The 72,089-nt window shown below is 44.4% G+C and overlaps 1 protein-coding gene across 3 annotated transcripts; it reads right to left on the reverse strand.

The window, feature by feature from the left end:
* Positions 1–5,874: 5,874 nt before the first annotated feature.
* Positions 5,875–58,439, reverse strand: ST3GAL5 (ST3 beta-galactoside alpha-2,3-sialyltransferase 5). Of its 3 annotated transcripts, XM_030827441.1 has the most exons (8): positions 58,217–58,439; positions 29,476–29,599; positions 27,290–27,401; positions 18,651–18,695; positions 14,226–14,569; positions 12,745–12,931; positions 11,089–11,247; positions 5,875–7,116 (listed from the first exon to the last, which is right to left on the reverse strand). In XM_030827441.1, the coding sequence occupies exons 1-8, from the start codon at positions 58,296–58,298 to the stop codon at positions 6,868–6,870; spliced, it is 1,302 nt and encodes a 433-aa protein (XP_030683301.1). In that variant the 5' UTR covers positions 58,299–58,439; the 3' UTR covers positions 5,875–6,867. The 3 variants fall into 3 exon arrangements, with proteins under 3 accessions (XP_030683301.1, XP_030683302.1, XP_030683303.1); XM_030827442.1 differs by lacking the exon at positions 18,651–18,695; XM_030827443.1 differs by lacking the exon at positions 18,651–18,695 and having other exon boundaries at positions 14,226–14,745; positions 58,217–58,383.
* Between the last annotated feature and the right edge of the window lie 13,650 nt (positions 58,440–72,089).

Below are 72,089 nucleotides of genomic sequence, written 5' to 3' on the forward strand. Positions count from 1 at the left end.
ATAAAAAGCAATGCGTTAAAACATACTGTCAGAGAAAATCACTTACCACAAAGGAAGACAGTAAGAAAGGAAGAGAGGAGTTACAAAACAACCAGAAAACAAGCAACAAAATGGCAGTAGTAAGTCCTTACCTATCAACAAAAACTCTGAATGTAAATGGACTCAGTTCTCCAATTAAAAGACATAGAATGGCTAAATGGATAAAGAAATAAGACCTGACTATATGCTGCCTACAAGATCATTTCACTTCTAATGTGAAGGGATGGAAAAAGATATTCTATATAATTGGAAACCAAAAAAGAGCAGGAGTAAGTAGCTGATATAAGTAAGTACTTACATCAGATAAAACAGACTACAGATCAAAGACTGTAAAAAGAGACAAGATCACTAATGATAAAGGGAACAATTCAGCAAGAGGAAATAAGTATAAATATCTATGTACGGAACAACAGAGCTCTCAAGTATGTAACGCAAACATTAACAGATCTAAAAGGAGAGATAGACTGCAATACAATAATAGTAGGGGACTTCAACATGCTACTATAGGTAATGGACAGGTCATCCAGACAGAAAATCAAGAAACATTGGAGTTAAACTACACACTAGACCAAATTGGGCCTGACACTTACAGAACATTTCACCCAACTGCTGCAGAATACACATTTTCTTCACCAGCACATGGAACATTCTCCAAAACAGACTGTATATTAGGCCACAAAACAAGTCTCAACAAATGCAAAAAAGTAGAAATCATATCAAGTGTATTTTCTGACCACAATGGAATAAAACTAGAAATAACAAGGGGGGTCTTGGGAAATACACAAACACATGGAAATTAACACACTCCTGAATGACCTAGGGCCAATAAGGAAATTAAGAAAATTTTAAAAATTTCTGGAAACAAATGAAAATGGAAAATGACATACCAAAATGTGTAGAATACAACAAAAATAGTACTGAGGGAATTTTATAGCAATAAATGCCTGTACCAAAAAAGTAGAAAGACTTCAAATAACCTAATGATGTACCTCAAAAAACTAGAAGAGAACAAACTAAACTCAAAATTAGAAGAAAAGATATAAAATTCAGAGCAGAAATAAATGGAGACTAAAATATAAAAAAAATCAATGAAATGAAAAGAGTTTTTTTGGCAAAAACAAAATTGACAAACCTTTAGCTAGATTAACTAAGAGAGAAGACTCAAATAAATAAAATTGTAAATGAAACAGGAGATGTAACAACTGATGCCACAGATATACAAAGAATCATTAGAGGCTATTATGAACAACTACATGCCAACAAGTTGGAAAACCTAGAACAAATGGGCAAATTCCTGGACACATACAACCTACAAAGATTGAAACCATGAAGAAGTAGAAAATTTCAACAAACCACTAATGAGTAATGAGATTGAAGCCTTAATAAAATGTCTCCCATCAAAGAAAAGTCTAGGACCTGACTCCATTATTGCTGAATTCTACCAAACATTTAAAGAAGAATGATGACCAATTCCATTCAAATGCTTCATAAAAACTGAAGAGAAGGGAATATTTCCAAACTCATTCTATGAGGCTTGCATTACCCTGATACCAAACCAGACAAAGACATAACCAAAAAAGAAAACTATAGGCCAATATCACTGATGAACATAGATGCAAAAATCCTCAAAAGAATACTAGCAAATGGAATTCAACAACACATTAAAAAGATAATTCATCATGATCAAATAGGATTCATCCTAGGGATGCAAGGATAAGGATGGTTCAACATACAAATCAATAAACACAATATATCACATTAAGAGAACCAAGAACAAGAATGATATGATTATTTCAATAGATGCTGAAAAAGCATTCAATAAAATTAAACATGCCTTTATAAGAAAAAAACCTTCAACAAACTAGGTACAGAAGAAACGTACTTCAAAATAATAAAGGTCATTAGCTAAGAAAAACTCCTAGCTAATATAACACTGATAGGGAAAAACTGAAACCCTTTTCTTTAAAATCCAGAACCAGACAAAGATGCCCACTTTCACCACTTTTATTCAACATACTACTGGAAGTTTCAGGGCAATAAGGCAAAAGAAAGAAATAAAGGGCATCAAAGAAAGAAGTTTAAATAGTCTTGTTTGCAGATGACGTGATATTATACTTAGAAAAACCTAAAGCCTCCACCAAACAACTGTTGGAACTGATATGTGAATTCAGTAAAGTTGCAGCATTCAAAATCAACATAGAAAAATCAATAGCATTTACATATGCCAAGAACAACAATCTGAAAAAGAAATCAAAAAATCAATTCCATTTACAGTAGCTACAAAGAATACAAAATACCTAGGAATCAATTTAACCAAAGATGTGAAAGATCTATCCAAAGACAACTATAAAACACTAATGAAAGAAACTGAAGAGGGCACCCCAAAATGGAAAGATATTTCATGCTCATGGACCAAATGACATTCTTCACAGAACTAGAAAAAATAACTCCAAAATTTACATGGAACTACAAAAGACCCCAAAATACCCAAAGCAATCCTGAGCAAAAAGAACAAAGCTATAGGCATCACACTACCTGACTTCAAAATATACTACGAAGCTATAGTAACCAAAACATCATGGTACTGGCATAAAAAGACATCAGACCAATGGAACAGAATAGAGAATCCAGACCCAGATATAAATCCATGCATTTATAGCCAACTCATTTTTGACAAAGGCACCAAGAACATACAATGGAGAAAGGAGAGAGTCTCTTCAATAAATGATGCTGGGAAAGCTAGATAGTTATATGCAAAAGAATAAAACTGAACCTCTATCTCTCACCATATACAAAAACCAAAGAAAATGGATTAAAGATTTAAATCTAAGACCTAAAACTATGAAACTACATGAAAGCATTAGGGAAACACTCCAGGACATTGGTCTGGGCAAAAATATTTTGTGTAAGAGCTCAAAAGCACAGGCAACCAAAGCAAAAACAGACAAATAGAATTACATCAAGCTAAAAAGATTCTGTGCAGCAAAGGAAACAATCAACAAGTCAAGAGACAATCCATGGAATGGGAGAAGATATTTGTGAACTATCCATCTGACAAGGGGTTAATAACCAAAATATGTAAGGAGTTCAAACAACTCAAAAGTAAAAAACAAACTGATTTTAAAATGGGCAAAAGATCTGAAGAGACATTTCTCAAAAAAAGACAGAGGGCCAAGAGGTATATGAAAAAAATGCTTAATATTACTAATCATCAAGAAATACAAATCAAAACCACAATATAATCTCACCCCAGTTAAAATGGATCTTATTAAAAAGACAAGGAATATAAATGCTGGCAAGGATGTAGAGAAAGGAAACCCTTGTGCATTGTTGGTGGGAATATAAATTAGTACAGCCACTATGGAGTATTGTATGGAGGTTCCTCAAAAAACTAAAAATAGAATTACCATCTGATCCAGCCATTCCACTACTGATTATATATCCATATTAGTCTGTTTTCACGCTGCTGATAAAGACATACCCATGACTGTGAACAAAAAGATTTAATTGGACTTACATTTCCACATGGCTGGGGAGGCCTCAGAATCAAGGTGGGAGGCAAAAGGCACTTCTTACATGGCAGTGGCAAGAGAGGAGGATGCAAAAGCGGAAATCCCTGATAAAACCATCAGATCTTGTGAGATTTATGCACTACATGGGAACAGTATGAGGGAAACCACCCCCACGATTCAAATGATCTCCCACAGGGTCCCTCCCACAATACATGGGAATTATGGGAGTAAAATTCAAGATGAAATTTGGGTGGGGACACAGAGCCAAACCATATCAATATCCAAAACAAAAGACATATTGAAGATATACCTATACTCCCATATTTATTGCAGCGCTATTCACATAGCCAAAACATGAAATCAACCTAAGTGTCCATCAATGGGTGAATGAATAAAGAAAATGTGGTATATATACATAATGGAATATTATTCTGCCATAAAAAGGTTGAAATCTTGTTATTTGCAGCAAGATGGATGGAACTGGAGGTGATGTTAAGTGAAATAAGCCAAACACAGAAAGACAAATATCACATGTTCTCATTCCTATGTAGGAGCTAAAAAAGTGGATCTCATGAAGATACAGAGTAGACTGGTAGTCATCAGAGGCCAAGAAGGGCAGGGGGAAATGAAGAGAGGTTGATTAATGGGTACAAATATACAGTCTGATAAAAGAAACAAGACCCAGTGTTTGATAGGTCAGTAGAATGCCTATAGTTTACAATAATTTACTGTGTATTTCAAAAACACTAGAATAATTCAAATGTTTCTACCATAAAGACAAATATTTAATGTGACCGATATCCCAGTTACACAGATTTGCTCCTTATAATGACATGAATGTATTAAATCACATGGACCCTCAAAATATGTACATCACTATGTATCAATCAAAAATTAAAATAAAAAACCCTAAAACTGAAATTTTCTGCAGCTCAAAGTTCTAGAAGTATGTTAAAATACAGAACATGTGTAAGTCTTCCTAAGTTGCCTCAGAATCAGTGATTTCATTTATGTCGGAGGGTGTGTGTGCAGGTCTAGAATGCAATACAAAGCTGTTAGAGTGGCAGTGAATTCTCAGTTACTGGAGATCAACTTTAGAACACCCGAAGGCACCTAGCAAAGGTCTGTTTTCAGAAGAGTGTGCGTGGGGTGGGGGAGTAATGGGGGCGCAGCTCTGAAGTGAAGACGGAACTTCCATCAAATGAATGCCAAAGTGTGAAAAGTCCTTGAGAATGATCTCCAGCCAACTCCTATTGGCTGGTGGACTCTATAAAAGGTCTACAGAAACATGCCTTTTTATGGTATCTACTTACCACCTGAGTGAGTAAAAGTTGAGAGACATGAGCAAAGCAACCTAAGGATACAAGAAGGGCCTTACAGGGAGGAGGGATGTGGATGGGAGCCGGCCTGAGAGTTGTTGCAAGCTGACTAAGTGGAAGCTTTGAGCACCACACATCCCAGCAGCCTTGAGAAGCAGGTGGGCAAGTCTCCTCACACCAGCAAGGAGGTGCTCGTAGCATTAAGAACATTGTCTGAGGAAGTTCCGGCTTCTCCAATAACCCCCTGAGGGATGTAGGGGTGGAGCTGTGTGGTGTAAGCCCAGCCCCACCTAAGCCACAAGGGAGCTGTGGACCATCTTCCAGAGTCTCAATTTTCTAAACTCATTTGATGGGTGATAATCTTAAAACATTTTCTCTTAAACAAGCAGTAGCTTATAGAGTAGGAAATAAAATTCATACAAAATTATTTGTAAAGACACAAAACCAGAGAAATATGACTTTTGCTCTCCTGGCCACTCTGAGCTGGATCCCAGACCCCTGGAGACTGAAGGGACTCTGCTTTGAATGCTGTGACCTGACTCCTGGCCCTGCATATGCCGAGGAGGAGGGAGATGGGAAGACGTTGGAATGGGCTGGGGGCCAAGGCTGCACTGGGGCTGCACAAGCAGTTGCAGGAAGGGAAAGTGGTGGGAGGTAGCATTAGTGACAAGAGCAGCCACAGAGTGGAGAACAGCGATGGCGGCAGCTGAGTCTGGGGCAGGCTGGGAACAGAGTAGCAGATCTTCTGATATCAGAGGCTAGAGCCATTAAGAGACAGAAGCTAGGGGCAGCCTGTCCTTGGGGAGGAAGCCACTGACACCCAGCATCTCTCCAGAAGGGTTCACAGTTGTCTGGACTCAAGCAGCTTGCAGGACCAGGCGCCTTAATTCTCTGTCCCTCACTACTGGCATCCACAGGGAGGTCTCCATCTAGCAGCGGCATCCAAGAAGGTGGTTTTGGGTAGCTTCATAGACATAAGCACCCAAATTAACCAGACTACGAGAGCTCCTCAAAAGTTTTTATTCTTTTTCATCTTTTTGAACTGGCACACTGCCTGGTATACACCGCCAGGTAGGCATTCAGAAAAGCTTCTTTTTTTTTAAATACACAACTTACAATACTGGGAAGATTTCATTTCAGTGTTTCCCAAAACATTATTCCTGGAAAGGGTGTACTCTCCCATGACTCTGGATAATAGAAGTTTTGTTCTTATTTTTTTAAGTCACCTCAGACACTGGAACACATTAGATCTAACACTTAAGTGCTTTGAAAGGGCAGTAAAAAATCCCCAAGGAATTCAATAATTGTTGTAATTGCTGGGAAGACTGTGGTTTCTGCAGCCCAGGGTGGCTTCACAGTTGTCAGAGGACACAGATTCTATGTCCCTCCCCGACCAGGGACCTCCAGGACAGCTTCCCTGGTTGGTTCTCGAGTCTTTCGGCAGAAGGCAGACCAACAGAGAAGGGCTGTGACCTTCTCCGACCAGTCCAGGCCTCACGCCGCTGCGTCACAGACCCTGTAGCAGCAGCATAGCTACGGAGCACGTCATCCTGGAAGTGGATCCTCCGTGGGTCACACCAAGCAGCGCAGCAGGGAACCAGAATGAGGCTCAGGGCCACCATCAAAAGAGTGACCTCCCCTCTCCTTCCAATTAGTTACCTGTATTCAATGTGCAGTGTAAACGAACAGAAGTTTTACAAACTAAATTACTTTCTTAAAAATCAATACAACATCATTACATACAATTCTCTTTGAGAAGTCTTTCCAATTCAATTCTTAAGTTGCATTTATAAAATGGTGTGCAAAAACAAACACTGACCTCAAATAAATAGGAAAAAAAAGTGGGAAGAGCTAAAATTTTTTGTGTGTTTTTAAATTAAAAGTTAAAAACACCAGCTGCACTTCAAAGTATTTGCAGGATGGAGAAATACATCAAGAAGGCTGTCAAAAACAGCCCTCAGAGTTAGAGTTGCATTTTCAACTGAGGTTTTCTGTGTTCAAAATTCACAATGAATGCCTCCGCTGAGATCTTTCACCACTCCCTCTTTGACCAGCTTTAAGAGGAACTTGGTTTCCGTTGTCACATTATGCATGGTCTGAAAGTTCATAGCAGCCATGCACTGATTGTCGAAGTAGTGCAAAGGTGTTCTGGGTTGATTGAGGTCATATCCAAAACCCGCCAAACTGACTTCATCGCACAGATGTGTGGCTAAGACAACGGCAATGACACCGATTGTGGGGACGTTCTGAGAAAGGGAAAAGAAGACCAAAAAGTAAAAAAAAATTTTAGCGCAAGTCACCATTTTGCTGGTATTATACATGCTATGCAGGGTCATGAAAGCTACATTGGGGGCTGCAATTTCATACATCACATAATTTTATACATCATGAACTTTAGAGTCCAACTCTCCATTTAAGTCAGGAATCTAGGCTCTAAAACATGGTCTGTGATGTTCACACACTTTCAGGGGGCAGCCTGACAATTCTTACACCAAGTTAAAAGGTATTCCTTCTAGGCTGGTCGCGGTGGCTCACGCCTATAATCTCAGCACTTTGGGAGGCTGAGGTGGGTGGATCACGAAGTCAGGAGTTCGAGACCAGCCTGGCCAATATGGTGAAACCCTGTCTCTACTAAAAATACAAAATTTAGCCAGGCGTGGTGGTGCGCGCCTGTAGTCCCAGCTACTCAGGAGGCTGAGGCAGGAGAATCGCTTGAACGCGGGAGGCGGAGGTTGCAGTGAGCCGAGATCGAGCCATTGCCCTCCAGCCTGGCGACAGAGCAAGACTCTGTCTCAAAAAAAAAAAAAAAAAGGTATTCCTTCTAAAATGTCTACCCCACTGGTCCTTCCTATATGTGATGTCCAGAATCATTAAAAAAAAAAAAAGCCTACTTCCTCTCTCAATGACAAATGTCTATGAGGTCTGCTCTGGGATAGGTGGCCACAGGACCTTCCACGGTCCTTCCCAGGGCACAGTTTCTGGAGCCCATCCCTTCCTGAGAACAGAGGATTCTCAGTTCTCACTGCAGAAGACTGTGTTCCCACACCAGCAGCTACATCCCACTTAAGGGCCCCATTGGCTTTGCTGGCAAATAGCACTTCCAGGCCATTTCCCTATGTAGAGCTGCTAAGCCAGTTTCTTCCCACCCTCTGTTTGGGCAAGTAAATTTTTTTTTTTTTTTTTGAGACAGGGTCGGTCTCACTCTGTTGCCCAGGTTGGGGTGCAGTGGTGCGATCACGGCTCACTGCAGCCTCGACCTTCCCAGGCTCAAGTGATCCTCCCACCTCAGCTTCCTGAGTAGCTGGGACTACAGGCATGTGCCACCATGCCCAGCTACTTTTTGTATTTTTTGTAGAAACAGGGTTTCACCATGTTGCCCAGGCTGGTCTCGAACTCCTGGGCTCAAGATCCTCCTGTCTTGGCCTCCCAAAGTGTTGGGATTACAGCCATGGGTCACCATGCCCAGCCGCAAGTACATTTTTAGTCCTGAATTAAATATTTTCACATTTGCTCCTTTAAAAATGTATCCTACTGACCTTGGCCTAGAATCTCCATTGTCTAAACCTTTCTAGATTCTGATGGTGTCCCCACTCCCTCCTCATGTCTAGCATCTTGTCATGCCTCCTGTAATGTGCAAATCTGGCATTGTGCTTTCTGGATCTCCATGCCAGTCTTGGGTAAAAACCGTACACAGGACAGGGAGGAATACAGAAGGCCCTGCAGCTCGCTAGGCCTCCTCGAAGGCTGCCATCAATCTACTAATACTCTTACTATTAGCATCCTTTTGTATAGTTTTTCCTGTGAAAATGTGCCTCCATTTTCATTCATCTTAGTTGAGCCTGTGGCTGCCATAAATATAACTCTCCTTTTTTGTAAAGTGGAACAACAGTGGACCCTCCAGAGTTCACAGATTCAGGTGGGATTAGGGAACATCTACTGAAGCCATCATTTATTAAAATCTGCTTCCTGCTCCTTGATGCATCTACCTCTCAAAGCCAACCTCACCTGTTAAAAAGGAACTCAACAGCCATTCTGCAGGCTTGGAAATAGAAACCAAGAGAAATTAACACAAAGGACACTTTCCTCCTGTTTAGCCAGGGCTCTAGGCATTGTTCTGTCTTCTCCAACCATGTACCGCCAGTGACCATCTTGGCACACAGGGAACATTCAATGTTTGTGGAAGGAGTGTGTGAAATCAACTGTCCATTCGGGTGATACATGGAGAGAACTAAAAAACCGATGAAAAACTCCCCAAAGCACGTTATCTCTATAGCACGCCCTTTGAGATCACATCTGTTGCTCAACAGGCTTCTTCATCTGCTGGAAGAACATATACATGAGGAAGTTTCTGATACTGCAATTTTAGATCAGAAGTCCTCTTTTAAGTTACTGTTTTTATCCAAAAGAAAAATGCCATTTTATCAATTATAAAAATAGGCAAATATTCAGTTCAACTAATAGATTATAAAGCAGAAAGTAGAAGTCTTCTACAGACTTCCCCTCCGAAGAAGGGCATTCTTCACTGGTTGGTGTCTATTTCCAAGCTTTTACACTAAACACATACTTTTATTGTTAAAGTGTTCTGTATCTTTTTTTTTTTCTTAGATGGAGTTTCACTCTTGTTGCCCAGGCTGGAGTGCAATGAGGCGATCTCGGCTCATTGCAACCTCCGTCTGCTGGGTTCAAGCGATTCTCCTGCCTCAGCCTCCCAAGTAGCTGAGATTACAGGCATGCGCCACCATGCCTGGCTAATTTTATTTTTAGTAGAGACGGGGTTTCTCCACGTTGGTCAGGCTGGTCTCGAACTCCCGACCTCAGGTGATCTGCCCGCCTCAGTCTCCCAAAGTGCTGGGATTACAGGTGTCTGCAACCACGCCCAGCCTAGTGTTTTGTATCTTTATTTTCTCACTTAATATACTATGGAGGTGTTTTCCTATCTTCTTCATCCTTAACAGACAATACTGCATTGACTTTATCATAATTTGTTTAAGCAATCCCATAATGATGAACATTTAGGCTGTTTTTAGTCCTCTGCTGTTAATGCTATAGTGTACATCCTAGAATATCCATTTTTGCAAATTTCTCTAATTTCCTTGTAATAATGTTTTTAGTGTAAAATTAGTGGGTCAGAGATGATTCATATTTAAAATGGTTTAATATTGCCAAAATATCCTCCAGAAAAAGTGCCAGCTGATCATTCTACCTACATTCCTGCCAAACAAGGACATTATCAAACTTTTAAGTCTTTCCCAAGAAAGTGGGCAAAAATATTATTGTGGCTCTAATTTGCTTTTATTTGATTATTGGTAAAGTTGAACATTTTTACATGTATTCTTTGGCTATTTTAATTCTTCTTTTGTGAAATGTCTATTCCTATTCTTTGCCCATTTTCTATTGGTTCATCTTTTTCTTTTTGATTTAGTAAGAGCTCTTTGTATTCTGAGAGTGTTTACTCTCGTTGTACATGTGATAATTTCCACACAGGTCTTAAGTTTTAAAGACACAAGTCAAGTTATTCAGATCAAGAAGCCGCAAGTAATAAAGGCATGCACACCCCCACGCCCCTGGTGGCAGCACTTGCTAATTGCAGGTAAAGAATCTCTGCTGCAATAAACAGCCTAGAGCACAAAGTTCCCAAATTAGGCTGCAAAATAAAAATTGTCCAGAGAATTTAGAAAATCTTAAAACACAGAACAATTAGAATGTCTGAGATGAGACCCAGGCATTAACTGAAAAACACTGTTCTTGAGGATTAACTTTTATAACTGTCACCTACAAAGTGATGATAAAAATCAGTTCTCACCTGAGTGGCCCACAGAGTGAAAATGTAAATATGACTTTTCTCTGGGGTACAAAATTTTTTAATTTTTAAAAAATTAAAAAATAAAATCTAAATAACTTTTCAGATCACGAAAGTGCCTTTCAGTGTCCTGCAGTTATATGGAGTCCTGGAGTAAGAATACCTTAAACAGTATCTCAGTGATTCAAGTGTTAATGTGCTGCCTACACTAAAGAGAAGAGTCACTGGAGAGAAGGCCAATTAAACAATGAGGAGCCCTGCAGCCAAGTGCAGAGTGGTAAACACACATGAAGCATCTAATCACAGGCTGGGTTTCTCCACTAGAGATGCTTCCGGGTATACAGTTGAGCCAAAGTGAAATTTGTACACATCTCCCCTCAAACAGGGAACAGTTAACTTTGAGTAGCAACAAAAATACCTTATCTCGGCCCCAGAACCTTGACTGAGGCTCTGAGTACTGAAGGATGTCAAAGGCAGTCTCTTTGATGATAACTGGATTCAAAATCCTGAAATGTTTTGGCTGCAGTGGGATTTTTTCTGCCACCTGCTTCCAAAAGAAGAGTCGTACCCAGAACGGCTAAGGAAAGCAAGCAAGCAGTTGTTAGTCATCCTTCTAGGGGAGGGGAGAAAGCATTCCCATTCATCAGACCAAGGCTGTGGGTGTGACCCCATGTGGCCCTGTGCACTGCCTTCTGAAGCAATCTACTCCTGTAGATTGCAAAAGCTATGCAAATCCAGCACTTCAACTCAAAAAAGTAACTCTAAAATAGCCACTTCACACAGGCGACACTGGACAAAGAGAGGAATTGCAGAACCAGCTTGTATTTGTTTGAGGTAGACATTCCTCAATGGCACTAAAGCTATCATTTTGTCCAGGGAAGCCCCAGCAAATAGGTCCAATTTAAGGCTATTAAGTGCTGTAACTGCCCTCACTTGCATCCTCTCCCACTTACTCTATTTCCTAGTCCCATGAAGTCGTTTCATACATGCTTCATCTTCCAACTAGAACTTCTGCCCAATAGAAAATCCACAAGACCATGATGACTGGTATAGAATCAGCTTTGGAAATACAAATTCATCATCACATGGAGTTTACGTGAAAAGTCGAATGTGTCCCATTAGTTTCACAGACAGCTAGTTTGTGCATATGTCTATACGTGTGCACATACTCCTCGATAGTTGACCTCTGAAATGTATTTGAATATAATGGGTGAGACTATAATGTGACCAATAAAGACAAAAGGAATATGACCAAGTGAGGGCCATCTCTTCCATAGCTGCCCTTCTGGAATGCCATGAATTTATTCCAACAAGGGAACCACTGACCAAAGCATTTTTGGAGAAGCTCTTTAGAGTATGCCTTGATTTTTATATTCTTTTGAATATCCTCAAAAAGGCTTATATCCATCTAAGTAAATCTAATTTCTGGAACTAGCCAAAAGCTATGCAAGTTCATGTCTGGAGAACAAGGTGGGTGAACAACCTCAGTAACAGCAATTCTGGTCACAATCTGGATATTCCCATTAAGCAATGATCACCATTTTCATGTGACTCTTAATTAGCTTCTAAAAGCAATTTGCAGCAAATTTGCTGAGGGGTGGCTGGGCACAGTGGCTCACGCCTGTAATTCCAGCACTTTCGGAGGCCGAGGCGGGTGGATCTCCTGGGGTCAGGAGTTCGAGACCAGCCTGGCCAACATGGTGAAACCCCATCTCTATTAAAAATACAAAAATTAACTGGGCATGGTGGCAGGCGCCTGTAATCCCAGCTACTCAGGAGGCTGAGGCAGAAGAATCACTTGAACCTGGGATGTGGAGGCTGCAGTGAGCTGAGACTGCACCACTGCACTCCAGCCCTCCAGCCTGGGCAACAGAATGAGACTCCATCCCCTACGCCCTCCAAAAAGGAAAGAATTGCTGAGGGGTTTCTACAAAGAGAGTGATCATCATTTGAAAGACAACACAAAAGTGTGCATTCCGCTCCGCGTGTTTAAAAATAAAAGGCTATAATTACAACTAAGTCAGACTCCTTCACTTTTTACTAAGGCAGATTTAATAGAAGTATTAGTGCTTACCAGGGTTTCATTTTTTACCATAGCTTGAAGCCAGTTGAAATCAACACTCTTAAATAAAACAGCAACAAACAAGTCATTGGAATAATATTCAAGGTCAGACAGTGGTGCACCCTCTGGATAAGTCATCCTTATAGTAGTTTTATTTCCAACATGTTCTGAATATCCCTCAACTGGTGCACTGTTTAACCTATTTAAATAAAAAGAACAAAGACACACTGACAAAGCAGGCCATCAACCATCTCTGTACACCAGGCAGTATCCATGTCATATCCTCCACATCTTCTTATGACTAAGAATGAGTACATGGTTTGCAGCCTCATCTCCCCTCCCAGCTCTGTCTTTCTAGGATTTCGACGAATGCAGCCTTTAGTCCTTGAGCGAACACTTGTATCTAATCCCTGAATGTCAAGCAATTTCATCTAGCCCTAATATTTTTACTCAATCTAAGCATATTACATTTGGGACTTTCTCTGGGTGCCAGTAAAATATCCTCAGAAATTTCCCATTGTGCTCAGATATTAGTCCTTGCCAGAATTTCAAAAAAGGAATCAGAAGGGAAAATCTCGTCCACCATGCCTGGCTGACTTTTTGATTTTTTGTAGAGACAAGTTGTCTCTATGTTGCCCAGGCTGGTCTCAACTGAACTCCTGAGCTCAAGCGATCCTCCTGCCTTGGCCTCCCAAAGTGCTGGGATTATAGGCATGAGCCACTGCGCCTGGCCAGAAAACAATTTTTAAACAGTGAAACCAAAAAAGAATCTAGGATGACTGCCTATTGGCTATTATGGTGAGTCTGAATTTCTCTGTGTGCCTTCCATGTCCCAGCCAGCACTGCCTTAGGACTCACTAGCCCCAAGCCCCTTCTCCAGAAGCCAGGCCCCTCATAGACTCGTCTCTTGCTGTGTCCTCTTCTTGCCCGTCTGGCAGTTGTGGTCCTTTGCTGTTTTACCTGAATCTACCCACCTTCCAAACCTCACTTCCTCTGACAAGGTTCTGCCACTTACTGCAGCCGGCAGCATGCTCCTCCAACTTAGGGTCAGTATGACAGTTTGGAGCATCCAACCATTTTGTGTTTTTGTTTCAACTTCTCAAACAGTAAGTCCCTTGAGGGCAGGGACTGTGAAGAGCTTCCTGCGTCCCTCACTGTTCCTGGAGCCACACTGACCAAGAGCAGTGCACTGAGTTCTAGAGGAGAAAGGTTGCTTTTAAAAGCAATGTACCGCAGTCTGGGCAATTTGGGGGAACCCCATCTCTACTAAAAATATAAAAAATTAGCCACGCGTGGTGTATACCTGGGGTCCCAGCTACTGGGGAGGCTGCGGTGGGAGGATCTCCTGAGCCTGGGAAGTTGAGGCTGCAGTGAGCCGAGATCACACTACTGCACTCCAGCCTGGATGACAGGAGTGAGACCCTGCCTCAAAAAATAAAATAAAATAAAAACAATAAAAATAAGTAAACAAACAAAAAAAAAAACCAATGTACCTTATCACAATGTCGAACTGGTTCAGGGTGTGGCCCAGTTCTAATCCGTGCAGTATTCCTCCGCTTCCAATAACCACACAGCGCCGACAGGTCTTGGCTTTCAAGTGTTCAGGGAGGTCGTGCTCCGGCAAGAGTTCCAAGAGGGTCTGGACTTTGCTGGAGAACTTCCGGAACCCAAAAGGAGGATTGTACTTAGACTCAGCTTCACTGTCTTTGGGGGCCTTCTGCACAAAAGGGAGTAAGTCCACGCTATACCTGTGCTCAAATAACAGCGCCATTGATGTCTCGGCAAACTTGGGACGACATTCCTTCTGCAAGACTTGCTGAGCATATTTCTGAGCTCTCTGGAATGAAATCACACCATCTGGGTTTTAAAAACTCTCCTGCATTAAAAATATACTCTTCTAGATGACAATTTGTCCTATGATGTCTGATGTAGCTCCTGTGTTGATTAGTGTCTTTTAACACAGAATATTTGCTTTTTAGAGTTAAGTTTGGCTCAGAAACTTGAAGAAACAACCTGGGAGAATCACATGACAGGGAGATAAACACAGCAGGGTATTCATTTCATTGCACGGGCAAAGCAAGAAGGACTCCCACCTCCCACCCCCAGCCTAACACTGTTCAAATACATTTGGGGTGAAAATGTACTTTGGGGTGTTTAAGACTTCATGTTTCATAAAATTCTGATACACGCTACAACATGGTAAAACTTTGAGGACATTATGCTAAGTGAAGCCAGTCACAAAGAGACAAATACTGTATGACCTGACTTATATGAGGTATCTAAAGTAGTCAAATTCATAAAAACAGGAAAGAATGGTGGTTACCGGGGTTGAAGAGAGGGAGAAAAGGGGAGTTGTTTAATGGGTACAGAGTTTCGGTTTTGCAAGATGAAAACATTCTAGAAATTTGTTTCACGAGAGTTTAAATATACTTAACGCTGCCAAATGGTACATTTAAAAATAATTATGATGGTAAATTTTATGCTTTTTTTAACCACGATTAAAAAAAAAGGTTCATATATCAGGTTCTCATCTAGAAGGATGACAAACAGGCTTATTTATCAGTTGAGGTACAGAACGTCACAGTCTAGAATGCAAATTACCTGAAAGAATCAGGGAACGTCCCCTTAACATAGAAATTGCATTGGTTTCAAAGCATTTTCCCAGCCTGCATTTCCACATGCATTTTAATGTTTTGCCTCAGCCAGGAGCTGCTTGAATGCAACAAAACTCAGAGGAAAGGCAGGCACAGCACGTGTCCATTCACCCCAGTCTTCCTCTTGGCTCAGTTGGACAAATGCTGCCTCAGAACCCGTCAGGTAGTTCTTCCTAATCTTTGTGCTTTTTTGTCCTTGTCTCCATATTTAGCAGCCTTGGAATTGGCCCTGCATTACTCCTCCTATTCACTACCTTCTCACAGGCAGAAGAGAGTGTGTGTGTGTGTGTGTGTTTGTGTGTGTAATCCTATATTTACTGGGATATTTATTATTAGGAATTTAACATATCTTTTCAACTCTGTCAGTATCATTATGAGGATTATTACTGGGGTATAGGTTTAAATGTTCATCCCATGTTTTTCCTCAAGGCCTTGTTATTTTTATTTTCTGATTTTTGCTTAATACATTTTTTTTAGGAATGCATCTATCCTATTATAGCAGAGATACTTAATATATTATAGCTTTGATAAGTTGTTAGCATCTGTGAAGAGAACACTGTCTACATCCCAAGAATATAGCCCCATTTCTGAAAAAGGAACTGATATTCTTGGAGCCTCAGAAATGCTGCTGCAGACACCGTGCACAGCCACTGCCTCAGTTCACCCTCACGACACTATGGCACCTTGCAAGACGATCATTAGTATCTTCACTTTGTAAGAGGTCTGAGCTGGCCCAGCAAACCTGGCTCCTAAAACAACAGCCTCTACCTATATAAATCAGCACACAAACACCACCATTGAGAACAAATGTTTAAATACGAATTGGCATCTTCATGAGGAATCAGCAGGAAAGCCAAGCAAGGAATCTGCCTTGACCCTGAGCCCCTGAATGGAGGGGCTCACCCCCGGCCAGGCCTGCCCAGCAGGCGATGCTCTGGGTGCTTAATGCCAAGCTGGTGGAAGCAAGACACACAGAGTGGCCACCCACACTGCACATTCATCTCTTAAACCCTAGGCCCGAAGGTCATGAATGGCAATTTTTAGAGGCCTAAAGGCCTAATTCTCCACTAGAGAATCATATCCCAAGTGTCTGGTTTTACAAATCTCCTAGGACAGAAAGGAACATCTGAGAAGTGGCAAGAGGGACCCGGAGAAGCTCACTGATGGCCACAGGACTAGAAAGAGGTGCATGAGCAAGCTGGATGCTCACCAGGCTGCCAGGTCTCCTCTTCAGAAGCTTCATCTGGAAAAGGAATTTCATTCCATTTCCATTCTCGCCAAGAGGTTAATTTCAGGCTTCAAACTTAATTTTCTTTTTTTTTCCTTTTTTTTTTTCTGAGACAGAGTCTCGCTCTGCTGCCCAGGCTAGAGTGCAGTGGTATAATCTCGGCTCACTGCAACCTCTGCCTCCTGGTTTCAAACGATTCTCCTGCCTCAGCTTCCTGAGTAGCTGGGATTACAGGTGTGCACTGACACGCCCGGCTACTTTTTGTATTTTCAGTAGAGATGGGCTTTCACCATGTTGGTCAGGCTGGTCTCGAACTCCTGACCTAGTGATCCACCTGCCTCCGCCTTCCAAAGTGCTGGGATTACAGGAGTGAGCCACGGTGCCCAGCCCAAACTTAATTTTCTAGACTGTGGGCAGGGCACATTTCTCAGTAGTCACCTTCTCACTGTGACCCCTCCTGCACCTAAGTCACAGTAGATGTTGTAAGTAAATCCTGAGTGAGTGTTCTACATGCCCTGGCAACGTCTAAAGCCACAGCAATTCCTTGTCCTCTTGTTTCAACTCGTTTAACAAATCTCCACTGACTGCGTGGAGACAGGGCTTTTTCTGTAGAGAGCTCACACGAACTCCATCTCACAGCCACTCAGAACACGAGGACCACATGGGCCATGTCCTCCACTCTGGGATGGTTTCTGTTCTTGCTTCAATGGTGCACAACCAGATATCATTGTCTTGGGGGCTTCCTCAGAGCTTGTCCCACATCTTTAAATGAGTTGAACTGGCATCTGTCTCAGCTGCTCTCCTCCCTCTCCACCGCTTGCCCGTGGCTCACAGCTCAGAAGAAAATGCCTCGAGGGGAGCGCCCCACCTTCAGGAGCTGCAATGAAGACAGGAAGAGTGTGACTAGGCCGTGAGGACTCCAGAGCTCCTAGGAAGGCCTTGGAGGCATCAGCTGGGGCCTGGGTGGCATTCATCCAGATGAGGCTCACTGGGAAGCCAGGAGCTGGTGATTCTCTCGTAAAATACAAGAACTCCCATTGGTCTCAAATCCAGGGACAAAAGTAAAGGTTTCAGTTTTTAACATCTTCCAGGCCGAGCTTGCAGGTTGCCCACGATTTGAAGACAAAGTAGACATCTGGTAGTGCCAATTGTTAATGCTGTGGCAGTGTGCCATAAAAACATCATGTGAAATTCACAGAAGGTATTAAAAACAATCAAAGTAATTTTCCTCAGCAAAATCCCCACTTTCATTTCCACTCTGAAATTTTAAGGACAACCCTTCTCAGAAATACAAGTAAGTGGCATAATTCTTAGTAAAAGGCAATGTTCTATTGCACTTATTATTTTTTAAAAATCTGGAACAGGGCAGAGCACTCAGATTGAAAGAAAACTCGTGGCTGGCATTAATGAGATGTGGGAAGCAGCTCAATTCTGCCACGGATCGCGTGATCTGGGGGCATCAGTGACCTTGTGGAACTTTCATTTCCCATACCCGTAAATTCTGGTGCTGGTCGCGTCTTCGCAGGTTGCTCTGATGCCCAAAGCATTTTGCCCAGTACCTGGCATGTGTGGAGACTTGTATGATATCACACAAGGACAGTAACTGAGGGTCAAGTTATTGACATATTTTACTCACATTTAACTTATAACTTTTACCCAGTTAGAAGCAGGAAAAAATTTTAATAACCAAGTCATGGAAAGAACACTACACTATAAACTCAACCAGTCCGTGGCAGCCTGGGGTGGGGGTTGAGGGTGGGGACTGACTGCAGAGGGGCTCCGGGGAACTTGCTTGGGCCATGTGAATGTGCTAAAGCGGGATTGTGGTGACAGAGGCGTGGCTGCATAAGTTTTTAATACTCATCAAACAATGCACTTCAAAGGAGTAAATCTTATGTAGATTTCATCCCATCAACTGTTAGAAAAAAAAAATAATCAGGAGATCTGGTGGCTGGACTCAGTTCTAGATTGATTTAACCAGCAGCGTCATCTTTGTTAAAGCATTTCTCCCCAGGTTGAGGCTTCAGTTTTCTTACCTCTAAGATATCCCAGGAAGGCCTGGAAAGCGGGGAGCAGCAGCACTAAGGAGAGAAAAGACTCGGTTTGAAGGTGCTGGTGCCTGGGCTCACTGAATGCTTCAGCAGGGTGGGCCCTGTTTACTTTAAAGGCATGGTGTAGGTCTGTAGAGTCTGAGAGAAGACGATGAAGAAGCGTCTGAGTCCATCTGGGCATAATTAACTGCACGCAATGCCGTCAGCAGGGAGATAAGGTCTTCAGCTCTCAGAAAGGAGAGAGGGCCAAGTTCAAAATGCTGCTACTACACAGCCCAAACCGAAACTGACATCAACGTGCCCTCGTCTCTCTTCAAACATCTTTTAAGTGCAATTTCACATCTGAACCACATTTTCAAAGTGTCCAGGCATCCCTTCAGAGCCCACTGGTAGTCTTTTTAACAACTGGCACATTAAGGGACATATTTAAATAGAAAATACAAAACCCACAACTGCCACAGCCACACTTCCTCTGCTGCAGTAATGAAGGCGGGGACTGGTGTCACCAGACAATGCTCACGTCTAGCAGGGCTGGCAGGGTCCCACTCACACTGTGAGTTGATGAGTGGAACCAACAGAGCTAACAGGGCCCCAACCTTATGGCTCTGAGACCTTCTTCTGCCCATATACATCCACGATAATTCAAATTTGTCCATGTGCTCTTGTGGTAAGGATTAAATCTCCACTGACTGCCTGGAGACGGGATTTTCTTCTTAGAGAGCTCACACAGAACTCCATCTCACAGCCATTCAGAACACGAGGACCACACGGGCCATGTCCTCCACTCTATTTTTGCTTCGATGATGCACAACCAGATATCAAATTAAGGAGCTGCTTCGTGCTTAGTGTACCATTCAAGGCCTTTTGCTATCTGGCCCTGTCTCATTTTCAGTCCCATATCCTGTGATCCCTCCTCCCCAAATCCTCAGTGATAGGCAACTCTTGCCATTCCTCTCACGTGCAAAGCCTTCTGAGGCCTGCACTTATGCACAAACCACCTCTTCCGCGTGGAAGGAAGCAGGACATCCTGTCAGGACTGTTTTGAAAAGTGGAGCATTTTAACAAGGTCAAAATGTTAAAAACCTACTTTAAAAAATTCTCTAGTAACACAATAAGACACCCTCAATTCCACCATAATTATAGCAGGCTTTCACTTTCTATTTTACTCGTTTCAAACTCACGGAGTTTTACAAACATGTTTGACTTGTACAACTGCCCCCCATTCCTTCCTCTTTCTCTATGAAAAATTACAGGGGACTTTCTCCTTTACTTATTTCCGTATTACTTGAATTTTCGGTGTTTTTTTAAATAATTGAAAAAAGTAACCTTTTAGAAATCGCTCAGCACTGGGGTGACATGGTAGATGGACACTGTGGGCTGCTGCTCAGTTTTGCTTAGGTGGCTTTGGCTCCTTCTCCAGGCAGGTGTAGGACCAGGGAGGCCAACTCCCCCATCAGAAGTCCTCCCAACCCCCTCTTCAGTGATTGGTCAGGAGTCCTCACTGAAGCCCATCAAGGCAGGGCATTGGCATCTATGAAGGCTGCTATTGGTCCAGCCATGAGCTTAGGTCTAAAAATTGGCCCAGTAGCCTAATGAAAGGACTTACATTCCATGGTTCAGCGAGAAGGGGCAGGAAGTGGGTGCTGGGCTTTTCCCTGTCTACCAGTGGATGTTTAGGTTGAAGAGAACTATCAGTTCTGTTCCTCACATTAAACTTAAGGTGCATTACTGAATGTACTCAAAGAATTACATGTTATAACTGCATTTTCTGTACAATCTAGAGTTCACACGTAATGGAAGATTGCACTGTGATTCAAGTACTATCTCCCCTTCCCCCTGAAGTTGAATATACATAAGTGCATATTAAGTAATGTAAGATGTTAAGCACACAGCCCCTGTCTCCCAAGACCTGGCCTGGAAAACAAGTGGGGAAAATGAACAGCTGAAATCCTACAATGATAAACACCAGGATTAAGGCATGAGGGGGCTCTCTCACACACACAGAGGGATGATCAGGGATAGCCTCTTAGAAGGGGTAACCGCTGAGCTGAGGCTTGACTTAAAATATGAGTAACAGAAGGGCAAAGGGCAAGGAAAGGCTCTAGGCAGCAAAGAAAGAAAGAATGCAGCAAATAGAGGAAAGTTCTTTTCAACAAATGGTCCTGGGACAACTGGAGAACAAAATGCAAAAGGATGACCCTGGACCCTGACCTCACACTGATATGGTTTGGCTCTTTGTCCCCACCCAAATCTCATCTTGTAGCTCCCATAATTCCCATGTGTTGTGGGAGGAACCCAGTGTTAGATGACTGAACCACAGGGGCAGGTCTTTCCTGTGCCATTCTTGTGATAGTGAATGGGTCTCATGAGATCTGATGGTTTTAAAAATGGGAGTTTCCCTGCACAGTTTCTCTCTTTTGCCTGCTGCCATTCATGTAAGACGTGACTTGCTCCTCCTTGCCTTCCGCCATGATTGTGAGGCTTCCCCTGCCATGTGGAGTTGTAACTACAATTAAACCTCTTTCTTTTGTAAATTGCCCAGTCTTGGGTATGTCTTTATCAGTAGTTAAAATGGACTAATATACCATATACAAAAATTAATGCGAAATGAATCAAAGACCTAAATGTAAGAGGTAGTACGTTATAAACATACTAGAAGAAAACTTGGGACTAAACAATAGTTTCAGACTGGGTGCGGTGGCTCACGCTTGTAATCCCAGCACTTTGGGAGGCCGAGGCGGGCAGATCACGAGGTCAGGAGATCGAGACCACGGTGAAACCCTGTCTCTACTAAAAATACAAAAAAATTAGCCGGGCGTGGTGGTGGGCGCCTGTAGTCCCAGCTACTTGGAGAGGCTGAGGCAGGAGAATGGCGTGAACCTGGGAGGTGGAGCTTGCAGTGAGCCAAGATTGCGCCACTGCACTCCAGCCTGGGCCACAGAGCGAGACTCTGTCTCAAAAAAAAAAAAAAAAAAAAAAAAAAATAGTTTCTTAGATATGACACCAAAAGCATAAATGACCAAAGGAAAAATAGGTAAATTGGGTTTCATCAGAATTAGACTCTTGTGCTAAAAATGATACCATCAAGAAAGTGAAAAGACAACTTAGAGAGTGGAGAAAATACTTGGAAATCACATACCAGATATAGGGTACTGGTATCCAGAACATAGAAAGAACTCTTAAAATTTAAGAATAAAAAGTCAAATAACCCAATTAAAAATGGGCAAAGGATCTGAATGGGCATTCCTCCAAAGAAGACACACATATGGTCAATGAGAGCACATGGAAAAGATGCTCAGCATCATTAGCTATCAGCAAATCAAAACCACAATGAGATATCACTTAACATCTATCAGGATGACAGTAGTAAAAAAGGAAAGACAATAACAAATGTTGATAAAGATGCGGAGAAACTGAAACTCTGGTACCTTGCTTACAAGAATGTCAAATGATGCAACCATTTTGGAAAACAGTTTGGCAGTCCCTCAAAAAGCAAAACATAGTTACCATATGACTCAGCAACTATATTCCTAGTATATACATAAAAGAACTGAAAACAGGTACACAAATACTTACATACACATGTTCACAGCAGCATTATTCATAATAGCCAAAAGTGGACACAACCCAAATGTCCACCAACTGATGAATGGATAAACAAAATGTGGTATATCCATACAATGAGGTATTATCCAGAAATAATAATGAAGTACTGATACATGCTACAACGTGGGTGTACCTTGAAAACATTATCCTAAGTGAAAGAATCCAGTCACAAGAGACCATGAAATGAGTAACATGAAATGTCCATAATAGGCAAATCTATACAGACAGAAAGTAGATTACTGGTTGCCTAGGATTTGTGGGGAGGGGGAAATAGGGAGTGACTATGAATGGATATGGAGTTTCTTTTTGGGATACTAAAAACCTTCTAAACTTAGATCATGGTGATGGTTGCACAATTCTGTAAATCGCTAAAACCATAGTGTATTGCACAAAATCACCGCACTGTATCCCTTTTTTTTCTTAGTATCTTATTCTGTTCTGTTGTATGGGCTGAAGTGCAGTGGCATGATTATAGCTCACTGTAACCTCAAACTCTTGGGCGCAAGCGATCCTTCTGCCTTAGTCTCTGGAGTAGCTAAGACTACAGTTGTGAGACACCACACAAGGCTAATGTTTTTATTTTTTAATAGAGATGATGTCTTGGTATGTTGCCCAGGCTGGTCTCAAACTCCTGGCCTCAAATGATCCTTCCTGCCACAGCCTCCCAAAAAGCTGGGATTATAGACAGGAGCCAACATGCCTGGCTGTACTGTATGCTTTAAATGGTGAACTATGTGGTGTGTTAATTATATCTCAATAAAGATGTTTTCAGGGCAGGGCATGGTGGCTCACGCCTATAATCCCAGCACTTTGGGAGGCTGAGGCAGGAGGATCACTTGAGTCACTTGAGTCCAGGAGTTTGAGACCAGCCTGGGAAACATGGTAAGACCCTGCCTGTACAAAAAAAAAAAAAAAAAATTAGGTACGTATGGTGGTGCATGCTATAGTCCCAGCTACTCGGGAGGTTGAGGTGGGAGGATTGCTTGAGCCTGGGAAGTTGAGGCTGCAGTGAGCAATGATCAGGCCACTGCACTTCAGCTTGGGTGACAGCATGAGGCCCTGTTGAAAAGAAAAGAAGCTGGGCTCAGTGGCTCATGCCTGTAATCCTAGCACTTTGGGAGGTCGAGGCGGGTGGATCACCTGAGGTCAGGGGTTTGAGACCAGCCTGGCCAACATGACAAAACCCCGTCTCCACTAAAAATACAAAAATTAGCTGGGTGTGGTGGCACGTGCCTGTAATCCCAGCTACTCGGGAGGCTGAGACAGGAGAATCACTTGAACCCAAGAGGTGGAGGTTGCAGTGAGCCGAGATCGTGCCACTGCACACCAGCCTGGGAGACAGAGTGAGACTCCGTCTCAGAAAAAAAAAAAAAAAAAAAGAGAGAAAAGGAAAAAAGAGAAGAGAAGAGAAGAGGTTCACCCAAGGACCTGTGAGGGATTGAGTGTGCCTAAAATACATAGAGCTGGGACAATGGAGGTGGCACAGAGACTGGAGAGATCAGTAGGAACCAAGTCATGAATGGTCTTCTGGGCCAGACTAAGGAGTTTGGGTATTTTCCTGAATGTAAAGGAGAGGCACCAAAAAGTTTTAAGGAAGGAAGCAATACATTAGATTCAAATTGTAGAATACGACTACTCCGGCCACAGTGGGGCATGGCTGGATGCAGGAAGGCAGGTGAGGAGACACACAAGCAGGGAAACAGGAAGAGCAGGGGGACTCTAAAGGGCAGCCCTGGCTCACTACGCCTTTCCTTGGAATGCCATGTACTATGTATTTTTACAGACACAGTCCCTACTCTCAAGTAACTTACACTTTAGATGGCAGGATGAGAGGCTCATATGAATTAGGATAATATCGACGGAATCTGGCAAGCTTCAGAGGAGCTTGGAAGTAGCAATGAGGTTCAGTCTGAAAGTCACTGAGTTGGGGACTGGTGGGGCTGCATGCAGGTGTTCTTTGAGAGCCTTCTGTTTGAGACAACTCCACCCAGAATTCAGAACTGGGAAAGCCCCAGGTTACGAAACCAGCCTCCATCTTCCAGTCAGGCACTGGCAAATTGCTGAGAACCACAGAATCTCAGACCCGGAAGGGATCAGAAAGGCCCCTGAGTGCCTCCCTATCTGATGTCTGAATTCTACCTACAGGACCCCTGGCTTTTTTTTGAGACAGAGTTTCACTCTTGTCGCCCAGGCTGGAGTGCAATGGCACAATCTTGGCTCACTGCAACCTCCCCGTCTCAGGTTCAAGTGATTCTCCTGCCTCAGCCTCCCGACTAGCTGGGATTACAGGTGCCTGCCACCACGCCCGGCTAATTTCTGTATTTTTAGTATAGATGGGGTTTCACCATGTTGGCCAGGCTGGTCTCGAACTCTTGACCTCGTGATCTGCCCACGTCAGCCTCCCATGGTGCTGGGATTACAGGTGTGCACCATCACACCTGGTCAGACCCCTGACTTTCTTAAAGACCTCCAGAGAATCACCACAAAGGTGGTCTGTTTATCCCATCTTTGGATGCCTGGGACCGTCAAAACTTTCTCCTTTGAGTTTGGCTGCCATCCCGATACAGAGCTCTGCCATTAAGGCCACTTGGACAGGCCCATCCTTCTGCGGTCTGAACCTCTGGCTCATTGACACTGACTGCCATGTGCCCTGCACTAGGTCTTCTCTCCTTAAGGCTACACAGATGTTCCTATCCCTTCCAAGATTCCTCAGGGAGGTGATCTTGAGTTTCTCCTCTGGTCATTCTTAGAAATCACTAGGATTCCTTAGGGGAGCCTTAACGAGTAACAGCCTGACAACCACAGCACTTGACTGACCACTGCAGAGACAAGCAGACCATCTGGCTTAAGTTCAAAATGATCACAGGCAGCCGGGGCACAGGTTGACACAGATGGCCCTGGCTGGACAGGAAAACTACTAAGTTGACTTCCCCCAAGGTATTACTAAAACACACCTTCTCCACCCTGTGCTTGTGGAATAGTATGCCTGGTCCTTGTACAGGAGAACACATCTCTCTTCTCTACTGACCCAGATTTTAGAACAATCACTTTACAGTTGTTCAGATGGTAATGGACAGGAAAAAGAGGATGCAAAGAGAACGCGGAGAAGGGCAGCAAAGAAACAAAGGGAAGAGTTCCCAGTCCATCAATAAGCCATACCAAGTGCCATCATTTAAAGACTTTCTCAGAAGACAAAAACAGAGACAGGATGTCTAAAACCTTTATCCAAGAGAACTGTGAAGGGCTGTGGAATTGTAAAGGATGGGGGGAGGTATGTCTGCAAGGCCAGACAGTCCAGGAAGAAAGGGAAACCTGAGCAGAGGGTACTGGACACATCCTACTCGACCAAAGCAGATGTGTTAATGCTGATGAAATGACATGAGCCAGCAGACACCTGAGGACACCTATGCCGGGAAGGCTGGCCCTGCGATCAGCAAGACCCTGAGACTCAATAGTTTTGCAGGAGCCAAGCTATGCCTTTGCTAACTGAGCTCTTCATTTATTTGTTTATACCTGTCTGTACCACAAAAAAATTGGAGGCACTTCAAAGGATGTACAAATTAAAGTAGAAACATATGAATAAAAATTAGGACCAAGAAAGGAATTCTGTATATATTGTCTTACTCAACTTCTACATTTCACAGTTGAGAAAACTGGGACTCAAAACAATCAAGTCACCTGCCTAGGGCTTCACCATTACTAAGTGGCAGTTAGATTCGAATTGAGTAAAACATTTAAGCTCTTTCCTCTCTGCATCATGCTGCTTTTAACTTTGGGCTTCTCTGTGGACACTCCCTACCCAGGCAGACAGCAGAGTGGTCAGGAGCTCAGACTCTGAAACCACACCGAGTTCAAGCCTGGGTTTCACCACATACTGCCGCAGGTGACCCTGCGCGGGTTACTAAATCTCCCTGCTCCTCAGTTTCCCTGCCTGTGAGATGGGGATGATTGTAGCACCTACATCCCCAGGAATGTGATGAAAGTTAAATGAGCTAATATTGCTAATACACTTTTAGAACAGTTCCTGGCACACAGGAGCACTAAACTACATTATAAACTAGCAAGCTAAACTAGACATGAACTTGGGTGAGCAGCTCAACCTTTCAAGCCATCATCTGTAAGATGGAGATGATACTGGGATATCTCCCAGTCACAATGAGCAAAGGAGATAATATATATAAAGCATCCATACATGTCAGTTATCATTCCTCCCATGCTACTTTATTTAAAATCATCTCTTCCTCCATCCTGGGCTAAATGTTATTGGATAATCCAGCCACTAAAATAATCAGTGAAATGAGCATTCGATATGTCACTTGATTTGGAAACATAAATGTAAGCTGAAAGAAAAATCTTGCAATGCAATGTGAATTCATTAAAATTAAAAATAAAACACAGGAAGGACAGATGATACTAAGAGAACTTCTGGCCAGGCATGGTGGCTCATGTCTGTAATTCCAGCCCTTTGGGAGGCCAAGGCAGGAGGATAGCTTGAGCCTAGGAGTTCAAGATCAGCCTGGACAGCATAGCAAGACCCCATCTCCACAAAAAGTTAAAAAATTAGCCAGGCATGGTGGTGTACATCTGTGGTCCCAGCTACTCAGAAGGCTAAGGTGGCTGTGTTCTTGCCACTGCACTAAACCCCGGGTGCAGAGTGAGACCCTGACTCAAAAAAAAAAAAAAGGGAGAAAGAAAAAAGAAGAGCATTTCTTTGTTGTTTACTTTATAGCATCAGGGCAAATTAATTCCACGAGAGGAGCCCTAGAGCCTGTTGGATTGAGCCCACCTCATCCCACACCCCAGCTACAGTAAATGGGAGATGGATACTGTGGAGTAGTTAGTGGTAGGTTTTTAGAAGAAGGTTGTCTTTGGTTTTGGTGTGCTGAGATTAAGTGCTTTCCCCTCTGAGTTCAAACTTTTATTAACATATATTTGTAACACAGTAGACTAATGATATTATAGCTTAAGCATATGCTTGGCAATGTTTTCATTTAAACCACACCAATGGGATATCTAACCTTTACACGGTCAGGGTCCACATAATGCATTTTTTTCATGTCACATTCTTCAGTAGTATAATTTAACTTGAGGATATAAAGGATCCACACTCCAAACACAAGCAATGTACATCTGGAAAAAAATCAATTACGTATTATGATGTAGTCATGTGAGAATCATGACATGCAATGTGAAACTGAAAACGGAATCCTAAATGAGTCTGCCTGCTATGCAGCATAAAACTACAATCTTTAAGTTGACGTTGGGGTGAAAGGAAGGGGCCATTTCCTATCTTCCTGACAAGATAAACTAGTCATTTATGACTGTCTTTGTTATAAGCAAACACAGAAAAAACTGTTTTTGCAGGGGCACTGTAACAAAATCTGAATCACAATGTCAATTATTGAACTTAAAATCAAGTAATAGACTTGAACTATAGAATCTCGGCTTCAATCTTTTGTGACTTTAAAATTCTGTCAGTCCTTAAAAAAAAAGAAAAGAAACAGTTTATTCACAGTACTTCTAAAGACTTCTACCCAGAAGTGAGGCCGACTGGGAAATGAGACAGGACCATTAGTTACCCTTAAGATGACCTAAAACATATTTTTAAAGGTCTGATAAATTCACACTAATATATAGTTTAATACACACACACACACACACACACACACACACACACACACGACTTGGAGAAAAGAGCTGAGTCTAGTCTTAGTTTTAGAAATCTTATTTTTACTAAGTTCTCCAGTGACACAAACCACAAGCTAAAAAGTTTCAACCAAAATTTAAGAACCACTGCTTTAAACAATTCTCTTCATGAAAAAACAAATGTAAGAAATAATTAAAGAGAAAGTAATCCATTTTCTAAATAAAGGGGCAGTTTTTTTTTTCAAAAAAAGCATCTAGCATAATATATTATACATAATAGATGCAAAATATTTCTTAATATTTGAGGATGAGAATACGATGAAGTGTTGCTGGGAGTGTTTTAAAAACTTTAAAATTCTCATTTAAAACAGGCTTCCCATGACAACTTGGACAAGCATCTTAATTCTTCCCTGGGATTATGTATAATGATAAGTGAACAGGATGCTATCAATTTGTGTAAAAGTGGGTTTGGGCAGGGGGCATGGTAGAGCACATACACACAAAATATTTATCCTATACACAAGAAACTGGTGACACTGGTTATCTTTAATTATGGAGGGGAAATGGGGAGCAGGGATGAGAAGGTGTTTCACTGAGACTCTTGAATACCTTTTGAATTTTCAATCTTGAAAACCTAGTACCTATTCTTCTCTTCAGCCCCAGAAAAGGTGTTACATTCAGTGCATATACTTCCCTTATTTTGATTTAAAAAAAAAATAAAAGAAAAGAGCATGAAGGCAAGCCCAGTGTCTACAGCACATATCAGACTGTGTCTTAATTTCGGCACGAGTCCACCTCACCCACAGCCTAAGCAGCACAGGGCACAGGTCTATCTCCCCTGCTGCCTTGTGGCTGGCGCCCAGCATGACGTCATGAACGTGATGGGCCTCAATAAATATTGGTTGGTGACTAAAGGGAGGCCGAATGTAACATAAGCTTTATTCTTATAAATTTCCTTTTCCCCTACACTTCCTAAGTCAGTAAAGTGAGCCAGAAGACTAGATTGCAAGGTTGGATTTCTATGTTTAGACATGAAAAAAGGGCAATTTTCAACTGGGTTTGACTGGTATATATGTAAAAAAAACACCTGCCAAGTTTCTCCTTGATTAATTCTACCACTTATTAGGATATAAGGGTGACCTGGCTCAAACACCTGTCATCATTTTTAGTATTCAATATTTAATAGTATTCAAGGGCCTTCAGGGAAATTTAATTAACCATATTTTAGATTAACTTACAATAGCTAAGGGAAAAGCCCTCTTTTGTTAAATAAGGGCATGAAGAGCAGTGCACAGTGAGAGCTGCTCTCCCAGGCATCCAGGCCAAGGTACAGAGCCTGAGCAGCTACTGGCACTGTGCACTTACCAAATACAGCCAGCTGTACAGGCCCACTCCAGCTGTGCACTCAGTCTTTACTCAGACATGCCTTTGAATGATCCTTTGACCAAGCATGCCTCTCCAACATTAGTCATCTTGAGGGCTCTCATTGAATTTTTCTCCTAGTTCTACACAGTTGACCCAAAGCAGGGGGATCTACAGTCCCAGGGGCGGTACTTACTTGAGGATGTCTTTTAATAACAAGCTGGGCCTTCTCATCTTGCTTTGAGCTCGGGTGTACCATTGCAGGGAAGGCCTCGAGCAATCACTTGTCAGTTTCACATAGGTGTACTCACTTGGCATTGCTGTGAAGAGAGGGGAAGAGGGCAGTGGGGAGAAAGAGAGGAAAGAGTTAGGAGGATGGATTATGGTTTTCAAAGAGCCTTTATATGTTGCATCCATACCATGGAATAGTAACTGGCAATAAAGAAGAACGAACTGTTTGTTACATGCAACAAAGTGGATGAATCTAGAGGGAACTATGCTGAGCTGATACCAAAATGTTACATACTGTATGATTCTTAACATTCTTTTCTTTTTTTTTGAGATGGAGTCTTGCTCTGTTGCCCAGGCTGGAGTGCAGTGGCGCGATCTCGGCTCACTGCAACCTCTGCCTCCTGGGTTCGAGTGACTGTCCTGCCTCAGCCTCCCGCGTAGCTGGGATTACAGGTGCATGCCACCATGCCAGGCTAATTTTTGTATTTTTAGTAGAGACAGGGTTTCACCCTGTTAGTCAGGCTGGTGTCGAACTCCTGACCTTGTGATTCACCTGCCTCAGCCTCCCAAAGTGCTGGGATTACAGGCATGAGCCACTGCACCCAGCTGATTTTTAACATTCTTAAAATGCGGTGGCTCACGCTTGTAATCCCAGCACTTTGGGAGGCCGAGGCGGGCGGATCACGAGGTCAGGAGATCGAGACCACGATGAAACCCCGTCTCTACTAAAAACATACAAAAAAATTAGCCGGGCATGGTGGCGGGCGCCTGTAGTCCCAGCTACTCGGAGAGGCTGAGGCAGGAGAATGGTGTGAACCCGGGAGGCGGAGCTTGCAGTGAGCCGAGATTGCGCCACTGCACTCCAGCCTGGGCAACAGAGCGAGACTCCGTCTCAAAAAAAAAAAAAAAAAAAAAATTCTTAAAATGACAAAATTATAGAAATGGAGAACTCAGGGGTTGTGGAAGGGGAGGTAGACGTGGCTATAAAAGGGCAACACGAAGGACCCTTGTGAGGATGCAGATGTTCTACATCTTGACTGTATCCATGTCAGATTCCAGCTGTGATATGGTACTACAGTTTTGCAGGATGCTATCATGGGGGAAAATGAGTAAAGCATACATAAAATCTCTCTAGATTATGTTTTACAACCTCATGTGAATACTATTATCCTAAACTTTAAAGTTTATTTTTTTTAATAAAGGACCTTTTACCTTTTAGAGCTACATACAGAAATATCTACAGATCAAAAAGCGAAAATGAGATCTGCTTCAAGAACTCAGGAAGGGGATAAGTGGAGGGCTGGGGAGAATAGACAAAACTAACGTTAAGCTGATAACTTACTAAAACTGGGAGATGGGTACTAGGGTCCACTACACAATTCTCTCCACTTCTGTGTATGGTTAAAATTTACATAATAAAAAAGTTTAGAAAGAAAGTTACATTAAAAGCAGAAGTGTTACATCAAGAAAAAAGAAAAAAGAGAGAATATGGCAATTTAAAAACACTTTTCTTAAAAAATATGTTCTTAAGTGTGCCTGGTTATTTATTCTTTTGAAATAATTTTATTAGCAATTTTCAAGTTCTAAATAATATTCCAATAGTACTGTAGTAGAAACTGCTCCATCTCCCCCATATTCACTTTCCCCTAACTCAACTTAATAGAGCTCTGGGTTTTTAGTGGGGCATAGTACCTCCCAGAATGAAGACTACATTTCCCAGTCTCCCTTGGAGCTAGGACTCAAGACTAAGTTTTAGCCAATGGGATATGAGTAGAAGCATCCTGTGCAATTCTCAAGGTGCATCCCTTGGCATACTCTGGCATCTCCTTTATCCCCTCTTCCTCCTGACTGAAATATGAACCATGATCTGCCACTCTGGACAACACAGAAAGGACATTACTCAAGGATGGCGGAACAACAAGAGAAGGAGCTGGGGCCCCTGGGACAACCCCATAGGGCAGAGAGCTGCCACTCTACTTCTGGACTGGTCTATGATAGAGGAATAAGCTTCTGTCTTGTTTAAGGAATTGTTAATTAAAGGCAAAATTATATCTTAACTAATATAGGCACTAGTTACTATTATAATAAATGCATGTATTAATTTAAGAAATAATGTCTTCACTATAGTTTTTAGTTGGATGGAAGAAGTTATATCTCATTCATTATTCACTTCATTTTTCCCGTTAGGGTTTTGCCATCTTCTTTGAAAAAAATCTGTTTATCTCAAACTAAACAGGCATTCAAGTTTTTTTTTTCTGCCACTGTAAACAATCTCTTCCTTAACTCCTTAATTCTAATTCTGTGTAGCAACAGTTTTTATCATTACGTATAATTCTATCAAAATAGTTTCAATAAGTGTTGAAGGCCTTATTAATAAACCTTTGCTGAAGAATCTGCTGAATTATTAAATGAGAAGTTAGAACAACTGAGATCCTGGAAGGTTTTCAAACACCACAATTCTGTGGTTACTTCATGTACAGTCAGCCAAGTGGTGGGAACCAGCAGGCTACCTGTAGCCTGTGCATATTTAAAATGGAAACTTCTGAGATGACCGGAATGATACTCAGTTCACACCAAAGTGGACCTCCAGAGAACAAAGATGACTGTGGTAAGAAGATGAGAAAGACTCTAGGGTCTCCGCCTCCAGGTGCTCTGTTGCTGAGCCAGACAGCGCTCTGGCTCTTGTTCTATTCTGCCCGTCAGACTATAAGCCTGTAAATATTTTCCGCACTCTCTCTTACCAGCTGGCTTCTCATAAAGTTGTGATCCTAGGATGTGCTAGTGAAAGACTGGGAGACAATCTTTCTTTTCCCCCGACTTGGTGAAGCTTTGGATAGCAGTAGTAGCAGGCAAGGGAAGGTGTCTACATGTGACTCCTGCAGCAGTCGTGGACATTCAGATTCTTGGGTTTTTAGGCAGCAGATGCCATGGCACTTCCAGCAACTTTGTGACAAGTACAAGCTTCAGACTAGGGGTGACAATGGCTCCCTGAAGACCAAATCCATCTCTTTAATGTGGACCTCTCACCTAAGCCCAGACCTGTATACCTAATGACTTGTTTGCTATTTTCACCTCAAGCAACATTCCTAAATGGAACCAGGCATTTTCTCCTATTCCTTTCATTCTTTGGTATCTGAACCATCTGTTCAGCCATAAGATGAAAACCTGCAGGTCAACCAGACTTTCATTCTCAACCCCAGTCAATCCCCAGGGCCTGCCAATAATACCTCCTGAATTTCCCCTGTTCACTACATGCCTTTAATAGAAATCACTTACCTCGAATGCCTTGATCTCAATTTTATCGCCTCAAAGCCATCTTTCAAAAATACATATCTGCCTACTGGTTCCCAGCTTATTTCAGATTCTGTGACTCCATGTGACAAACCTGTCTATCACACTGCACAAAGAAGTACTGTTAGAAAACTGGATGTGCCAAATTGTTACTTCAGTGACTTTGCATATGATGTGCCCACAATCTGGAATCCCACCCAACAATCTGCCTGGTGAGCTACTTTTCATCCTTACACCTAGCTCAAACATCTGTTTCCTTATCTCTGAGGTCATTTTTCAACACCACACCCATCCCTGGGCACGTCCCTATCTCTATTTACCAAAATGAACTGAATTTTCTTTTGCAGACTCCTGGAGGAATGAGCTGCAGAGCCAGAACTCTGTTCACCTTTGTATCCCTAACACCTAGGACAGAGATTAGCATACAGCAGCCCCTTAAGAAACATCTCGAATGGAATGAAATGTGCATTACATGTCTGTAGCCTGTCATCAAACAAGATAAACTTCCAAGAAAAGCATTTTCTCAATACTGATTAAGAGTAAAACTAAAACTGAATGTTAACAGAAATTATAATGGCAAGAATAAAGCATAAACTCTATTGAAACATCTAAAATGGCTGGGTGTGGTAGCTCACACCTGTAATCCTAGCACTTTGGGAGACTGGGATGGGAGGATCACTTGAGGCCAGGAGTTTGAGACCAGCCTGGGCAACATAGTGAGACCCTGCCTCTACAAAAAAATAATAATAAATGAAACATCTAAAATGTCCAACAGCAGGAAATTTGTTGGTAAATGACAGCACAAACTACATGAATACGCTACAGTACTTAAGATCTTGCTACACAGCAGGGTCTCTGACCGACAGCATCAGTGTAACCTGGAAGCAGGTTAGAAATGCAGAGTCTCAGGCCTGCCCCCAGTCTTGCTGACTCAGCATTTTAATGAGATCCTGGGACATTTATATGCACATTAAAGTTTGAGAAGCACTAGCTTAAAGTACTCAGTACTTACATTTATTGACACTGAAAAATATAAGAAAAAGGCAGTTTTATAAAAATCTATTAATCTACACATGTAGTTACCTCCTGGGATATATCTATTAAAGGTATGTGCTCTGTGGTGGGCAGGCATATGCAAACCCACCCCCAAAGGCCAAGGAAGAGGCTGACGAATCCAGTTTCTCAGAAAGAAACATGTGAGGGGGACTTATGAACAGACGCCATGTCCTGGGTGGTGGCAAGACAGGATAATGGTTGCCCATGCTATTACTCCCCAGACTGAGGGCATATACACCCAGGTCTTAAATACCATATTGAAGGAATGTATAGCACATTGACATCCAACCCTCAGGAAAATGCAAGAATTTGCCAAAGGGCAGGACTTATGGTATAACAGCAAGACTGTTTTGACCTAAGGGCAAGATTTACAGTAAGTATATGAAAGTAGAAACCTTAGAAGCCTTCTTGGGACTGGGGTTAGTCAGAAGTCAACATGGAAGATTAGCATCCAAGATGGCATTGCTTTAGCCTCCACAGTATAAGAGTTTGCACCACTGCACTCCAGCCTGGGCGACGGAGCGAGACTCTGTCTCAAAAAAAAAAAAAAAAAAGAGTTTGACTTCCCAAGAAGTTTCATCAAATCCCTGTACTTCAGCTCAGCAGGCATTACTTCTGATTTACAAGGGACCATGTGGATTCCACGTCCCTCAACATCACAAGAGAAGGGCCAAGCTGGGTACAACAGATAAACGGCGGAGTGGCCTCTCCATGATCCCCTGGAGAAGCCAGGCCTTATCAGCTGAAAGTCATGATCACCTTGACACCATCTGGACTATTTTCATTCATTTCTTTTGTTTGCAATTTTCTGTTCGGTGAAAAGGTGGCAGTTGAAGGTTGGATTATATGAACATTGAATCAGGGGCATGCTTTGTTAATTGCTAGAATAACTGTGTCATAAATTTCAATAGCAATTATACTTTTGTTTTTTTGGTTTGAGATGGGATCTTGCTCTGTCACCCTGGCTGGAGTACAGTGGTGTGATCACAGCTCACTGTGGCCTTGACCTCCTGGGCTCAGGCCATCTTCCCACCTCAGCCTCCCGAGTAGCTGGGACTACAGGCACACACCACCATGCCGAGTTAATTTTTGTATTTTTTTTTGTATAGACGGGGTTTTGCCATGTTGCCCAGGCTGGTCTCTAACTCGTGGGCTCAAGCCACCCACCAGCCTTGGCCTCTCAAAGTGCTGGGATTACAGTTGTGAGCCATCATGCCCAGCTGGCAATTAAACTTTTTTTTTTTTTTTTGAGGTGGAGCCTCACTCTGTCGCCCAGGCTGGAGTGCAGTGGCATGATCTCAGCTCACTGCAACCTCTGCCTCCCGGGTTCAAGCAATTCTCCTGCCTCAGCCTCCTGAGTAGCTGGGACTACAGGCACGCACCACCACACCTAGCTAATTTTTGTATTTTTAGTAGAGACAGGGTTTCATCATGTTGGCCAGGCTGGTCTCAAACTCCTGACCTCAGGTGATCCACCCACCTCGGCCTCCCAAAGTGCTGGGATTACAGGCGTGGGCCACCGCACCCGGCCGGCAATTATACTTTTAACCAACAAAAAACGATCAGACTGCAGGGGAAGAGTGTTCATGTAGCCATAGGTAATTATAGGCATAGAGGCATCTGGAAGAAAGTACACCTGTCATCAACAGGTAGTACAATTGTTTTGTTTTTGTTTTTTTAGAGATAGGGTCTTGCTCTGTTGCCAAGGCAACAGTGCAGTGGTGTGATCATAACTCACTGCACCTTCAAACTCCTGGGCTCAAGCAATACTCCCACTTTGGTCTTCTCAGTAGCTGGAACTATAGGCATGTGCCATTGCACCCAGCTATCTGTTTATTTGTAGAGATGGGGTCTCTCTCTGTTGCCCAGGCTGGTCCCAAACTCCTGGCCTCCAGCGATCCTCCCGCCTCACCTCCCAAAGTGTTGGGGTTATGGGCGTGAGCCACCATGCATGGCCTGGTGGTGCAATTGTGAGTGAGTTTATTTCTTTTTGCATTCCTTTTCTTTTTTACTACCTGAATTCCATACATTACCAGTTCTATTTCTGAAAAACTGAAACTATTTTCACTTAGGGAGGAAATCCTTAAGCTATGATTGAAATTTAAGCTATGAGAAGACATTTGAAAATCACCCAAATAAAATATTTTTAGGATCCCTTGATCATCTCTTTAGTATGCGACAAAAATATCCCAAAAATTAAGCATTTAGGCTTAAAAAGCAGAAACAAATCATGAGGAACTTCACTAAGAAAGGACCACATGTTTGCTGAACTGGAAAAAAACAGATTTATGGAAATGCAAAATAAAGGATGTTGGCACTCAGCAAGTCCAGTTTGCCTCAGGGGGCAGGAACTGGGTTGCTCCCTTTCTGTGGAAGCCTCACTGGGCTGCCAAAGAGATGGTGAGTGAACCCCCGACGGACAAAGGATGACGGAGGCCCCTCCCTTCAGAAGGCTCACGCTCTCTCACCTGGTCTATTCTGGCACTGCAGCTTCAGCTAGAGACACAGGGTATCACAAATAGCTCCCCACACTAAAGCCACCCAGCCAATGGTGAGCACGCACACACATGCACACACAGCCTCCATTCAGTTAAGCAAACGAGACCCTCTCCTTAATTCAATTAACTTACATAATGTGAATGCTTGGGTTAGAATAATAAAACTACAGACATGCCCTACTTACCAAAATTGCTTATGTGGATATTCCTGTATGCATGCTTTCTTTTTTCTTTATAACACTAATCATGAGACATGTTGATTCTTCATAAGCTTTTTACTTTTGAATTACACATTTGTCTTGTCTCCCCCACTAGAATGCGGATTCCATGCAAGCAGGGGTCTCTGCTTTGCACACCACTGTCTTCACAGTGCCTCGGACGGGAAGAGGCATATAAAGGGCATCCATATCTGTTTACTGAATAAATATGCAGTTTCTTATGAGGGTTTTGGAGGCGATGGTGGTTATAGGCATTCCTCCAAGGCTTTTGTTGGCAGGCCATCACAAGGTTGGCCTGTCTTCTTCCGTCCTGTGGCTCCCTCCTCGTTCTCCTTTTTCATCTCCTAAGAGTTAGGATCCCCAGGGCTTAACAATTTGATACTCTTCTCACTCAGGCTGCCAGGAACAGCCTCCGCATCATGGCTTCAGCAACCACCTTTATGCAGAAAAGGTCTGACTTTCAAAATTATATTTTTCTACCCACATATTAAAAGGTAACAGATTCTTCTTAAAGGGCCCATATGAAAAAATAATTCTTTTTTATGTGCTTTTTAAAATGATAAATAATCGTACACTTTTTTTTTTTTTTTTTTTTTGAGACAGTTTCGCTTTTGTTGCCTGGGCTGGAGTGCAATGGCACCATCTTGGCTCACTGCAACCTCTGCCTCCCAGGTTCAAGTGATTCTCCTGCCTAAACCTCCCAAGTAGCTGGGATTACAGGGGCCCGCCACCATGACCAGCTAATTTTTATATTTTCAGTAGAGACAGGGTTTCACCATGGTCTCAAACTCCTGACCTCAGGTGATCCACCCGTCTCGGCCGCCCAAAGTGCTGGAATCCTACATGTTTATGGAATACATGTGATATCTGGATACATGCATACAATTTACAATGATCATTAGGATATCCATCACCTCAACCATTTATCTTTTTTTTTTTTTTTTTTTGAGACAGGGTCTCATTCTTTTGCCCAGGCTAGAGTGCAGTGGTGCAATCATGGCTCACCGCAGCCTCGACCTCCCGGCTCAAGCAATTTTCCCACTTCAGCCCTCCAAGTAGCTGGAACTATAGGTGTGCACCACCATACCCAGCTAATTTTTTTAATTTTTAAAAAATTAAAATTTTAATTTCGGCTATGCTGCCGAGGCTCATTTATCACTTCTTTGTGTTGGGAATATTTCAAATCTTCTCTTCTAGTTACTTTGAATTACACAATAAATTACTGTTAACTATAGGCACCCTACTATGCTATCAAACACTAGAACTTATTTCTGTATTTTCAATAATTCTTAAGGCCCTAATGAAGAAATATAAGGGCAAATTTGGGCTTTCAGTCAATTTGTAAGACACTTAACTTCTTCAAAATTAAGAATTCACCATTTAGGCCGGGCGCGGTGGCTCACGCTTGTAATCCCAGCACTTTGGGAGGCCAAGGCGGGCGGATCACGAGGTCAGGAGATTGAGACTATGGTGAAACCCCATCTCTACTAAAAATATAAAAAATTAGCCGGGCGTGGTGGTGGGCGCCTGTAGTCCCAGCTACTCGGAGAGGCTGAGGCAGGAGAATGGCGTGAACCCGGGAGGTGGAGCTTGCAGTGAGCCGAGATCACGCCAATGCACTCCAGCCTGGGTGACAGAGCGAGACTCCATCTCAAAAAAAAAAAAAAAAAAAAAAGAATTAACCATTTAATATAAGAGTAGAATAAATGCCATAAAGCAGTACATGATGAATTGCCAAATTAACTATAGAGATAATTACTGGTGCATGAGTAAGGCACTGATATTTATTGAGAGGCATAAGCCAACATATGATTTCACTACATCCTAAAAAAACTTATATCACTGGATTGCTATCTGCATTTAACCTGCCAGAGGACACACATGGGTAGATACAGAGCTGAGAACTCCAGCCCACATCTACCCACCTCCACACCCATGCTTTTCCAGCAGCAAGGTGGTCAGGAGGGGGAGGACCTGGAACAACAGGAGGGTATTTGTAATGTTGGGAGGGGGCTGCTTTTTAAAATAGTGAAGTCACACCAAGGCACAGATGGTTATAAACAAAAATCCGAAGTTGGGAAAGCAGAAAATAAACCAACATGGCTGCAGTGGACTGTGTGGGAAGGCGAGCAGGTGCAGCTTCTAGGCTAATATGGCCAGCAGAACACACTCTGTGGGGTGGGAGGATTCCAAGAGCAGAAGGACTTCCGAGCACAGCAGGAGACAAGGAAGCCTAGTCTGCTGCATGCTGGGTGGGTGACAAGGCAGGATCCTGGGCCCTCCCTACTGTGGTGACCAGGCAAGAGGGGAGTCCAAGGCCTAGCCTGGTGAGGGGGATGGGGAAGGAATGGGGACAGAGGTCTCTGAGCCAGAACAAAAGCAACACTGGTGATGAACAGAAGCACACAGGGACAAACCTCGGTCCCAATCAGAGAAAGAAATACGAATGGAAGTCAATTTTTGTCCTTGAGTGGAGACGATGAATTTGAGATGATAAATTACCACATGAAAATGTCCAGGAGGCGAGGCAGGCGGATCACCTGAGGTCAGGAGTTCGAGATCAGCCTGGCCAACATGGTGAAACCCCGTCTCTACCAAAACTACAAAAATTAGCTGGGCGTGGTGGCACACGCTTGTAATCCCAGCTACTTGGGAGGCTGAGGCAGAAGAATCGCTTGAACCCAGGAGGTGGAGGTTGCAGTGAGCTGAGATTGTGCCATTGCACGGCAGCCTGGGCAACAGAGTGAAAAGCTCCATCTCAAGAAAAAAAAAAATGTCCAGGAGGTACTTGGGAACGTGCAAGGGGCAGGGTGGAATTTCTGCAGCAGGTCTGACTGAAGTAGGCCCCAAGCCACCCACTGTGCAGAACAAATGAATTGCCCTCTCCCGTGCACCTAGACTGGTACCAGGGACCTACCATCCGTGGGAAACGGAGAAAACAGCCATTCAAGTCACCATTGGAGTTTTGTGTTTGAGATGAAGAATTCCATTTGGCAAAGGAGAACAGAAGACAAGGCAGGAAGCCTTACCTCAGCCAAGAAGACAGTGTTGGGATGCACGCAGGTTAAAGCCGCCTAGCAACAACATGCAACAGCTACAACTACAGCAGCGGCACAGGGGACGGCCGAGAGGAGGGAAGACATGGTGTGCTGTGGGCAGACAGAATGAAGGGGCCAAGCAAGTCCTGCCCCAAGGTGGGGCCGGGGGGTGCAGGCAGCACTGTGGCCCTGCTGTGGCCACTGAATGTTGGCTGCTACTAGAACACGGGTGTCCCCTTCTCTGCACATCTGCCTTCCATCCGCAGACACTGAATGACTGACGTGTTAAAGGCTGGCCCCCTCGCCTGGACATGGGACCACCGTGAGAGCAATTCAAGCCCCCGAGCTCTGGGCTGAGACCACAGCTTTGCTCAGCTCTGCCTGGCCCTACTCTCTTCATCCTGGGAACTCCCTCAGCAAATCAGGAGTCCCTGAACCCCTGTCTCAGGCTCTGCTTCTAGGACAGGAAGTTGGGTCAGCAAGGTCAAGGTAGATCAAGGTCAAGGTCAAGAAGATCATGGATGATGAGGGGCCCTGGAGGATTTTATTCAGGAATGGGACATGAAACGTGGAGAAAATAATGGGGCAGCAGTGGGGACAGGGGAGGAGGGAGGCTGCTGAGGGGCTACCACAGTGCTCTGGGCACCATAGGCTCAGCATGGACGGGACCTGGGATGGATCAGATGAGGCGAGAGTCAAGGGAGAGGATGACTCAGGTCACAGGGAGGAAAGAGGAGCCCTCTGCAGAGAGAGGCCACGAAGAGGAGAAAACGCCATAGAGACACTAAGTTCAGCTTGGCCTTGTGGAGTCCCAAACGCCTGTGGGCTGCCAGGTTGGTAAATCCCACAAACAGCTGAGAACCAGGCCTGATGTCCCAGGAGGCACCTGAGCTGGAGCATCAGCAGGGGTTGCACTTGGCTTTGGGTAATAGAAACCTGGCTGCTGTGGCCTTTAACCAAGAAGAGATTTATTTTTCTCACAAAACAGTAAGTCTGGGGACAAGCAGACCAGGGCTGGTGTAGCGGCTCTGCGATGCCAGGATGTCCCCAGCTCCTGGCATCTTCTGCTCTTCCAGCATCAGCACGTGGTCAACCTCTGCCCCATTCAGGCCAGAGGAGAGAGAGACACAGGAAGAGAAGGGCAGCTCCTATATCAGGCAAAGAGGGAGATGCAGGAAGGGAGCAGCAGCTCCTAGATCAGGGAAACTGTTCCCAAGACCACGATGGCCTTCCATTCACATCTCCTTGGCCAGAACCCCATCATACGGCTGCCCCAGCTGCAGAGTAGTCTGGGAACTTTCTACAAGCTGGGCAGGCTGCTTGCCCAAATAAAGTTAGGGTTCTGTCAGTAAGAAAGGAGGAGAGAGAGAAGCTTTAATAGGCACTAGTAGGGTCTGCCACAGCTGGAGGAAAGGACCTGGGGCTATTTGAATTAAGAAGACAGTTAAGGGCTACTAGAAAGAGGTAAGATCCCCAAGTGGAAGAACAAAGTGCAGGCCTATCTTGACTTTGGGAAAACTGACCTTGAAGGAGTAGGGGAGAAAGAAAGGAGGCGTTAAACAAAATGTGGAATTCTCATGTGCCAATTTCAAGCCTAGTTTCAGACTTTGAAATGACCATTATTTAAGAAAGCAACACACTAGTTCCTAAACAAAATACATTTAAAATCACTTTAACCTAATTATAAGTAACATACGTACGCCCATTGTATCCACAAAAAAGTGTAATTTCTAGAAGTTTCACTGATTCCTCCAACATACTATGGAGCCCTCTAAGTGAGGACGTAAAGATGACGGACCAAGACCCAGCTCTCCAGATACCCAAGGTCCTGAGAAATAACGGGACTGTAACTACAGCAGCGTGGAGAGAGCTTTACGGAAAAGGGACCTTCTGAAGTGTGTCTGACACACAGCACCCACACAGTGAGGTCAGAGAGTGTGTTCCCGAGGTGGGCTCACCGACACCACCCATAGGTATGATGACAACAGCCGCAGGGCTGGGGCCAGAGGGGAGGATCCAGGGAGTGCAAGCATATTCTAAACTAAACTCTCCTCTACCCCTACCCAAGAGGGAGCAGCAGCTTGGGGTGGGGCAGGGGGCAATGCTCTAGTTGGAAATGCTCAAGAGCGCCCCAGCCCCGGGCCTTCCCTGTGGCTTATGGAGCTCTTGTTGACACGTTACTTCTCTCTTATGATTTCAGAAGTCAACCTGTCCTCCCTTGTCCTCCCAAGCAGCTTGTCATCTTTGTACAATCTAGGTTGCTAATTTCAAACTAGTTTTAGCAGCAGAACTCTTTTTTACATCAAAACTCATGTAGAATCCTAATCTATCATAATGCAGATATATGGTACTCAATTGATCTTTCTGGGGGTTTCTCAACCTCAGCACCGATGACATTGGGACCAGGTAATTGTTTATGCTAGCGGCTGTCCTGTGCATTGCAGGATGTTCAGCAGCAGCTCTGGCCTCTGCCCATTAGTGGCTAGTAGTATCTCTATTCCTTTCTCTTCCCCTCCAGTTTTGTCAACCAAACATGTCTCCAGACATTGCCAAGAGTCCGCTGGGGAGGGCGAAATCACCCCTGATTTTAACCATTGGGATAAAGTCATTGTGTACCTTAAAATTTCCACGTGGCCTTATTTTTAAAGTCAATGGGGGTAATGAGACAATGCAATATTGCCTGTGGTATAAACACTGATAACACAAATTTTAATATCTAATCTTTTTCTAGGTTTGTTTGGATTGCACAATCTCAAAAATTCTTGACTCATTGGGAAATGTGTTTGTGTCCTCACCTGTATAATGGTGCCTAAGCCAACAGACATACGTGGGCCTGAATCCACACACTGACCCAGGCAGAGCAGTTGGCCCATCCACGCAGAGTGCACAGCTGTACACAGACGTAGGAGGAAAGCACTCACTCCTGGATTGACACAACTGCAGCAGGGCCTCTTTATAACCATCTCACTCCACTCCTGCCACCAAAAGGAAAAATACCCCCACTGTATGGTACTTTCCAATTTCAACTGGGTGGGCAGGGTCTCATTTGTCTCTTTGGAGTGTGAAATTTCACCCATGAAATCAAAAGCACCGAGGAAATGCCAGTGCTGAGACCGCACCCAACCAGCTCCTAGTATTTGTTCAGTTTAAATTATAAACACCCATACCACTGTCTCTACCAGGAATTCTCCAACCTGCCCATGTACAAGAACCACTGGAAGAGGACCAGGTGCAGTGGCTCATGTTTGTAATCCCAGCACTTTGGGAGGCTGCGGCAGGTGGATCACCTGAGGTCAGGTGTTTGAGACCAGCCTGGCCAACATGGTGAAACCCCATCTCTACTAAAAATACAAAAATTACCCAGCCCGCCCACCTGCAATCCCAGCTACTTGGGAGGCTGAGGCAGGAGAATCGTTTGAACCCGAGAGGCAGAGGTTGCAGTGAGTCGAGATCGTGCCACTGCACTCCTCCAGCCTGGGCAACAGAGCAACTCCGTCTCAAGAAAAAAACAAAAAACAAAAAAACAAAAACCAAACAAAAACAACCAACCAAACAAACAAAAAAACAACCACTGGAAGAGGCTGCAAAGCATGCAGATTCCCACACTTCATCCCCAGAATGTCCCATCTGGTGGTAGGTCCAGGTGAGGACGCTGACTGTGCATGTTAACCAAGTTCCCCAGTGTTACGTGGGTGCAGCACTTTGAGAAATCCTGCCCACCAGCAAGTTTCTCACAGCTGGAGGAAAGCACGTGTAATTAACAACAGATTTTTAGCCTATATATTTTCAGATTCTCCTACAAACTGAGCAGAGTTATGAGGATCTACCTTCTGCAATGAAGAAAATAAAATGTTGCTGTGTAAATGCACAATCAATACTGTACTAATTTTGACCATCAACCAAGATGCAAGCACTTCAATGATTCTTGTGCTTTTTAATCTACTTCAAATCTACTATTCCTCTAGTGTTGCGAACACATCATTACTATCATTCAATTGCCTGCTTTTTATAAATGTAAAAGTGTTAAGGCAATTAATTCTGAGCCCTTGGACTATATGAACATTCTCTAAAACTATAATGTGCCCGGCACGCACGATGGGATTTCTCCAAGACTTTACTGAAGTGGTAAAGATGTCAGGAGGGCAGTTACTCTAAGAGCCCAGTTCCGCTTCCACCTATCTCACACTCTCCTCCTCACTCCATGTCAACCAAGGGGACCTCGTGCTCGACTTGCCCTTCCTCTGCTGCCCCTCTGGATGGCTCCCTCCCCACCATCTCCGTTCTGGTTTTCATTCAAAAGTTGCCTTCCTTGCCACTCTCTGTAAAACACCACTTCCACCCCCTCACTTTCCTGCTTTACTTCATAGCATTCATTGCCACTGATACATATTTGCCTATTCTCTGCTCTCCCTACTGAAATATAAGACTCCCAGCTTAGGGACTGTGTCCACTTTGTTCACTGCTATAATCCAGGAATGTAAAAAGTACCTAGCATATAAAAGGCATTTAACAAGCACCTGCAGAGTGAATGAACAGATGAATGAATGATCAGTGGCCTGCAACTAGATCCCCACACAAAGTTAACCCAAATTCACCATGGTCCTAACAAGAGACCACTGTGAAGACCAGACCTTCCAGGTGTCCAAGTATCATAATCATTGGGCATTTATTCAATGTCCAGATAGCACCAGGCACATGGAAAACAGGGATTGAGATCCTTTTTCAAACAAGACCCACCATAAGTCTTTGTTGAGGGGAGGCTAGGGGAACAATATAAAATGACTGTCTCCCACCCACCATGGAAGAAAATGGCAAATGGATCTTTTTGTTGCTGCTGTTGTTTTTGAGACAAGGTCTCACTCTGTCACCCAGGCTGGAGTGCAGTGGCATGATCACAGCTCAATGTAACCTCGAACTCCTAGGCTCAAGTGATCTGCCTCAGCCTACCGTAGCTAGGACGATAGGTGTATACCACCACACCTGGCTACATTTTTAATTTTTTTGTAGAGATAGAGTCTCAGCTTTATTGCCCAGGCTGGTCTCAAACCCCTGGCCCCAAGCAATCCTCCCACCTCAGCCTCCCAAAATACTGGAATTTGCAGGCGTGAGTTACCACACTTGCCTGATTTTTTTTTTTTTTTTTTTAAAGAGAAGAGCAAAGAGACGAAATACTCAACTGTTTGGCTATTTGGTAACAGCCAAATCACTCAGTCTCTTTGAGGATGTTTGGTAATCTGTAGAAAGCAGGGTTGGGTGACAACATTTCTTTTTTTTTTTTTTTTTTTTGAGACGGAGTCTCGCTCTGTCGCCCAGGCTGGAGTGCAGTGGCGCAATCTCGGCTCACTGCAAGCTCCGCCTCCCGGGTTCACGCCATTCTCCTGCCTCAGCCTCTCCGAGTAGCTGGGACTACAGGCGCCCGCCACCACGCCCGGCTAATTTTTTGTATTTTTAGTAGAGACGGGGTTTCACCGTGGTCTCGATCTCCTGACCTCGTGATCCGCCCGCCTCGGCCTCCCAAAGTGCTGGGATTACAAGCATGAGCCACTGCGCCCGGCCAAGGGTGACAACATTTCTATGGCTCCTTCCTCCAACAAAATGTTATGATTCTCACTCATCTACATTTCAAAGGAAGAACAAGAAACATGAAGCTTAGCTTACTCAATGGATGCTAATATGTTACAGCCATCTAGGGGAGAAAACCAGAAAGCTGGAATAAGTGGGAGAAGATGGATTTAAGACAATAAAAGTGAAAGAGAGTGGGGGAACACTGGGGCGGAAAAAACAGAGTGGAGGTTGAGAGACAGGAAATTCTGGGAAGGGAGAACTGGAAGGAAAAGACAGGAACAGGAAGAGAAGCCCCAGCACTGTTCTTCTTTCTGTTTCCTGGGGCTAGGGAGCTTCAGAGGAACTCCTCTTTGCGAATTCTTATAAGCAGACCTACCCACAAAGCGATTACAGGCAGCAACTCCGAGATCTTCCTCTGATTCCAAGACCTGCCGCCTGCTCCCCTCCCCACAGGAGAGGTTCCAGCCAGAAGTGTAGAAGGTTGCCCTAAGCTGGGTTTTAAAAGTGGGGCTGAGGAAGGACCCTCTTCATCATGCAGGACAAAATAAATTCGCAATTTCTGCCAAAACATACAACCTGAGTTCTGTCAAGGTAGCGGAGAGACCCATCTTTAACTGGCAAATGCTGAGGATTTGGATAAAACGCACCCTCCAAGGGCTCCACCAAAGCACCCTGGTGAAGTGCACTGATCTCTATGCATAAACACCCTCAAATGTGTTTAACTATATTTTAAAACTTATATTCTGCTCGGGAAGCCTCTTTCAGAGGCAGCTGTAGGGCTAGTCTAAACCAGGTAAATGTATGCGTTAGAGTTGGTTGACCAGATGCCTGAGGACAGCTACAAGGACTGCAGTCCCCTAAAATAGCAGTGACAATGGGTGGCTGGGGGCTGGAAGGAATCTTCAGGTTCAGCAAAGCCACACTGTTAAGTGTTCCTCCACCCTGTTTTCTTTTCTTTTTCTTTTTTTCTCTTTTTTTTTTTTTTTTTTGAGACGGAGTCTCGCTGTCGCCCAGGCTGGAGTGCAGTGGCGCCACCTTGGCTCACTGCAAGCTCCGCCTCCCGGGTTCACGCCATTCTCCTGCCTCAGCCTCCCAAGTAGCTGGGATTATAGTTGTGTGCCACCGCACCCAGCTAATTTTTGTATTTTTAGTAGAGACGGGGTTTCACCTTGTTGGCCAGGCTGGTCTTGAACTCCTGACCTCAAGTGATCTGCCCGCCTCAGCCTCCCAAAGTGCTGGGAGGTGTGAGCCACTACGCCCGGGCCTCTACACTGTTTTCTGATGGTACCAGAGGAGACAAAACAAATTCTGCAAGAAAGCTCAGTGCTGTGGGCATGACTTCTGTAATGACCACGGAAAGGGCAGACACTGAAAAGCCCCGTGGTGGCTTCTGATGCTAGACTGGCCACAGCACCCATGACCTGGAGGCTGCAGCTTTTAAACTTTATCTTGAAATAATTTCAAACTTAAAGTTGCAAAAATCGTATAAAGAATTTCCATCTGCCCTTTAATCAGACTCCCCAGTTGTTACCATTTTATTACATTTGTGCTGCCATTCCATTGGTATACTGTGTGCATATTTATTGGACCATTTGAAAGTTGAAGACATGATGACACCTACCCCTAAATATTTTAGTATTTCCTAAAAACAAAGACATCTCCTTTAAACAACCACAGCATAATGATAATTAGGAAATTAACACTGATTCAGTACTATTACCTAAATACCTTATATAAATTTCTCCACTAGTCCCAGTGATGGCCTTAGAACAAAAACAGCAAGAATATATGTTATTTTCTTATTTTCTGTTACAGGGTCCAGTCCAGGATCATTTGGCATTCACTGTCATGTTCCTTTGGCCTTCTTTAATCTGAAACCGTTCCTTTATCTTTCATGCCCTTGGCATTTTTGAAAAGTACAGGCCAATTATTTTGTAGAAAGTCCCTCAACTGGAGTTTGTCTAATGTTTCTTCATGATTAGATTCAACTTATGCATTTTTGGCTGGAATATCACAGAAGTGATCCTGTGCCCTTCTCAAAGCACTTCTCAGGAGGCATGTGATGTTGACTTAGGGGTTAAGGTGGTAGACGCCAGGTTTTTCCACTGTCGAGTGAACTATTTTCCCTTCGTAATTAATAAGTGACTTGATGGGAGATACTTAGAGACTAAGTAAATATCCTGTTTATCATCAAATCTACTTGTTTCAGTATCCACTGGTAGATTCTTGCAGGAGAAGGATATGACTCTGTGAGGTCAAACAAATTCAAACCTCAGGAATGAAACAGTAGGTGATGAACAAAAATTAACATGTAAGACTCCTATCAGACTTAACTTCCCCATTTACGTTCACTCTTAGCTATTAAGAAAAAAAATAACCTCTAGAATTGCTTTTGAGAATACAGTATATATGAGTTGGGAGTATGGTAATTTCTCTATTGGTGCTTCCATGTCTGCTAGAAACTTAGCCCTTCAATTCACAAAGTGTCCAGTGGCAGCAAGAAGAGACACCCAGGTCCAGAGAGCTAACAGCTGGAGCCATCCTCACACCAATGCCTGATTTTCCAAGGGCAATGCTGCGTGGCTCAGCTTGGTGATTCCCAGCTCACTGTGGCACAATGTAGGCAGCTACATTTAAAAACAAGAACTCTACTCTCAACTGATGACCAGCTTTAGAAACTCTGATTTGCCTTATCCAAGAAATATTTTAAAAACCCTGGTAGGACACAAGTAGAAATTTCAGAAAATAATATAAGAACAGAACATTTAAAAATCACTGTTATCTTACAACCCAGTGATACCCACTGTTAACATTCTGGTCTGTATTCTGTCAGCCTCTGCTCTTTGCCTAGATATATTATCATGACGGGGGTCATGCTATTTACACCAGCCTCATTCAAGGTGCATTCCACTCGGGAATGAAGTCCTACAAAAAAGAATAGATTTTTCTCAATTCTCCCAGGAATGATCTATAACTAGAATCATTCCAGAAGCAAGGAGAGAAGTTAATTCATAACATACAATGGTTTCCTGACAGTATTGGGGCAAAAGTCTCTTGTAGAACCTCAGTTGAGAAGGGCTGGTCTGTATGGTTGTCTAATTTCCTTTGTTTACCTAACAATCCTTTAAATAAAAATTTCATAACCTTCTTCCATACACCAAGCACTGGGAATATAAAAATAAATAAGACACAGCCGCTTTCCTCTTTAAATGAATAATCCAGCTAGGAAAACTGAAAATGCCCAAATACTCAAAATACCAAATAACGCTGTGATAGAGGAGCTACAGTAGACCTTGCGCATCCTGGGCAGGAAACCACAGGCTCCATCACAGGAAATCAGGGAGGCCTCCCTGAGGAGGTTATGTATGAATGGGTCCTCGAAGAATGACTAAGACTCTGGAGACAGGACAGAGAGAGGAGGCGGCATTCCAGACAGAAGGAAGGTAATGCCAAGACACACAGAGAGAGGTGTGTGCTGGGGCCGGATTACAGGGGCCTGGGGAAGAGTGGGCAGAAGATGCAGCTAGGAAGGAACCAGGCCTTCTTATGTTACACAAAGGAGGATGGCCCTAAGTGGTTCTTAAGTAGGAGAGCTCATACTGGGATGAAAGAGGCCAAGGGACAGGGTAGTCAAAAGACCACTGAGATCAGTGCAGTGAGGGGTGACGGAGGAGCTGAGCCACAGCCAGAAAGGCCGGAAGGTGGCCAACCAAGAGATGTGGAGGAGGAAGGTGCCACAGGACTTGGTGACCAAGCCAGGAGGGGCTATTATTATAGCACTGGGCCAGCCAAGATCCATCCTGTGTAACAAATTCAGGTGGCTAAAGAGGGGAGTCGCAGGGGAGAAGGTATGCAAGAAGGCTTCGAATGTTACTGTTTCTCAGAATGATTTAATGGTGAAGGTAGGGATGTCCCTCAAAGAGAAAGAGGCCAGAATGCGCAAGACATGACACTAGGGGTAAACTGAAGAAATTGCCCCTAGAACTGCCCCTCCCCTTGGGGTCCCACCAAGCTTTTACATAATAGCTCTCCTGTGGTGGGCCTGTGTGACAGCACATTATACACGCAAAATCTGCTACGAGAGAACAACTCTGTGGCAACCCCATGAATGCCCCAAAGAAAGCAAAATCTAGAAGCTAAATGTTTAATGGAATATTTCCCTCTTAACCCAAAGGAAGTACAAGTAGTTGGGCTGAATAAATAATACTTAATAGGAGAAAGCGAAAGTCAGCAGAACTGACAGTTAACAAAAAGCAATTCTAGGACCCAGTACCCAAAGGCTCCAACATGTGGGCCTTTTGCTAAACTTGAGCAGAATGGGGAACACAGGGTATCAGATGATGGGGAAGTTTGTAGGCAAATTCTAAAACAATGAAGATCCCACTGCCCCAGAAAGCATAAGGGTGAAAGTTCTTAAGGTTTTGGAGCATAAAAGTGATATCACCAAATAGGACCTTAGAAATATTCCTCAGGGAACAGCTCTCCAGGTGGATGGGAAGGGAAGATAGGGAATTTGCTAGGCATTTTTTTTTCCAATAACCCATGGTATTCAGTAATCCTGTATGTCTTATAGGAACAGAAGAACCAGAGGAGTCATAGAAAGCCCCAAATCAGAAAACAATAATGACCCTAGAAAAGGAACTGGAGGGACAGTGACTGGTACAGTGATAACCCAGAGTTTGGCAGGACCTGGCAATTTAGGGTTGGAAGGAGAGGGAGGAATTGTACAGGAGACAAAAGGAGATTTTGTTTGGGCTGCTTAAAACTCAGAACAAGTTACATTTCCATTTCTAAAACCAACAACATATATTCAGGTCTAACTAAAACATATAATTTCCTTTTACACCCCACTCACATCTCTTTTACTGTTGGCTCTAAAATTCTGAGAAACCAGCATTTGGGCAGGCTCCCCAACAGACATAACAGTTTTTAATTATACAACCCATTTTTGATCAAATAGTAGTATGTGCCTGGGGAGATAGCAACAAGAAACACACACACTGTCCCTCCTTCAAAATGCTCTCATAGGCTGGGCATTGTGGCTCATGCCTGTAATCCCAGCACTTTGGGAGGCTGAGGCCAGTAGATCACCTTAGGTCAGGAGTTCAAGACCAGCCTGACCAACATGGCAAAACCCCGTCTCTACTAAAAATACAAAAATTAGCTGGGCTTGGTGGCATGCACCTGTAGTCCCAGCTACTCGGGAGGCTGAGACAGGAGAACCAGTTGATCCTGGGAGGCTGAGGTTGCAGTGAGCCAAGATGGTGCCACTGAATTCCAGCCTGGGTGACAGAGCAAGAATCTGTCTCAAACAAAACAAAGCAAAACAAAACAAAACAAAAAACAACAAAACTCTCATAATCTCATTTTAAAAAACAGACAAGTAGGTCTATTTTAACTTATCTATGTTGGACATGCAGGCAGAGTGTCAGATGATGTTTCAGATTTGGGGTGTATGTGTGGTATGGTTTGGCTGTGTCCCCACCCAAATCTCAACTTGAATTGTATCTCCCAGAATTCCCACGTGTTGTGGGAGGGACCCAGGGGAGGTAATTGAATCACGGGGGCTGGTCTTTCCCGTGCTATTCTCATGATATTGAATAAGTCTCATGAAATCTGATGCATTTATCAGGGGTGTCTGCTTTTGCTGCTTCCTCATTCTCTCTTGCTGCTGCCATGTAAGAAGTGCCTTTCGCCTTCTACCATGATTGTGAGACCTTCCCCAGACATGTGGAACTGTAAGTCCAATTAAACCTCTTTCTTTTATAAATTGCCCAGTCTTGGGTATGTCTTTATCAGCAGCGTGAAAATGGACTAATACAGTAAATTGGTACCAGCAGATGGGGCATTGCTGAAAAGATGCCCGAAAATTTGGAAGCAACTTTAAAACTGCATAATAGGCAGAGATTGGAACAGTTTGAAGGGCTCAGAAAAAGACAGGAAAATGTGGGAAAGTTTGGAATTTTCTAGAGGCTTGTTGAATGACTTTGCCCAAAATGCTGATAGTAGCATGGACAATAAAAATCCAGGCTGAGGTGGTCTTAGATGGAGATGAGGAACTTGTTGGGTACTGGAGCAAAGGTGACTCTTGTTATGTTTTAGCAAAGAGACTGGCAGCATTTTGCCCCTGCCGTGGAAATGTGTGGAACTTTGAACTTGAGAGAGATGATTTAGGGTATCTGGTGGAAGAAATTTCTAAGCATCAAAGCAGTCAAGAGGTGACTTGGGTACTGTGAAAGGCATTCAGTTTTAAAAGGGGAACAGAGCATAAAAGTTCAGAAAATTTGCAGCTTATGTGACAGAAAAGGAAACCCCATTTTCTGGGAAGAAATTCAAGCCAGCTGCAGAAATTTGCATAAGTAGCAAGAAGCCTAATGTTAATCCCCAAGACAATGGGGAAAATATCTCCAGGCAATGTGAGAGAGCTTCACAGCAGCCCCTCCCATCACAGGCCTGGAGGCCCAGGAGGAAAAAGTGGTTTCATGGGCTAGGCCCAGAGTCCCCATGCTGTGTGCAGCCTAAGGACTTGGTGCCCTGTGTCCCAGCCACTCCAGCTGTGGCTGAAAGGGGCCAATGTACAGCTTGGGCTGTGGCTTCTGAGGGTGGAAGCCCCAAGCCTTGGCAGCTTCCATGTGGTGTTGAGTCTGCGGGTACACAGAAGTCAAGAACTGAGGTTTGGGAACCTCTGCCTAGATTTCAGAAGATGTATGGAAACACCTGGATGCCCAGGCAAAAGTTTGCTGCAGGGGTAGGGACCTCATGGAGAACCTCTGCTAGGGCAGTGCAGAAGGGAAATGTGGGGTCAGAGCCCCCACACAGAGTCCCTACTGGGGCACTACCTAGTGGAGCTGTGAGAAGAGGGCCACCATCCTCCAGACCCCAGAATGGCAGATCCACTGACAGCTTGCACTGTGTGCCTGGAAAAGTCGTAGACACTCAACACCAGCCCATGAAAGTGGCCAGGAGGGAGGGTGTAACCTGCAAAGCCACAGGTGTGAGCTGCCCAAGAACATGAGAACTCACCTCTTGCATCAGCATGACCTGGATGAGAGACATGGAATCAAAGGAGATCATTTTGGAACTTTAAGATTTGGGCCAGGTGCAGTAGCTCACACCTGTAATCCTAGCACTTTGGGAGGCCGAGGTGGATCACTTGAGGTCAGGAGTTCAAGACCAGCCTGGCCAACATGGTGAAACCCCATCTCTACTAAAAATACAAAAAAAATTAGCTGGATGTGGTGGCACACACCTGTAATCCCAGCTACTCGGGAGGCTGAGGCAGGAGAATCACTTGAACCCAGGAGGTGGAGGTTGCAGTGAGCTGAGATCACATGCCACTGCACTCCAGCCTGTGCAATGGAGAGAGACTCTGTCTCAAAGAAAAAAAAAATTTTGACTGCTCCACTGGATTTCGGACTTGCATGGGGCCTGTAGCCCCTTTGTTTTGGCCAATTTCTCCCATTTGGAATGGCTGACCCAATGCCTGTACCCCTATTGTATCTAACTTGCTTTTGATTTTATAGGCTCATAGGCAGAAGGGACTTAGCTTGTCTCAGATGAGACTTTGGACCATGGACTTTTGGGTTAATGCTGAAATGAGCTAAGACTTTGGGGGAGTGTTGGGAAGGCATGATTGGTTTTGAAATGAGAGGACATGAGATTTGGAGGGGCCAGGAGAGGAAAGCTATGATTTGGCTCTGTTTCCACCCAAATCTCAACTTGAATTGTATCTCCCAGAATTCCCACATGTTGTGGGAGGGACCCAGGGGGAGGTAATTGAATCATGGGGGCCGGTGTTTCCCGTGTTATTCTCATGATAGTGAGTAAGTCTCATGAGATCTGATGGGTTTATCAGGGGTTTCTGCTTTTGCTTCTTCCTCCTTCTCTCTTGCCTCCACCATGCAAGAAGTGCCTTTTGCCCTCCGCCATGATTGTGAGACCTTCCCCAGCCACGTGGAACTGTGAGTCCAATTAAACCTCTTTCTTTTGTAAATTGCCCAGTCTGGGGTATGTCTTTATCAGCAGTGTGAAAACGGACTAATACAATGTGTGTCTTAGGAAAGAGTTCCCAGAGGAAAGAATGTTTCTGCCCAGGCCTGAATAGGAACTGGAATGGGATGGGAGAGGTAGGTGCCTCAGGACCAGGGATAGTGGGGATGGATGGCAGAATGTCAAATGCAGCGTGCCTAAAGAACGCCAAGTGCAGTGTGCCTAAAATGTCTACCCAGGAGGGCACAGCACCCTGAGATGCTAGAAAAGCAAGCAGTCCATGCCACAGGAGGCTGCAATTTTACTCTAAGAATAAAAGAGAGCAACCAGTGGTAGGGTGGTTTAAAGTGGAATTGGATTTTGGAGACCTCTCTCGAGGCTCGACTGGAGATGGGGAAGTCCTCTCACGAAGCAGGACCAGTTAGGAGGCTGCTATGGAGCTCCAAGCAAGCGATGACGGCACTGCCCAGGAGCGCACTCACTTGACAGGATGGAGCCATCTCTCAGGCCCCTAAGATCATCCTCGCCAACTTCACCAGTAGCTCTTCCAAAGGGCAGTCTGGGAATGCACTACAGACCACAAAGACATGGATACGACAGCCTCATTTACCACCTCTAGGCCAGACTGCCTGAGTCTGAACCCAGCTCTGCCCCCTACGGCTTCTTAACCTCTGTTCCTCAATACCCTCCTTTATAAAATGGGGATGACAATGGCACCAAACACTGAGGGCTGTGGTGAAAATTACATTAGTTAGTATATATAACATGTCTACAATAGATAAGAATAAAGTGAGTAGGAAAGCATTTATTTCTTTTTGTCATATCTATGTTTTGTAGCATGTGGGTTCATTTGTGGGGGCAGGGAGTGAATTTACTGTGAAAAGCAGAATTTAAAGCAGCTCATTAATAATTTACATAGTGTGCAGCTGTGTTATTAGGTACGTAAGAGTTTAGAAATGGAAACATTTTGGGAAATTGAAACTTTGATCTACCTGTTTCTTTTCAATTTTTAAAATGTAGTTACTAGAAAATATAAAATTAGACACGTGGCTCAGGTTATATTTCCACTGGACAGCGGTGATCTAGAGGAAGGATGAGCAAGAAGCCCACATCCATCCCCAAGTCCTGGGTGACAACAACTGGATTGCAGAAAGTGACAAGCAAAGAGAGGAGAGTATCAGAGGCCACACTTGTCCTATTCTCTTCTGCTAGAGTATAGATTAGAGATGAGAATAAGATGTTTATGAAAAGCAAAAAGAGGGTGAAGAACAGGGCAGAAGAGGATAAAAATGCAGAGGCTGAGGAGAAGAGAGGAAGGCTAAGGAAGAAACGACACGTGTAACAGAAAAACTGCCCCTGCTCAGAACTCAATACACATAAGCCCTGAATTATGAAAAAGACATGGTCTTAAAAACAGCCTTAACAGTCAAAAGACAGAAGTACTATTCCACCAAAGCAGACCTTTCTAATCTGTTATTTTTATCAAACTGATCTTATCTTATCACACGATACTTAACTGTTATAATTCCAGATGTTAAAAATTGAAGGAAAAAAGGAAAGAATTCACGGGTACAGGACTTGGTGAACCATCCAATAACTTAATCCTGAACATTTTTCCATGCTATAATAACGGGACAACAAAAACGTCTTACATGGCCTCAAAACCCCAAATAAGAAATGGGCTTTTCCTCTAGGTCATGGATAATTTTTAGCAGAAATGCAGAGAAAGCAGGCCAGAGAAGTAGACATCAAGTATAGGAAGTACAGTATTATGAGAGCTCAGAGAGGAGGGGTTTGTTTGCAGCAAGAAGGGTGGGAGTTGAGACCAAGCCAGGCAGTTTCACCAGAGAAACACTTCCCTTAGATCAGAGGCTCTTGGGGAGCTAAGGGTTCCTCACAGCTCAGCTTGCCCTGTTGCCTGACCCACTGGGAGACTGGGACCTATAGGTGACCACACTTACTGACACCATACACAGCCAGGTAGAAACTGATCCTGACTGCTAGAAGGACTCCTGATTCCTGCCCCAGTCTGCTTAGAACCGTGGCCCTCATCAGCTAACAGTGAGGAACTACCAATGTGGTCATTTCAAAACTGGAATAAAATAGCTGTGCCCAGGGCTCCTAAAACAGCAATACCACGCCTAGGTATAGACCTATCAGAAACGTATACACCTATGTACCAAAGCCAGACACTACAGTGGTCACGGCGGCACTTTCTGTAACAGACAAATGCTGGAAACTGCCCAAATGTCCACTGACAATGCGTGGCTATGTGGTATATTCACCCAACGGCCCCTATCACCAATGAGAGTGAACATGCTTCAACCATGGGCAGCACCATGAGTGACTCTCAGAAACTCAATGCTTAAGGAAAGAAGGCATACACTAGCCAGGCACAGTTGCTCACGCCTGTAATCTCAGCGCTTTGGGAGGCCAATGTGGGAGAATAGTTTGAGGCCAGGAGTTGCCAGAGACCAGCCTGGACAACACAGTGGGAGCCGTCTCTACAAAATAAAGTAAAACAAATTAGCTGGGTCTGGTGGTGTGTGCCTGTAGTCTCAGCTACTGAGGAGGCTAAGGCAGGAGGACTACTTGACTCCAGGAGTTCAAGGCTGATCCTGGGGGAGGCCGTGACTGGAGTACAACACAAGGGGAGCTCCCAGGGTCCCGGCCAGTTCTGTTTGTTGATCTAAGTGCTGAGTGCATGGGCATGTTCAGTCTGGAAAATTCATTGAGCAGGACACTTATGGTATGTCTACTTTCCTAGTATCTATGCTATACTTAAAAAACAAAGAGGAAAAAAAAGCTTCGCCTGTCTGGTGTCCAGGTAAGACAAGCCTGGTAGTGCCCTTGAACCCTCAAAGCTGATTTTTCTCCTGCTCCCTTACGCATTTCACTTGCTTCTCCTCTGAACGTGTGGTTAAGCTGGCTGTCTCCCGGGCGAGCCTGCGTGTCACCGTCATATTTATGGTTTCCTCCCACACCAGGCCTGTGATTCACCCCACTTTGGATGCCTTTGCTAACTTATGCCACCCACACTGATCCAGCCCTTGCTTTTCCTTCCTCAGCAGTTAGGCAACTCGGAGCATCATTAACGTGTGTATATTCCCAGTTGTTTTACTTCTGCCAGAGCTTCCCAGCAGACTAAAACCACGGAGCATGCCCTTCAGGAGTGATCTCAGTCCTCCATCGTGTCCACAGGCAGTGCGGATTAAATCATTCCTCAGGAGCCAGGAGGGTGTGGAAGGTGAGCCTTATCCCTTCTCCCAGAAACTGCTGGCTCCAAGACACCCACTTCAGCCCTCCAGGACCTGGAATGGACTCCCACAGAGGACTCACCAACCTCTTTTCATTCATTGCCTCCCGAGAGCCAACCTGCTAGATAAATTCCCCTCACTGCTGCAAATAGTCCCACAAGGCAAGCAGGGGAGAACTAGAGGAGCAAACCAAAATACAAAGAGTGTGTTCTTATTCTGCCATGGATATATCCTTAACATTCATCACCAATCTATTTTGATAACATGCAACAATTTACAATTTATGCCAAAATTATAAGAACTGTCCAAATAGTCGTAAATGTGAGCTCTCAGAATTTATGCCTGTCGGCCCTCTCTCTTCCATGAGCCCCTTCATGCCTTCCTATCTCACCTATTTCTTTTCTCGCCTAGATGAAGAAATGCTGATCATAACCAAGAATATCCGAGGGTTATTTCACCTCACAAAAACAGCAGCACCCATATAACAGGCATACGGGTAAAAGACTCAAGTCATGCTGGTTATATGCTCTCGCAGTTCGTATGAATCTTCTCCTTCTCCAAGTGACAGCTGGAATTCAGGTGCTTCCAGGCTCTGTTACTAGCAATGTTAGACACTCCTCGAAGCTGTCAAGCTCTCAGGATTACACAAGTGAAACCACAACCTGTCCTGACTGTATTCAAGTCTGTGCCCCTTCATGCAGCAGAAATGGATTCCTCTTCCACAGTTTCGGCAGCTGTATCCTTCCGTGGAAAAGGATTAGCAGCCATAAGCCCGGGGGAGGGCAGCTAAACACCAGAGGGCAGCAGATGAGTCTCCTTCCTCTCTGTGACACCCAGCACGACCCTGCCACGAGGAGCAGGCAACCACTGGTGCCAGATGAAGCGCAGCACATAAAACCATTTTCCCCTTCAAATGAACGATGCCTAATTAAGCAAAAGCCGCATGCATGACTTAAGACATGAGGATATAAAATTCGTCTTCCGAGTCAGCTAGAGATTCTGCAGGATCCTCTACCCTCGTAAACGTATTTTTTTATGATTAGAAAAACCCGGGGCCTGGAAGGGACCTCGGCCATCGGCAGGGTAAGCTTCTCAGGAGAGCCCCACAGGGGGATCAGTGTCTGCCAAGGTCACCAAGCTGGTGTGGGGCAGGGGCAGGGCTCCTCGGGGATGCTCTCGGAAAACCCTGCGTTACTTACACACGCAAGGCGTACAATGAATGCACATCCACGTCAAGCCATGGCTTACAATTCAGAAGAAATCAAAAGGTCGCCAAAACCTGTCTTCTCCGCAAGGCTAGCTGCAGAGAGGGTGCAGGGAAGGTCACCAGCGAATTTCTACCAGCGGCCCCACATCATGCCTCCCCGATGGATGCAGAGAGCGGTTTCAGGAGCTGCTAGTAACCTTGCAGGGGGTCCCCTAAGCCCATCCCAGGAAAACGAGTTAACTCGGCTCTGCTAGCTCCGAAGCTTCCAGCAATGAATTAAATCCCGAGCTGCAGCGGAAAGCGGCGGGGAAAGGGCCACTGCGGCGGGACCCGACACCCGGCGGTCCGCCCCACCCTCCACCGCGTCCACACCTGCGTGGGCCCCCCCGCCGGTCCACACGGCCCGGGACCACGACCCTCCGCCCGCGCCCCAGCCGGGCTCGCCTGAAGGTGCCGTGCCCTGGGCGCTGCCCGCGGGGTTCGAGGCGGAAACGCCGCGCCCAGCCGGTCCGGGCAGGGGCAGGTCGCCGCCGCAGCCCCCAGCCCGCTGGCCCCCGCGACGCCGAGGAGGGGGCTGCGCCACGTACCTCGGCCGGCAGGTGCCGCCGCTGCCTCGGTCGGCGGCTGCAGGGGACGCCGCTCCGCGCAGCCCGCCGCCTTCGTCCGCATACTAATGAGGGGGCGCCGGCAGGCCGCCAGCCCGGTACCCCGCGCCCCCACCCGCCCTCAGCGCCGCGCTCGCGCCCATTCAGCTGGGGGCCACCGCTCCCCCGCGCAGATGCGGAGGAGGGGCGCGTGGGCGGGGTCTGGCGTCACGAGGACGCGGATGACCAATCGGAGAGCACGATGCCTCCGCGGCGGCCCCGCCCCCGGGCGCGCGGCCAGTCAGCCCTGCGGCGGAGTGGGCATTGCCGGAGCAGGGCGCCACCTGCAGGGACGCACCCGGGGCGGGGGCCGGGCTGGGGCAAGCACCCGTTGGTTCTGGAGAGGAAATGATATACAGTTTGTAAAAGCATAAATGTTCGTGAAAATAAAAAATTCAGGAAGGAAACAAAGCTTAAGGCAGTGATTGATAGGTTATTTCTTGGACACAGCTGAGCGTATACTGTGCGCCTGCAACTTTCCGGTGCTTTCGGACTGGACTTCAGTGAAGCCAGTGAAGTCGGTCGACTTGCAGAACTTCCTTTCAGAGGGGCAGACACAGCACCGCGGCCGTGTGCCTGTGATCTCCTTCTGGGTTTGAAAAAGAAGATCCTAGACACCGAGCCAAATATGTTTGCATAAACCGGGAGCCTTGTCGCTCTTTTTTGTAACAGCTTGGCGCAGGGCAACTGGTTTGGAGATGTCTCTGTTCTTCCCTTGGTGGGGGTGCCGGAAAAAATGTGCTGCCTGGGCGATCGAGGTTGGGGCAAAAGCGTTGCAAAGGCGTTGCAAAGGAAACGGTGGAAGGACTCTACTTTCACACTTCCCAGAAGGGTTTTACCATAAGACTATTTCTGGATTGTTCTGACGTGAGGATATTGGGAGCATTTTGAAAATATTGGAGGAAAAGCTGTCACTGGGCGATTTAAATCCGGTAAGTTGGCCAAGGCAGAGCAGCTGCTGGGGTCAGCGACAGCTGACCCTTGCAGCTGAGTACCTTGCCCTCTTAATCTTGGAGATCAGCCCAAGGCCCATGTGTTACAGGAAAGGGGTCCCGATCTAGACCCCAAGAGAGAGTTCTTGGATCTCATGCAAGAAACAATTCAGAGCAAGTCCACAGTGCAAAGTAAAAGCAAGTTTATTAAGAAAGTAAAGTAGTGGCTGGGCACAGTGGCTCAAGCGTAATCCCAGCACTTTGGGAGGCTGAGACGGACAGATCACCTGATGTCAGGAGTTCAAGACCAGCTGGCCAACCTGGCAAAACCCCGTCTCTACTAGAAATACAAATATTGGCCAGGCGTGGTGGCGCAAGCCTGTCGTCTCAGCTACTCACGAGGCTGAGGCAGGAGAATCGCTTGAACCCGGGAGGCAGAGGCTACAGTGAGCCAAGATCGCCACTGCACTCCAGCAGGGCATTCCTGAAAATAAGAGGAGGGACATATCCAACTAAGGTACAATGCTTGTAGTGCTTGTATATATGGGGTTTGTGATAAAGGATTAATTTTCCTAATTACTGTATTTTGCAATAATCAATATTATTATTTTTAAAGCAAAATTAGGAATGCCTTTGTTCTCCAGATATTGGGATATCCGGACACTCTCAAGTCTGGGTCTGTTTAGTAAGCATTATTAATTTGTTCCCTTAACCATAAACATCTAGAGGCTAGGAATGCCTAACTTTCAGGAAATGCAGCCTAGCAAGTCCCAGCCTCATTTTTCTAGCCCTCACTCAAAATGGAGGCGCCCTGGTTTGAACGCCTCTGACACATGTGCTTGATGCAACACTCTTTACCTCTCTTTGTCTCCCCTGCCCTTCCCCTTCTCTTCCAGATTCCCCTTGTCTGCAAAGCCAGGCCCTGATAGCGTTATGGCTGCCATGAGAGTCAGCAGTATCCCAGCTTCCAAGAATGGGTGTAAGGTGGGAATGAGGAAGAAAAGGAACTTGAAGTTGCCTCCTGTCCCGGAATCACAAGACATCTGTTAAGCCCTTACTACCTCATTCACTCCACTCACATTAGGTTGACCCACTTGGGCAGCAAGACAAGCAGGCCCCCAAACGTCCTCTTCATCAGCCACAGAGACATCCTTAGCTAGTATTCTGGATTAAGACAGAGATCTCCAAACAGCAGACTAAGATCAGCCTCTAGATCTCAAAGCCTTACCGGTATCTCTCCAAGTCAGTGGCTGATCTCAGAGAAGCTTCTGAATAGTGACTAGCAAAGAGTCACTCAGGCTCCTTACAAATCCAGGACAGCAACACTTTTTTTTTTTTTTTTTTTTTAGAGACAGATTCACTCTGTCACCCATGCTGGAGTGAAGTGGCACGATCTTGGCTCACTGCAACCTCCACCTCCTGGGCTCAAGCAATCCTCCTACCTCAGCCTCCCAAGTAGCTGGAACTACAGGTACCCAACACCATGCCAGGCTAATTTCTAATTTTTTGTAGAGACGGCGGTCTCCCTCTGTTGCCCAAGCTGGCCTCAAACTCCTGGGCTCAAGTGTTCTTCCTGCCTGGGCCTCCCAAAGTGCTGAGATCACAGATGTGAGCCACTGCATGCAGCCAAAACCAGTTATTTTTTGGTTGGGCGCGGTGGCTCGCACCTGTGATCCCAGCACTTTGGGAAGCCGAGGTGAGCAGATTACTTGAGGTCAGGAGTTTGAGACCAGCCTGGCCAACATGCTGAAACCCTGTCTCTGCTAAAAGCACAAAAAATTAGCTGGGCGTGGTGGCATGTGCCTGTAATCCCAGCTACTCAGGAGGCTGAGGCAGGAAAATTGCTTGAACCCGGGAGGCAGAGGTTGTAGTGAGCTGAGATCACGCTACTGCACTCTAGCCTGGGTGACAGAGTGAAAGTCTGTCTAAAAAAAAAAAAAGTTATTTTTTATCAATATATATTAACATGCAGTGGATTTATTATTATTATTATTATTATTTTATTTATTTAGTTTTTACTTGAGACAGAGTCTCACTCTGCCACCCAGGCTGGAGTTCAATGGTACAATCATGGCTCACTGCAACCTCCACCTCCCAGGTTCAGGCGATTCTACTGCCTTAGCCTCTAGAAGTAGCTGGGATTACAGGCATGTACCACCACGCCCAGCTAATTTTTGTATTTTTAGTACAGATGGGGTTTCACCATGTTGGCCAGGCTGGTCATGAACTCTGGACCTCAGGTGATCCACCTGCCTCAGCCTCCCAAAGTGCTGGGATTATAGGTGTGAACCACAATGCCCAGCCAGATTTGTTATTTTAATGACTTAAAAAATATTTTAAAATTTAAATATTTAAATTAAATTAAATATTTTAAAATTTAAATATTTAAATTAAATTAAATATTTTAAAATTTAAATATTTAAATTAAATTAAATGTTTTAAAATTTCTCAGTTTTAATTTCTAATTTGGCAAATATCAAGAGAAAGACTATGTCAAAAAGATTCTTTGGGATCCTCAGTAATTTCTAGGTGTGTAAATTGATCCTGAGACCAGAGTTTGAGACTTACTGGTCTCAGCCACCCAGAGTAGCCCCATTGCCCCATCCTCCTTGCCACTAGGAATGGTTCATGGGTAGCCATAGGAACCACACTGATCCAATCAGAGGAAGTCTCAGGAATTTATTGGATGCTGGGGGAGAGATGCTTTCATGTTCTGTCAGACAAGAACCAGGCAGTAAGTAGCCTCAGAAGCTGTTGGTAAGACAGACATCTTGGACTACAAGAAGAGCTTATTTTAGGAAGAAAGTAATGCTGTGGGAAGCAGAAGACCACGATTAGAAAGAAACCATTTCCTTTATGACATTTTTGAGTCACTAAATCAAACCAGTCCTAATGTCCATCTTGCCTCTGTACATTTCAGTTGTATGAGATAGTAAGTTCCTCTGTGGTTTCAACGAGCCAACCCCAGGCGCCCCAACTGATTCACCATGTACCTACTTATACAACACAAGTTGCAATGATGAAATGAGGCTGGAAGGCAGAGAAGGGTCCAGGAGGAAAGTACCTAGCTCAGACAAATGGGATCTTCAGTGGCATATGATCGTAAGCGCAAGATTGTAGCAGATTTTTACTTCTTATTTTTATTTTTGCTTTTCTGTATTTCCCATATTGCATAACATGCATATGTATTGCTTTTACACTGAGGAAAAATTAGAACCTATATTATTACTTTTTTTGATAGTGCAATGACTGGCAGCGCAATAATAGAGAACAGGTTGGGGAATGGGATATGGCAATAGAACTCTTAGGCTAGAGCTGCTAGCAGGGAAGAAAGAAGATTTGTAAGGGAGGCAGATGGGCCCCAAAACCAAACTTACTTTCATTTACAGCTTTGCCAAGAGCCAACCTCAAAGATTCCAGGGGATGAACAAGAATCCCCAAAGGTTAAGAAATCATTAATTATGCCTCAGTCTAATTGGCTGGAATATTTGCAGGGAAAGAAATGTGGCCAATGTGAAGATCATATGTCAATACTGGAAAAGACTTAGGATATAATATTAAGTGAAAAAAATTTAAAAGGCAACACATCATATGCAAACATCTATCATGTGGCCAAAAACTGGCAGAGAACTTGGAAAAAGAAAATAGTTGTGTTAGGGTGGTGGGATCACAAGTAATCTTTCTTCCTTTTTAACAAATCTGTTTTAATGTTGTTATAATGTTGTTTTTTGCAATAAGTAAAAATGTAGGGAGTCATTGGTTCAAATTACTGAGGTCTCAAAGAGGCCTCTCCAGATGGCCTGTTTCTTTTTGCCTGCCAAATGGCCCTCACCCCATGCCATGACAGAAGCTGTGCCTTCCCTGAGGGCCCAGTGTCTGAAACTGTTAGGGGTGATGCTGATGTGACTGCTTTGTAGGTGGCCAGAAGGAAAGGAGGGAAGAAAGATGTTGGTGGCAGCCAAGACCGAGGATGTCTGTGAGATGGGAGAGGTGGAGGTCCCTTGCCCTGTGACATAACCTTGTTGTGTTGGAGTTTCAGGCCCAGGTTACTTACTGAAGCATTGTCTTTTTCTGTTGGACTCCCGCCTGGTCCGCCTGAGACGCTGTCTCTTCCGCAGGCCCTCAGTGGCTGGAGCGCAGCTGCAGCCAACCAAACACAGGCTCTGTCTGCTGCCCTGAAGCACAAAGGAAGTTGGTCTCTTGAGGTTTTTCTAGGAATGTTTTCCTGTGAGCAATCACAGGAGAAGCGGGAGTAAAACAAACAAAGGAGGGAAAAAGATGACACAAAAACATCATGGGAAGGCTGGCGGTTGGCAGAGGAGGCTCAGATTGAGGAAACAGTCCCTCATGGAATGAATTCTTCTGTTAGTGGAGAGACGCATATCGACAGATCCAGGCACATCTTCAGGCTGCCCTTCTGCCTGTCCCTCACCCATATATTCATTCTACAAATATTTGCTGAGAGCCTATTATGTGTGAGGCATCATGCTAAGTGCATAACATAAATTACTTCATTTTATCTTCACAGTGTCCCTTTAAGGTAGGGTCTCTTATCCCCATATCTTACCCAAGGAACCCGAGGCTTAGAGAAACTTAAGGAGATAAAATAACCTGCTCAGGGTCACAAAGTCAGGATTCAAACCCAAGATGTCAGAGTCCAGAGCCTGTTACCAGTAGAGGGTCCTGACAAGTCAGTAGTCGTCCAGCTCCTTGGCGTTTTGAACAAAGAATTGGACAAAATGCACAAACAAAGCAACAAAAGAATGAAGCAAAGAAAGCACGGATATATTGAAATGAAAGTATACTCCACAGAGTGGGAGCTGCCCAAGTGAATGGCTCAAGAGGGCTGGTTACAGAATTTTCTGGGGTTTAAATACCCTCTGGAGGTTTCCCACTGGTTACTTGGTTATACCCTATGTACACGAAGGCAAGAACTGTGACAAGTCTGATTGGTTGCGGGGGGGACCAATCAGAGGTACTTTCCATTTTTCATCTGTGATGCAGTGCAAAGGGAGTAGCCTCTGATCCTTTTGTTACTTGGGTATGGAGAGGTGGGGTTTTCCATTTGATTCAATTTTAGGAAGTCAGTGCAAATCAGCCTTAGGTTCCCCGCCTCCAGACCTTATTCTCTTGCCTCAAGCCTACCTAAGTGATAGGGTTTGGCTGTGTCCCCACCCAAACCTCATCTTGAATTGTAGCTCCCATAATTCCTACCTGTTGTGGGAGGGAGCCAGTGAGAGATAACTGAATCACGGGGGCAGTTTCCCCCATACTGTTCTTGTGGTAGAGAAGAAGTCTCATGAGATCTGATGGTTTTATAAGGGGAAACCCCTTTTGCTCGGTTCTCATTCTCTCGTCTGCTGCCATGTAAGACGTGCCTTTCGCCTTCCACTGTGATTGTGAGGCCTCCCCAGCCACATGGAACTGCGAGTCCATTAAACCTCTTTTTCTTTATAAATTACCCAGTCATGGGTATGTCTTTATCAGCAGCATGAAAACAGACTAATACACTAAGACATAGTCCTCACCCTGAAGGATCAAATGGTCTAACAGAAGAGAAAGACGCTTCTTACAAACAAACAAACAAACAAACAAAAACCAGTAAAACAACAAGATATAAGAGAAAAACTGCTAACAAGGAGCCAAAGGCAGGGTGCAGTGGCTCACTCCTGCAATCTCAGCATTTTGGGAGGCTGAGGTGGGAGGATCGCTTGAGCCCAAGAGTTCGAGACTAGCCTGGGCAATATAGTGAGACCTCATCTCTACAAAAAAATACAAAAAAATTAGCTGGGTGTGGTGGCTGGCACATGTGGTCCCAGTTACTTGGGAGGCTGAGGCAGGAGGGTTGCTTGAGGAGGTTGAGGCTGCAGTGAGCCATGATCAAACCACTGCACTCTAGCCTGGGTGACAGAGTGAGACCCTGTCCTCCCACCCCCCAAAAAAGAGCCCTAGGAGCATCAAGGGGCACAGCAGAATCTGTCTTGGAGCTCAAGGCCACCTCTTAAAGGGGTGAGACTGGTTTTGAAGGGTAAGGTAGGTATATTGATAGGTATATTAGTTTCAGGCTATATTCATTTTCTGTTTCTGTGTAATACATTACCACAAATTAGATTAAAGCAACACATCTTTATTATTTCACAGTTTAACTCAGGTACAGTGTAACTGGATTCTCCACCCAGGGGCTCACATGACTGAAATTGTTACCAAAATAGGGCTCTGGTCTAAGTCCCACTACTCCCAGCACAGAAAGCCTATCACTGAGACAACAAGTATTGTCAGTGAAGAAGGCTTTAGTCTGTTGCTGCAGCCAAGGAGATAGGAGATCAGTCCCAAATCTATTTCCCTGACCTAGTAAAATTAGGGGTTTAGGCCAGGTGTGGTGGCTCATGCCTGTAATCCCAGCACTTTGAGAGGCCGAGGCAGGTAGATCACCTGAGGTCAGGAGTTCAAGACCAGCCTGGCCAATGTGGCGCAACCCTGTCTCTACTAAAAATACAAAAATTAGCTGGGCATGATGGCGTGTGCCTGTAGTCCCAGCTACTTGGGAGGCTGAGACAGGAGAATCGCTTGAACCCAGGAGGTGGAGGTTGCAGCGAGCCAAGATTGTGCCATTGCGCTCCAGCCTGAGTGACAAGAGCGAAATTCCATTTCAAAATAAATAAATTGAAATAAATAAATAAATAAATAAAATTAGGGGTTTAAATAGCAAGGAAGAAATGTAACCACAGGTGCGAAAATAGGAATTAGGAAGGAGTAAGGAAGAGGAGTTGGTCAACAGGAAGCAAGTGGTCTTCTGGCAGATGAGGGATCTGGCATCTCATTGTCCAGATTCAATGATATGTAAGTTTCTGTTCCTTGATACTATCTGGAAGGCCTGATGGTTTCCAGAGAAAGGAACCCAGATAAGACAAATGTAATTTCTCAAGTTTCAAGATTTGAGGGGTCAATTTCCATGTTTATTCAAAAGAAACCATAAACATCAGTTCTACGGGACAATTGGGCCAGTTTCAAAATCAAGATGGTGGGGCTGGGTACAGTGGCTCACGCCTGTAATCCCAGCACTTTTGGAGGTTGAGGCGGGCCAATAGCTTGAGCCCAGGAGTTCGAGACCAGCCTGGACAACATGGTGAGACACCGTCTCTACAAAAAACACAAAAATTAACCAGGCATAGTGGCACATGCCTGTGGTTCCAGCTACTTGGAAGGCTGAGATGGGTGGATCACCTGAGCCCTGGAGGTCAAGGCAACAGTGATCCATGCTCATGCCACTGCACTCCAGCCTAGGTGACAGAGCAAGACCCCTTTCTCAAAGGGAAAAAGGAAATCAATCAAGGTGGTGGTCAGGGCTGCAGTTCCTATCTGGGCTCAGGGTCCTCATCCAAGATCACTGCTTTGTGGCAGAATTTATTTCCTTACAGTTATAATAGGATTGAGGTCCTCACTTTCTTGCTAGCTGTTGGCCAGAGAACCCCCGCCCCACCACCTCAGCTCCTATGGTGGCCCCATAGGAAGTTCCTTGCCATGTGGGCCCATGAGAAGTTCATGGTGTGGACACTTGCTTTTTTCCAGGGCAGCCAGAACACAGCTCTATAAATTTCTCTTCTGCTACCACTCAGACAAAACTCTGTGCTTTTAAAAGGCTCATGTGATTAGGGCAGGCCTGCCTAGATCATCTCCTTATTTTAAGGTCAACAGATTCGGGACCTTAATTGCATCTACAAAAGCTCTTCACAGCAACACTTAGATTCATGTTTGAGTGACTGAAAGTGTGCATACCCCAGGAGCCAGGAATATTGGGAGCTATCTTAGAATTCTGCCTACCATAATATGATTTAGCAAATGGAGAAGATGAGGAAGGGTTGTCTAGGAAGAAGAAATAGGATATGCAAAGGATTCTGGGGAACTACTGGAAAATGATGCTAGAAAAGTGAGTGCCATGTCTCTAGCAACATGGCAAACCAGATTCTGGAGAAATCTGCCAACTCAAAACCCCTAAGATACTGGGGAAACTATTAAAACATGTTTTATAGCAAGGCTGGGCTGGCAGGAATGGGAGGAAACTCCTCTGAGGTCAAACAATGAGAAAGTGTTAATCCCAAGAGGTGAACAGGAGCCAGCACTTGCCCTGGAGCCACCTGCTAATCCTGGCCAAGCAGCAGGCTGGAGATAGGAGACAAAATCTAGACTGGAGCAGAGGGTGAAATCAGATTGGAAATCCTTATGCACACCAGAGCCCTCAAAGGGTGGAAATTGCAGCAAGGGTGGTTGGACTTTTCTCCCCAAAGGAAACAAAGCAATGCTTGCCATAGATAGTCAATTTGCCTTAAGATACCTGATTTTAGCTCAGAGTGGAACCAAAACAAAGACAAAAGTTTCCCCTAAGAATTCCTAACCAAAAGCCCACATTCATGCATTTGGGACAGGAATTCATACCACCTTTGTGAGTAAGAACCTTCAAGCCAAACATTATTTTAAAATGGTCCCAGGTTGGTAATTCCCTTAGACACTTGTAAAAAGCAAATCACCTGTAGCGGCATATGCTCTCTAGACCCAAGACTAAGACAGTTCCTCCAGAATTCCAAGGAATTTGAATTTGCAATTTAAGACATCACAGTACAGGTAAGAAAATGTCATTTTACATGAGAGTTGTCAAAAATAATAAAATGAAGATTCAGATAATGAATTGGAAGATTCAAAACATAAAGTGAGGTTGTTCAATATATTTCTAGAAATAAAAGAAGCTATTGAAAGTATGAGTAGGAAGTAAGAGACTACCAACAATAATTCGGTAGGCCAGTTGAACAATGAAAGAGAGAGATAAACATACAATTAGTGAACTGAAAGATGGATACAAAGAAATTACCCAAAATGCAACACTGACAGAAAAAAGGTTACAGGAAATGCAAATGAGATTAAGGGATGTGGAGGATAGAATAAGCCAAAAGTCTAGCACATGCCTACTCAGATTTCCAGAAATAAAAAATAGAGAAAATGGTTCAGAGGCAATAACTAAAGAAATAATGATGGAATTTTTTCCAGAATCAAAAATACACAACATTTAGATGTAAGAACTCTCCAAAATCAATAAGCAGGAAAATTAACAGAAATATTAGAAACATCACAGTGAAACTGCTGATCACTAGAGACAAAAAGCAGATCTTAAAAGAAGCCACGGAGAAAAGACAAATTATCTACAGGGAAATAGAAATTATGCTGAAAATTGCCAGAAGACAGGGAGTGTCTGCAAAGTTCTAAGAGAAGATAACTGTCAACGCTGAATAGTAGAAACAAGGAAATCTTTCAAGATCAAGGGCAAAATAAAGGGGTGTGAGGCAATAGTAAGTGGGGACAATAGGTAGTAGGGACTATGGCAGCTGGAGAGCTCCATCTAAAGGGGACAGCCCCTGCTCAACTTCTGCCAATTGCTGGCTTATAGGAGTCAAACACCCTGTGTCGCTAGATCTTTAGATTTTTCAAGAAAGGTCAGAAATCTGGATTTTTAAAAGTTGAATTATCTCAATTTTTAAATGTTAACAACAAATTTTAAAATGTATTTAATTGCAGGGCAGACAAATACTGTGTGGGTGAAACAAAATTTCTATGTGGAGGGCCTAAAGGTCTGATAAAAGTGGTGATGTGGAAATGGTAACATGGTAGAGTATGCAACATCAACTGGAGAGGGGACCAGGCCTCTGCTGCTTCTTCAAACACTAGCTTTTCTGGCCAGTTTTTGTTTTAGTGTTAAACTCAGGGATGCACTTCTGTTCTCAGTTGGGCCTGTCAGGTGCTTAGAGGCAGGAGCTTCATTTTCTCTGAACATTCCATGGAACAGGGCATAGTGCCTGGGTTTTAGTGGGTAGGGCAAACAACCCGATAGAACTTTGTTATTTCTTCTTCCTCCCCCAGTCTCATTCTCAGACAATTAGAGATGTTGTTTCTTCCCTTCACCCCTTCAGGAGATCTACGCCCTAGGGATTTGGGTTTCCCTTGACTGAGGTATGGTGGGATGGAGCAGTACTAGAGGGGTGGGGCTCCCTGGAGAGGCCAGGACCTGTGTCCAGTTCCCCTGAAGCGCATGATAGAGATGTCCATGAATGCCCAGGTACTGACCACTAAATGCCACAGCTGTGCAGGAAGTTGGAAGTCTTATGGTCCAGACTGTGGCTGGGCTATGCATGGTGGTGGCATCTCTGTGAGCCCCAGGGCAGCTGGTGTCCAGTGCCAGACTAATGGTAAATAGGAACAAGAGTACCAACCACAGACCAAGGAGCAGGCCCCTGACCTATTTTTCTGACTCCATATAAGAAATAGTGGCTGAAATCAGCCATCTGGTCAACCAGGTAGAACCAGATTTAGAAGAAGAGCACTGTTACTGCCAATCCCACGGGATTGCTTCTAAACAATCATAATGCCAATCACATTGCAAAATGTTTGTGGATTGCAGAAGCTCCACCAAGTATGGAGGCTGAAGCAAATGGGAGAAGGGAGATAGTGGAAATGGGAGAACTAATCAAGACTTCAGTCATCAGGGACACATCATCTCTGCTTATCCCAGAGAACATCACCCTTTGTGGCCATTTTTCTAGGGTCAACAAGAAAAAAATCATACCTTTTCATTTTTGTATACACTTAGGACAATAAATGTATTCACAGAAATATAAGAGGCATACTATAAAGTTACAAAACCATAAATGTTTTTCTCTAAGTGAACATACCATGTAGCCACCTAGGCCAAGAAACAGAACATTGCCTGTCTTCCTGAGCCTGCCTCATGGCTCTTTCCGGTCACCACCCTCTCACTGTTTTCCTGCTATGGCAGCCACTCCTCTGACTTCCGTTCCATAGGTTAGGTTGGCCTGATTTTGAACTTTGTATAAAAGAAATCCTACAGTGTGGACTCTCTGTGTCTGCTTCCTTTCACTCAAAATGACACCTGTAAGTTTCATCCATGTTGCCGCAGGTAGCTTAAATGTGTTTATTTTCATTGCTGCATAGCATGAATAGATCACAGTATTTTTTCAATCCCCTTGGTGGATATTTGAATTGTTTCAAGTTGGAGGCTATAGTAGATAATGCTGCTATGAATGTTCCTGCCAAATCTTTTGGTAGCCTTGTGGGGTTTTTTTGTTTGTTTGTTTGTTTGTTTGTTTGTTTGTTTTCAAGACGGAGTTTCACTCTTGTTGCCCAGGCTGGAGTGCAATGATGCTATCTCGGCTCACTGCAACCTTCGCCTCCTGAGTTCAAGCAATTCTCCTGCCTCAGCCTCCCGAGTAGCTGGGATTACCGGCATGTGTCACCATGCCCGGCTAATTTTGTATTTTTAATAGAGACAGGGTTTCTCCATGTTGGTCAGGCTGGTCTTGAACCCTGACCTCAGGTGATCCACCTGCCTTGGCCTCCCAGCCTTGTGCTTTTTTTAATCTTTAAGAAAAAAAAAATCTAAAAAGAGCAGTGGAACAACTAGGAGTTCTGTGATCATCTCACCATATTACTCATGATCATAACATTGTACTGAACTAAGATGCTCTGAAAGTACATTATCACGGTTCCTGGTATTTTCCTTGTACTCGGTACAGCTGCATGTAGACACTTAGAAACCCAGAATGTCAGAGCTGGAAGAAGTCTTATATCTCATCCTACCCAGAATTTCCCAAATTTCATCTTTACAAACGTCCTTTTTGTGATTTTTGTCATATCCTCATACCACCCATGCTATTATATTTTTCTTTAAATTGCCTTTTTATCATTTAAATATCTGCTTTAGCCTTATCCTAAGCAATAACAGCTGTGAACTCATAAGTCTGATATGCAAGGTATATTCTTTTTATTACACATTAAAATTAACATACAACTATTAAAATAAATGTGTCAGCCTACCACCTGTGTGACATAGTTTCCATTGACTCCTCCTTCTGATCCACTTCCTGTCCTGCTCTGTCTCAGAAGCTGGCCCTCACAGGCTAACCTCAACTGGTTCTCTTGTCTTCTGGCTTCGGGGTGTATTCAGCCAAGAGGTACTGGAGGATAGTTAGAGGTCGGGATATTTATCACCCTGACCTCCACCCTACCCTGCCCCAGTTGGCAGTGGCTGCATTCTCTAACAAAGGCCATGGGTCTCATCAGGCAGCCCCTCTCTCATGGCTGGAGAAAGAGTTTCAACCCTTTGCTCCTTCAGGTCCAGGAGTGACAATGCGTCTAGCTGTTGCAAGTCCCCCAAGTTTTCCCACCTCTTCTTGGCTCCCTTAACCCTGCCCACCCCTTTATAAATAGTCCCTTCATTAAGCCCTCCTCACCTACCCCCATTCATGAGGCCATCTGTCTCCTGCTAGGGGGATGCACTTAGATCCCAGACATCCCAGATGTTTACAGGAACTATGAAAGAGATGAAGAAACAGCCATAACTCTGCATTCAAACACCTAGAGCCCAGATGGGCTGCCACTTGAGGCCAAAGCCACCCTTGTTCAAGGTCCACAGGGTAGGGGAGATCCATGCACAGAGGAAAACGCCAGGGGAAGGAACAATTTATAAGTTGTGGGAACTTTGGCCCCAACCTTAGGAGTGGACACCAACAAGACTTCCTTTATCTCCAGGAGGAAGGCTCAAGTGCTCTCTGAAGCTGGACTCCTTTGGGAATTCAGAGACCTCTGAGCTTTCCCTGCTCACCCCCACGCACAGTGCACACACACGTAACAGTTTGTACACCGTGACCAGAGATGCACAGATCCAATGCTGCCCATCTGTCCAGGGCCTGAGCTCAGAAGGCAGAGTCCATCGTGGAGCGTGTCCAGCTCCTACCCCAAGAGCAGCCTCCATGTTTACCCACTGACTGGGCTCACACACAGGCAGGCAGCTCCGAGCTCTGAGCACCTCAGCATCCTTGGAC

Source organism: Nomascus leucogenys, chromosome 14 (assembly GCF_006542625.1).
Source record: "Nomascus leucogenys isolate Asia chromosome 14, Asia_NLE_v1, whole genome shotgun sequence".
NCBI lineage: Eukaryota > Metazoa > Chordata > Mammalia > Primates > Hylobatidae > Nomascus > Nomascus leucogenys.

What these genes read in the sequence shown, in the direction of transcription:
- ST3GAL5 (XM_030827441.1), bottom strand. Translation starts at nt 58,298, where the DNA reads ATGCGGACGAAGGCGGCGGGCTGCGCGGAGCGGCGTCCCCTGCAGCCG. An exon ending in GGCGGCACCTGCCGGCCGAG is followed by an intron (nt 29,600 to 58,216) that starts GTACGTGGCGCA and finishes CTCTCTTCACAG; the next exon opens with CAATGCCAAGTGAGTACACC. An exon ending in TTATTAAAAGACATCCTCAA is followed by an intron (nt 27,402 to 29,475) that starts GTAAGTACCGCC and finishes ATTTTTTTCCAG; the next exon opens with ATGTACATTGCTTGTGTTTG.